Below are 54,133 nucleotides of genomic sequence, written 5' to 3'. Positions count from 1 at the left end.
TCATCACAGGCCTGCATCAATGGCCTTAGTGATGCCCCTGAGTGAAGAGTATGTAGAACAGACTGGAGGTGAAGAGTTTGAGACAGGCAGTAATTATGTCAGATGGCTGGCCCATTTCTGAACTAAGCAAGTACACTGCTAGGCACTTTACAGGCATAACCTAGCAGGGTGAGTGCTTGGACTCCAGTCTTACAGTTTGAGGAACTGGGGCAGAGAGGGAAGCAAACTGCCTAAAGCACTCAGCTGGCTAGTAAGTGACAGGGCGGGATCTGCACTAGGTTTTGCTTCTCATTTGCACGCACTCTTTTATTGAATTGCCTTTTGTGTTCCATCTCTGTGCACTTGGGATATCAGTGACCAGACAGAAGTCCCTGCTCTTATGGAGCGTACATTGTAGTGATACTGAGATGCAGTCAATAAATTAGTTATGTGATATAACTGGGCATTTCCTACTCAAACTGCAGGAGAAGCAAAGACAGAAGTTGGTAAGAGTTATAGAAAAGTACAGAGCGAGGTGTGGGAGATTGGGAATGCCAGGGGGTGGCAGAGGGAGCGGACTTTTGCGGAACCTTGTTGAGTAGGTAATGTCTGAGTGGAGACTGGAAGGATGAAGGAGGTGAGGGAGCTAGCCATGCATATGCCTGCGGTAGAGTGTTCTAGACAGAGGAAACGGCTAGTGTAGAGGCAGCTTAATTCCAGGGTGACTCAAGACATAGATGAATGTGAGAACTCTCTTCTCAAGGAAGGAAAATGCTTGAAAACGGATTGCAAACCAACTAGAGAGAGAGAGAGAGATCTGAACCAGTCCACGTAATACAGCTTGGGGATGGAGACTGATTTCTAGATTCTCGTTAGAAAACGGGCCTTCTTCCTCCTGCCTATGTCCTGAGGAGAAAAAAGAAGCTAACGTAACCGAAGAGGCGGGAGTCACCCTGGCTTTACATCCTTGATTAAAGTCTGCTGTCGCAACACCTCTGCTGTGCCCTTGGTCTCTCTGTTCCTGAGAGCGTCTGTGATACACACTGCCAGTTGCTGGTCCCGCGGGACCACCGTAGGTAGCTTGGACATGCCTGGACTCTTAGATTCCTGGCTGGGCTCTGCACTTGTCTTGCTTCAACGGTTCATTGTCTGGTTCCGAGACAGATGCATCTTCTTAGTGCTGATGTCTCTGAATCCCCTGGATGGAGTACTTGCCCAAATCGGGGAAGCCTGCCCTCTGACTCTCCACAGAGAGGAGGACCGCGATCAGTTGTTGCGAGAGCTGTGGGCTGACCGCTTGTTCACTGTGTTGCCCAATGTTGTGCTCTCGGCCTCCTGAGGATCAGTTCAGGTCAAGGACCTACTGAGGCAGCTTTACGCCAGCCCTGTGCTCTGAGGGATCTGACGTGCCCTGATCCAAGGCTACACAGACTGCTCCAGAGAGAGAGAGTTTTACTATGTTTTACAAGTTTCCACCCTGTCCTGGACCCCACCCACCCATGACCTCTAGACTGGTAGCAGATGAGGACTCCACCCTCTGTGTGGTCTCCCTGGGGAGGTTGTCGGGCTCTCTCTTAGCTTGCTCTGATGGTCTTAATTTCCTTGGTCTTCATACCTCTGTTTGGGCATTGATGCACCTCAGTTTGGGACTATTTTAGAAATATTTCCACTTGAGGGGTGCCTGGGTGGCTCAGTGGGTTAAAGCCTCTGCTTTCGGCTCAGGTCATGATCCCAGGTCATGATCCTGGGATCGAGCCCCGCATTGGGCTCTCTGCTCAGCAGGGAGCCTGCTTCCTCCTCTCCCTGCCTGCCTCTCTGCCTACTTGTGATCTTTGTCGAATAAACAAATAAAATCTTTAAAAAAACTTTTTTTCAAGGGGGCCTGACATTTTTGTGAGTGTTGACTCCAGGAGTCCTGCCAAGTCCCCCACAGTAAAGAGTGAAGAAAAATCCTTTTGTGCTTCCAGCAGGAAGAATAGAAAGTTAGCTATATTAAAAATACACCCAGAGCATTATGTTCTCCTTAACATGGACTGCCCTCAAGAGAAACTTCTTAACTAGAGCCTAACTGACCCAGGAAGCACTTATGGAGGTCAAAGCCCACGGGCTCATTGAAAGATTGACACCTAATCTTAGGAGACTATAGGATGCTTCCCTTCCCCCAACACCATACCGCCACATCAGTAGAGCCTCTGGTAATAACAAGATTGCATATGAAAGAATGGCACATCTCAGACCTTATTTAAGATGTCTCTAGGGAAATACAAAGACAACGGGGGAGGTAAAAATAAGAACACCAGAGGAAATTCATCTCTGACAACCTGTGGTTATAGTAAACAGTGAACACAGACTAGCTTCAAACCAGATAAACCTAAAGTCGCACACTTGAGGCCTATTTTCTTCCATCTCTTTTACAAAGTATATCATGTTTGGCTTTCAGCATAAAACTGCAAGTCCTACCAAAAGACAAAAAAACACAACTTGGACAGAGCTATCATCAGAACCAGACTCATAAATGGCAAAGATGTTGCAATTATCAGAGGGAATTTAAAACAACTGATTAGTAGGCTAAGAGCTTTAATGGAAAAAATAGACAACATTCAAGAACAGATGGAAACTCCAAGAAACAATCAAAGGAAATGCTAGAAGCAAAACAAATAAAATAAAACATTGTAACAGAAATGAAGCATACCTTTGATGAGGTCATCACTGAACTAGACATGGCCAAGGAAAGAATCAATGAGTTTGAACATATGTCTCTAGTAATCTCCAAAATTGAAAAGAGAAAGGAATGAAAAGTATGGAGCAAAACACCCAAGAACTGTGGGACAATTACAAAATGTTTAGCATACATATAAAGAAGAAAAAAGAAACAAAAGAAATGACTGAGAATTTTCCAAAGTTAATGACAGAAAAGACACCACAAATCTAGGAATTTTTTAAATGTTGGATATCTGTTTTCTTCAGGTTTTTTTTTCTTTTTTTTTTCTTTTATTTTTTATAAACATATATTTTTATCCCCAGGGGTACAGGTCTGTGAATCACCAGGTTTACACACTTCACAGCACTCACCATAGCACATTCTTTTTTTTTTTTTTTTAACATTTTATTTATTTATTTGAGAGAGAGACAGTGAGAGAGAGCATGAGCAAGGAGAAGGTCAGAGGGAGAAGCAGACTCCCTGTGGAGCTGGGAGCCTGATGCGGGACTTGATCCTGGGACTCCAGGATCATGACCTGAGCTGAAGGCAGTCGCTTAACCAACTGAGCCACCCAGGCGCCCAAATCTAGGAATCTTAAAGGATACTTAAAAGGATAAATACCAAAAAAATCTACAATTGGGCATATCATATTGAATTGGGGAAAAAAAAGAAACTGAAGACAAAGGGAAAATATTGAACAAAGCCAGAAGGGGAAAAGCTTACCTGTAAAGGAACAAGGATAAGAATTACATCAGACTTCTCTTCAGAAACCATACCAGTAAAAAAAGAGTGCAGTGTAATATTTAAAACATTCAAAGAAAAATAATGTAGAATTCTATATTCAGTAAAATTATCCTTCAAAAATAAAGAAGAAATACTTTCTCAAAGAAAAATTGAGGGAATTTGTCACCAACAGAGCTACCTTGCAATAAATGTTAGAAGAAGCTTTTAGAGAGAAAGAAAATGATATACATTAGAAATTTGGATGTACGTACAGAAACGAAGAGTGCTAGAGAAGGAATAAATGAAGGTAAAATGAAATCCTTTAGTCTTCTTAACTGACTGACAGATAACAGCTTGTTCAAAGTATTAATAACAACAGTGTATTTAGTATTATAGCTTATGGATAAGTGAAATGAATGATGGCAATGTTATAAGGAGGAGTTGGTATTTGCTCTGTGAAGCAGTATAATGCTACGTGAAAGAGGACTTGGATTAGTAGTAAATGGGTATGGCAAACTCTAGAGGAACCACTTTAAAAAGTTAGAAAAAAATAGTATTAATGATATTGCAAGAGAGAGAAAATGGAATCACATAAAATGCTTCATTAAAACCAAAAAAGGCAGAAAAAGTATAGAAAGAAAAAAAATTAAGAAAAAAAAAAGAACACGGACAATGGATGGAGGACAGTAAAAAACATAATATATATTGATCTGATGCTATCAATAATCATTTTGAATACTAACACCTTAATACACAAATCAAAAGACAGAGACTGTCAGAGTGAATTAAAAAACAAAACCCAACTATATATTGGCTACAAGAAACCCACTCTAAGTATAAAGACACAGATTAAGAGGAAAGGGATAGAAAAAGTTTTGGGGTTTAGTTGCACAACTATGTGAATATACTTAACACCATTGAACTGTATACTTAAAAATGGTTGAGATGGTAAATTTTATGTGTATTTTACCACAAGTTTTTTAAAAAGAAAAAAGGAGGGTGCCTGGTTGGCTCAGTGGGTTAAAGCCTCTGCACTCGGCTCAGGTCATGATCCCAGGGTCCTGGGATCAAGCCCCACATCAGGCTCTCTGCTCCATGGGGAGCCTGCTTCCTCCTCTCCCTCTGCCTGCCTCTCTGCCTACTTGTGATCTCTGTCTGTCAAATGAATAAATAAAATCTTTAAAAAAATAAAAAGAGAGAAAAGAAAAAGAAAAAAGGATGGAGTAAGATATACTTTGCTAACACAAACCAAAAGAAAACCAGGTAGCCATACTAATGTCAAACAAAGCTGACTTCAGAGCAAAGAAATTTATCTGTGAGAAGGAGGGTCATTATATAATGGTAAAAGGGTTAATTCTCCAAGAAGATATAACAATCCTTAATACAAAATTACCTGACAGAGGACCAAAATATATGAGACAAAAACAGAACTATAAGGAGAAATAGATAAATCCACTAATATAGTTGGAGAATTCAACACCCCTGTATTACTGACAGATCCAGCAGGCAGAAAATCAGGATGTAGTTGAACTAAACAAGCACTATCAAATGACTAGATCTAATTGATAGAGAATACTTCATCAAGTAATAACAGAATATGCATTCTTCTCAAGCTCACGTGGAACATTCACCTAGACCACATTCTGGGACGCAAAACACAACAAATCAAAAAAGTATAGAAATCATACAAAGTATACTCTCAAACTGAAACGAAATTAAACACGTCAAGAAGAGAAAGGGGGGAAATCCCCCAATGTTTGAAGGTTAAACAACATACTTCTAAATAACACATGGGTCAAAGAGATATCAAAAAAGTAAAAAAAATTACATATATATGTACATATGTATACATGTATATATATACACGTATATATATATATAATTTTAAAGATTTGTTTATTTGAGACAGAGAGAATCCTTAAGCAGACTCCTCCCTGAGGAGGAGTGGGACTTGATCCCAGAACCCCGAGACCATGACTTGAGCTAAAATCAAGAGCCAGCTGCTTAACTGACTGAGCCATCCAGGCACCCCAAAGTCAAAATATATTTGAACCAAATTAAGCCCAATACAACTTATCAAAACTGTGCGATGTAGTAAAAGATCTAATATCAGTAATCTCAGCTTTTACCTTAGGATACTAGAGAAAAACCAGTTTAAATCCAAAGTAAACAGAAGAAAAGAAATTAAAACAGAAATCAATAGAATTGAAAAGAGAGTCAGTAGAGAAAAAACCAAAATTGGTTCTTTGAAGAAAATCAATAAAATTGTAAGCCTCTAGCTTGGTTAACTAAGAAAAAAGAAGACAAATTTCTAATATCAGAAATGAAAAGGACAAAATGGGGGAAGGGGAAAGGAAATACGGGTCTCCAGTTACAGAATGAGTAAGTCAGGAAAAAAAAGCAGAGCATAAGGGTGGGGTGCCTGGGTGGATCTGTGAGTTAGGGATCTGCCTTCAGCTCGGGTCATGATCCTGGAGTCCTGGGATGGAGCCCTGCACTGAGGTCCTTGTTTGTGGGGAGCCTGCTTCTCCCTCTCCTCCCCACTTGTGCTCTCTCTTTCCCTCTCAAAAAAAAAAAAAATCTCCAAAAATATTAAAATAAAAAGCAGAGCACAAGGAACAGTCAATGATATTGTAATAACGATGTAATGGGACAGAAGGTAACTATATCGGCCAACGTGGAGTAGTATATAAACTTGTCAAATCACAAAGTTATATACCTGAAACGAATGTAATGTGTGTCAGCGATACTCAAAAAAAAGAGTAACTAAAAAAAAATGTGGAGCAATCACTACTGATCCCATAGACATTAAAAGGATAATAAGGAATATTATAAATACCTCTATGCCCACAAATTTGTTAACCTAGATGAAAGGGACCAATCTACCAAAACAGTCTACCAAAAGGCATAGTCTACCAATCTATACAATCTACCAAAACTCGCAAAGAAAAATAAAACATTTGAATAGGGCTTTATCTATTAAATAAATTGAGTCTATAATTAATAGCCTTCCAGAAAAGAAAGCACTAGGCCCAGATGGGTTAAGTGGTATATGGTACCAAACATTTAAGGAAGAACAATATTTTCTGTTCCAGAAATAGAAACAGATGGTATACTTTTTAAATCGTTCTATGCAACCAGCATTAACCTTCTATCCAAACCAGATAGATACTACAAGGAGACTACAAATTAATATCTCTCATAAACATGGATGCAAAGATCCTCAAAAAAATTACCAAGATGAATTCAACAATATGTAAAAAAGAATTATACACCATGACTGAGTGGAATTTATTCCGGGTATGAAAGTCTGATTTTTTGAAAAGATTTTATTTATTTATTTGACAGAGAGAGAGAGAAAGAGATCACAAGCAGGCAGGCAGAGAGAGGAGGAAGTGCTCCCTGCCGAGCAGAGAGCCCGATGCAGGGCTCGATCCCAGGACCCTGAGATCATGACCTGAGCCAAAGGCAGAGGCTTAACCCTCTAAGCCACCCAGGAGCCCTGTAATGCTGATTGAATATTTAAAAATTAATTAATGTAATCCATCATATCAGTGGGCTAAAAAAATGTATGATTATATCAGTAAGTGCAGAAAAAGCATTTGACAAAATCCAACACTCATTCATGATAAAATAGCTCAGTAAACTAGGATTAGAGAGAACTTGTCAACTTGATAAAGAACATCTACCAAAAAACCTATAGCTAGGGGTGCCTGGGTGGCTCAGTCAGTTAAGCATCCAACTCTTGATCTCAGCTCAGGTTATGATCTTGGAGTTATGATCTATGCTGGGCATGGAGCCTGCTTGAAATTCTCTCTCCCTCTCCTTCCCCTCTCCCCTCTCAAAAAAGAAAACAAAACAAAAAACCTACAGCTAACATCAAACTCAGCAATGAACAACTAGATGCTTTTCTGCCAAGCTCAGAAAGAAGGAAAGGCTGTCCCCTCACCACCAGGGCTGCTACTGCAAGCCCTGGATAATGCAATAAGATAAGAGAAAGAAATAAAAGATATACAGATTGGGAAGGAAAAAATAAAACTCTGTTTCCAGATGACATGATTATCTATGTAGAAAATCTGAAAGAATTGACCAGAAAACCAAAATCAAACCAAACCAAACCCTCCTGAAATTAATAAGTGATTGTAGCAAAGTGGCAGGATACAAGATTAATATACAGGTCAGTTGTTATCTTATATACCAGTGGTAAATTATTGGAATTTGAAATTTAAAACACAATCCCATTGGGGGGTGCCTGGGTGGCTTTAGTTGGTTGAATGGTTGACTCTTGATTTCTACTTGGGTCATGATCTCAGGGTCCTGGATCGAGCGAGCCCTTATCAGGCTCTGTGCTCAACCGGGAGTCCACATTAGGATCCTGTCTCTCCCTCTGTCCCTCCCCCACTCACTTGCTCTCTCTCACTCAAATAAATAAATCTTAAAAACACACACACACACACAATACCACTGGGGCACCTGCGTGGCTCAGTCAGTTGGGTGTCTGGTCATTATCTCATAGGTCTTGGGATTGAGCCCTGTGTCAGACTCCCTACTGGGTGATGTGTGTTTGTGGGGTCTGCTTGAGGATTCTCTCCCCCTGCCCCACCCCTTTCTTCAAATAAATAAATCTTTTTATGAGACTGACGCGCTGCCTACTGCGCTAAGAAGGCACTAATAAATAAATCTTTTTAAAAGACAATACCATTTACCAAAGAAAAGGAAATACTTAGGCATACATTTTACAAAATACATACAAGATCTATACTGGGTAAAACTATAAAACTCTGATGAAAGAAATTCTAAATGAGAGATTCTATATACAAGGATAGGAAGAATCAATATTATCAAGATGTCTGTTCTTCCAGTTTGATCTATAGATTCAACATAATCCTAATCAAAATTCTAGCAAGTCGGGGCACCTGGGTGGCTCAGTTGGTTGGGCGTCTGCCTTCGGCTCAGATCATGATCCCAGGGTCCTGGGATCAAGCCCCACATCGGGCTCTCTGCTCCGTGGGAAACCTGCTTCTCCCTCTCCAACCCCCCTGCTTGTGTTTCCCCTCTCGCTGTCTCTGTCAATTAAATAAATAAATAAAATCTTAAAAAAAAATTCTAGCAAGTTATTTGTGGATATCCCCAAATTGATCCTAAATTTTATATGGAGAAGTAAAAGATCTTGAGTAGCCAACACAATGTTGAAGAACTACAACAAATTTGGAAGACTGCTTCTATCCAACTTCAAGAACTGTAAAGCTACAGTAATCAAGACTGTGGTATCGGCAAAAGAATGGACAAACAGACCACACAAATATAGTGAACTGATTTTTAAAAAGGAAACAAAGACAATTCAGTGGAGAAACGATAGTGTTTCCAACGAATGGCTCTAGAACACTGAACATGCACATGCAAAAAAAAAAAATCTAAAAGCAGATTTTTCACAAAAATTAACTCAATATGCATCAAAGACATAAATGTGAAGTGCTAAGCTATACACTCCTAGAAGATCACATAGGAAAATATCTAATGACCTTCGCTTCTGTGATGAATTTTTTAGAAAATAACACCGAAAAGTACCATCCGTGAAAGAAAACATTGGTAAGTTGGATTTCACTGAAATGGAAAATTTCTCTTTAAAGGCACTGTTAAGGGAATGAAAAGACAAGCCACAGACCGGGAGAAAATATTTGGAAAACACACATCTGGTAAAGGACTGATTTCCAAAATATACAAAAAACTCACACAACTGAACAATAAGAATGACTCAATTAAAAATGGACAAAAGATATCACTAAAGAGGGGCGCCTGGGTGGCTCAGTGGGTTAAAGCCTCTGCCTTCGGCTCAGGTCATGATCTCAGGGTCCTGGGATCGAGCCCCACATCGGGCTCTCTGCTTGGCGGGAAGCCTGCTTCCTCCTCTCTCTCTCTGTCTACTTGTGATTTCTGTCTGTCAAATAAATAAATAAAATCTTTAAAAAAAAAAAAAGATATCACTAAAGAAGATATACAGATGGCAAATAAGCATATGAAAAGATGTTCAGCATCACATGTCATTAGGGAATTTCAAATTGAAACAAGCTACCACTACACACCAATTAAAATGGCTAAAATTCAGCACACTAATCAAACCAAATTCTGGGAAGGATGTGGAGCAACAGGAACGCTCTTTCATTGCTGGTGGAAGTACAAAATGGAACAACCGTGTGGAGATAATATGACAGTTTCTTATAAAACTAAACATATTCTTACCGTATGAACCAGCAGTTGAACTCCTTGCTATTTTTCCAAATGAGTTGAAAACCTGTGACTACACAAAAATCTGCACCTGAAAGCTTATAACAGCTTTATTCATAATTATCAAAATCTGGAGGCAATCAAGATGTTCTTCCGTAGCTGAGTGAATATATACATAACGGATAGTGTTTCATCAATAAAAAGAAGTAAGTTACCAAGTCATGGAAAGATATGTTGGAACCTTAAATGCGTATTGCCAAGGGAGAGAAACCAATCTGAAAAGGCTACATACTGTGTAATTCCAGCTCTCTGACATTCTGGAGAAGGCAAAACTCTGAAGACAGTGAAAAGATTAGTGGTTGTGGGGTTGGGGGTTGGTGGGAGGGATGAGTAAGTGGAGCCCAGGATTTTAGGGCAGTGACACTTCTGTACTGTAATGGTGGATACATGTCATACATTGATCAAAACCTACAAAATGTACAGTACAAAGAGAGAACCCTAATGTAAACTATGGACCATTGCTGATAATAATGTATAAAACCTGTGATCAGTTATAACAAATGTAACAACTTAATGCAAGATGCTAATAATGGGGGACACAGTGGAGGAGGCCTGGGGGGTACAGAGGATATATGGAAACTTGGCTTCCTGTTCCATTTTTCATAATCCTAGAACTGCTCTTTTAAAAAGGGTGGTAGCGGGGAAGAAGAGATGAAGGCTGGGGTATCCCTTAAGGAGAGACTGTTACTTCCACAACTTCCTGCAGAGGGCGCCCTGGCTTGGGCAAAAACCACGACGTAGAGAAGACTAGGTACAAATACTCAGGTTCATAAGTGCTTTACATAAATTACCTTATGTAATTCTTTTTTTTTTTTAAGATTTTATTTATTTATTTGACAAACAGAGATCACAAGTAGGCAGAGAGGCAGGCAGAGAGAGGTGGAGGCAGGCTCCCAGCTGAGCAGAGAGCCCCATGCAGGGCTCCATCCCAGGACCCTGGGATCATGACCTGAGCTGAAGGCAGAGGCTTAACCCACTGAGCCACCCAGGCGCCCCACCTTATGTAATTCTTGAGCAACAATCCTGTGTGAACTATTAAAATCCCTACTTTACAGAGGAGGAAGTGGAAACAGAAATTAAGTAGCTTATTCAAGATTGCACAGAGTTAAATGGAGCCAAGATTTATTTTTTTAAAAAACAATTTTTTAAGGATTTTATTTACTTATTTGAGACAGATATATAGATATATAGATAGAGAAAGAGTGTGTGAGAGCATGAGCAAGGGGAGAGGGAGAGGGAGACTCCCTGCTGAGCCAGGAGCCCGATGTGGGGCTTGTTCCCAGGACACTGGGATCATGACCTGAGCTGAAGGCAGACACTTAACTATCTGAGCCACCCGGGCTCCCCTGGAGCCAAGATTTAAGTCTAGATATTAGAATATGTAACTAAATCACTACCTGTAACTTTTTCTCATTCTATGAACTGGGCAGTCTTTTTTTTTTTTTTTTTTTAAGCGAGAGCGCATGGAGCCTAACGTGGTGCTTGGTCCCAAGACCCTAAGATCACAACCTGAGGGGAAATCAAGAATGGGTCGCCCAACTGACTAAGCCACCCAGGATTCCCCCCCCCCCCGCCCAGAACATTTTCATCACCCAAAGAGAAACCCCCTGCCCTTGGCAATCACTACTCCTTCCTTTTTGTCAACCACTCACCTACTTTTTGTCTCTATAGATTGGCCTATTCTAAACATTTCATATAAATGGAATCTGATAAGAGCCCTTTGTGTCTGGCTTCTTTCACTTTGTATCATTTTCTAGACCCATCCACGTTGTATCATGTATCAGTACAGACATATTGTATGGGTTGTGTGGATAGACCACATATTTATCCAATCGGCTAGCTGACACACATTTAAGTTGTTTCCACTCTTTGGTTATTACGAATAATGCTGTTGTAAACGTTCATATATAAGTTTTGTGTAGGCTTATATTCTCATTTCTCTTGAGTGTATGCATGCAAGTGCAATTGCTGGGTCACTGTGGTAACTTGTGTTTAACATTCTGAGGAATTTCCAGAGAGTTCTCCACAGTGACTGGTGGGTTAATGGTACTGAGCATCTTTCCATGGACTTATTGGCCATTTGTACAATCTCTTTGGGGAAATGTCTCTTTGAATCTTTTGCCTATTTTTAAATAGGTTATTGGTCTTTTTATTTTTATCTTTTTTGTTGTATTTATGAGTTGTAAGTGAACTTTATATATTCCCATAATAGATCCTTATCAGATATAGGATTGGCAAATCTATTTTCCCATGCTGTGTGTCATCTTTTCACTTCCTTGATAGTGTCCTTTGACCCACATAAGTTTTCTATTTTGATAAGGTCCAATTTATTTATTTTTTCTTTGGTTGCTTGTGCTTTTAGTGGCGTATATAAGAAAGTAATTGCCTAATCGAGAGTCATTAAGATATAACCTTTGTTTTCTTCTAAGTGTTTTATAGTTTTAGCTCTTAGGTCTTTGTAGGTCTTTATCCATTTTCAGTTCATTTTGTATATAATGTGAAACAGAGGTCCAAGTTTATTTGTGTGGCTAGCTAGTTGTCCTAGAACCATTTACTGAAAAGACCATTTTTACTCATTGAATGGTCTTAGTGCCTTTGTCAAAAATCTGTTGACTATAGATGTATGAGTTTTTTTCAGGACTCTGTATCTCATTGATCTATGTGTCTATCTTTATTCTATTACCACAGTTTTAATTAGTATAGCTTTCTAATAGGTTTTAAAATTGGAAGTGTGAACCTTTAAAGTTTGTTTTTGTTCAAGATTATCTTAGCTATTCTGGGTGCCTTTCAGGATCAACTATCCATTTCTGTAAAAAGGCTATTGAAATTTTATGAGGACTGAATCTGTTAGGACTTTTAACAATATTAAATCTTCCAATCCACAAATAGGGAGGTCTTTCCATTTATTCAGGTCTTTAATTTCTTTCTTCAATGTTTGGATGTTGTATTTTGTCAGATGCTTTTTCTGTATCTATTGAGATGTTCATATGATTTTTGTCTTTCAACTTATCAATGGGTATATCACATTAATTGATTTGCATATGTTGAGGCATCCTTGCATCCCAGGGATAAATCCTCCTTGATCATGGTATGATCCTTTTAATGTGATGTTGAATTCGGTTTGTTACTATTTTGAGGCTTTTGCATCTCTATTCATCAGGGATATTCATCTGTAGTTTTCTTATAGTGTCCTTATCTGTCTTTGGTATCAGGGCAATTCTGGACTCCATAAAATGAGTTTGAGAGACTCCCCTTCTCTTCAATTTTTTTTTTTGAAGAGTTTGAGAATGGTTAATATTAACGCTTTAAATGTTTGATAGACGTCAGCAGAGAAACTCTGGTCCTGAGCTTTTCTGTGTTTGGAGATTTTGATTACTGATTCAATTACTCATTATGTATCTGTTTAGATTTTCTATTACCTCATGATTCAGTCTTGTTAGGTTCTATGTTTCTAAGAATTTATCCATTTCTTCTAGATTAGCTAACTTGTTGGTGTATAATTGTTTGTAGTAGTCTCTTATGCTCTTTTGTTTTTCTGTGGTAACATAATGTCTGCTCTCTCATTTCTGATTTTATTCGAGTCTTCTCTCTCTTTTTCCCCTTTGTCTAGCTATTTATTTAAAAAAATAACAGCTCTTTCATTACTGTTTTCTTTTTTTTTTTTTTTCCTGGCCTCTATTTCATTTATCCCTGGTCTAATCTTTGTTACTTCCTTCTTTCTGCTAGCTTTGGGTTTGGTTTGTTCTTTTTGTGGTTCCTTAAGTTTGAAGTTATGTTGTTTATTTGAAATCCTTTTTTTTTTTTAATGTAGACATTTGCCATATAAGCTTCCCTATTTTAACACTGCTTTTGCTGCAAGTTTGGCAAGTTATATATTTTATTTTGTTTGTTTCAAGATATTTTTAAAATTTTTTCTTCTTCTTTTTTAAGATTTTGTTTATCTATTTGACAGAGAGAGAGCACAAACAGGGGAATGGCAATGGCAGGTAGAGGAAGGGGGAGAAGCAGGCTTCCCACTGAGCAGGGAGTCCTGATGCAGGGCTCGATCCTAGGATCCTGGGATCATGACCTGAGCTGAAGGCAGATGCTTAACCGACTTAGCCACCCAGGCACCCTGATCATTTTTTCTCTTTTGATTCCTTCTTTGACCATTGGTTGTTCAGGAGTGTGTTAATTCCCACATATTTGTGAATTTTCCAGTTTTCCCCTTGTTATTGCCTTCTAGTTTTCTACCAATGTGTTGGAAAAAATACTTGCTATGATTTAAATCTTAAATTTGTTAAGACTTGTTTTGTGATATATCATAAGATCTATCCTGCAGAATGTTACACGTGCACTTAGGAAGAATGTGTGTTCTGCTGCTGTTCAATGCGGTGTTCTGCATATGTTTGTTAGGCCCATTTGGTCGTAGCTGAAGCCCAATATTTTCTTACTGATTTTTGTCTGGATGTTTTACGCATTGTTGAAAGGGTGATATTGAGTTCCTCTGCTATTACTGGATTGTTGTCTATTTCTCCCTTCAGATCGGTTAGTATTTACTTAATATAATTAATCTAATGTTGGGTGCATATATGATTGCTATGTCCTCTTGATGAATTGACCTTTTATCATTATATAATGACCTTCTTTGTCTCGTGTTATAGTTTATGGTTTAAGGTCTATTTTGTCTAAGTGTGGTTATCACTGCTGTCTCTTGGTTTCCAGTTGTATAGAATATCCTTTTCCATCTCTTCACTTTGAGCCTGTGTGTCCTTAAAGCTGAAGTGAGTCTCTTGTAGCAACATACAGTTGGATCTTGTTTTTAATCCATTTTTTAAAAGCTATTATTTATTTATTTGACAGACAGAGATCCCAAGTAGGTGGAGAGGCAGGCAGAGAGAGAGAGAGAGGAGGAAGCAGGGTCCCCACTGAGCAGAGAGCCCGATGCGGGGCTCGATCCCAGGACCCTGAGATCATGACCTGAGCTGAAGGCAGAGGTTTAACCCACTGAGCCATCCAGGTGCCCCTTAATCCATTTATATCAAGAGTAATTATTGATAAGTAAGGACTTACTAATGCCATCTGATTAATTGTTCTCCCGCTGTTTTTTTTAAATGTTTTGATTTTTTTAAGTTTTTTTTTTTTAAGATTTTATTTGTTTATTTGACAGACAGAGATCACAAGTAGGCAGAGAAGCAGACAGAGAGAGAGAGGAGGAAGCAGGCTCCCTGCTGAGTAGAGAGCCCAATTCGGGGCTCAATCCCAGGACCCTGAGATCATGACCTGAGCCGAAGGCAGAGGCTCTAATCCACTGAGCCACCCAGGTGCCCCTCTCAGGCTATTTTTTTAAAAGTTCCTTGTACCTTTCTCTCTCTTTTGCTATCTTCTTTTGTGAATTGATGATTTTCTGGCATATTGTGCTTTGATTCCCTTGCCTTTATCTTTTGTGTATCTATTGCAGGGTTTTGCTTTGTGGTTACCATGAGGCTTACATAATATATCTTATAGATACGGCAGTCTATTCTATGCTGATAACAACTTTATTTTAACCATATGTGAAACTCTACCCTTTTACTTTCCCTCTTTTTTTTTTGTGACATTTTAGATGTCACAGTTTATCTCTTTTTATATTGTAGATTCGTTAACAAATGATTGTAGCTAAAATTATTTTTAATACCTTTGTCCTTTAACATTTATACCAGAGTTAAATGGTTAATACACCACCACATTACTGTATTAGAATATTTTGAATTTGACTATACAGTTGGCCCTTGAACAACATGGGTTAGAATTGTGTGGGTCTGCTTATACAAATTTTTTAGGGTTGACAATAAAAGCCACAAGTCATTTATTTACAACTGCCCTCTCCCTACCGTTGTCACAGACTGAATAGGAAGTGACTGGTGCGGGTCATACCTGCCACTCCGTGGGTACCTGTGGAGGCCAGCAGAGGCTGTCAGCAACCACAGGGGGCCCAGGAGCAGGCAGGGATGCAAGGTGCCCTCCATGTGCAGGGACAGTGCTGTATAGGGAGACCCACATCCTAGCACCCCTGCCCTTGAGTGCTCCAGATGTGCTTCAGGGCTGTGGTCGTGCAGCTGTGGACCTTGGGCCCCTCCAGGGTGGAGTGTGGACCCCTTCCTGCAGTGGCCTACACCTTCCCTCCTGCCTTCAGCTTCCCAGAGGCCGATGCACTCACGTGTAACTGCAGCTGCTAATGGCTAATGCCTACCTCCAAGCAGATGGGGCAGCTTTACTGCATCTCTAGGTCACTGTCATTGCCGCGGGCCATCCTGGTGGCTGCCGCCGCTAAGCCAAAAACCACCAGGCTGTGGAACATTGCCATCCCAGGGTGCTCTACCCGGTTGGCCCAGCTCGCCTAATTTTTTTTCAGTAAATATACATATGGTACTGTACTTGCTCTTCCTTATGATTTTCTTAACATTCTCTTTTCTTTAGCTTACTTTATTGTAAGAATATGGCATATGATACATATAATGTACAAAATATGTACAAAAATAATGTACAAAATATCAGTAAGGCTTCCAATCAACAGTAAGCTATTAGAAGTTAAGTTTTGGGAAGTCAGAATTATAAGGGAATTTTTGACTGTGCAAGGGTCAGTGCCCCTAACTTCCTCCCCACCCCCATGTTGTTCAAGGCTCAACTATATTTACCTTCCCAGTGTGTTGCTTGTTTTCATGTTTTCACATTACTAATTAGCATACTTTCATTGCAGTTTAAAGAACTCCTTTCAGCATTCCTTATAAGGCACTTCTATAGATATTTTTAAAGATTTTATTTATTTGGCAGAGAGCAAGAGCACAGGCAGGGAGTGCGACAGGCAGAGGGAGAGGGAGAAGCAGGCTCCCTGCTAAGCAAGGAGTCCAATGCAGGGCTCAATCCCAGGACCCTGGGATCATGATCTGAGCTGAAGGCAGAGGCTTTAACCCACTGAGCCACCCAGACGCCCCTTATAAGGCACTTCTAGCGATGAACTCCCTCTGCTTTTGTTTGTCTGAGGTAATCTTTGTTTTTCTCTCATTTCTGAAGGACAGCTTTGCCAGGTCATTCTTGGTTGCAGTTTTATTCTTTTAGCACTTTGAATATATCATCCCACTCTCTCTGTGAGGTTTCTGCAGAGAAATCCGCTGATACTTTAGGGGGATTCTCTTGTAAGTTATAAGCTTCTTTACTCTTGCTGCTTTTTTTTTTTTAAGATTTTATTTATTTATTTGAGAGAGAGCGTGCGCACAAGTGAGAGATTACAAGCAGGGGCAGCAGCAGAAGGAATGGGAGAAGCAGAATTCCCATTGAGCAAGGAGACTGATGCGGGGCTCGATCCCAGGACCCTGAGATCATGTCCTGAGCCAAAGGCAGCTGCCCTACAGACTGAGTCATCCAGGAGCCCCTTCTCTTGCAGCTTTTAAGATTCTTTGTTTTTGATTTTCAACACTTTCATCCTAATGTATATTGGAGAAAATCTCTTAAAGTTGGAACTTTGGGAACTCTCAGCCATTATTTCTTTAAATAAGTTTTCTCCATCCGCTTCTCCCTCTCTTTTCCTTCTGGGGCTCCAATAATTAGCATTTTGTTTCTTTTGATGGCATCCTATAGATCATATAGGCTTTCTTCACTCTTTCCTTCTTTTTCCTTTTTTACTCTCTGACTGGATAATATCAAAGTTCCTTTATTCTAATTCACAGGTTCTTTCTCCTGATTGCTTCATTCTACAGCTGATGCCCTCTGTGGCATTTTCCACCTCATTCAATGTATTCATCAGCTCCAGAGTTCATTTGGTTCTTTTTTGGTATGATTTTGATCTCTTCTGTCTTTCTAGCTCTGATTTCTCTCTCTATTTCATTTTATTTGTCTATTCTTTTCCTGATTTCATTGAATTGTCTTTGTGTTTTCTTGTAGCTCATTGAGCTTCCTTAAAACAGCTATTCTGAATTTTTTTTTTGAAAAGATTTTTATTTATTCATGGACAGAGAGAGATCACAAGTAGGCAGAGCAGCAGACAGAAAGAGAGGAGGAAGCAGGCTCCCCGCTGAGCAGAGAGCCCGACGTGGGACTTGATCCCAGGACCCTGAGATCATGACCTGAGCCGAAGGCAGAGGCCCAACCCTCTGAGCCACCCAGGCGTCCCAATTCTGAATTTTTAAAAAAAGATTTTATTTATTTATTTGAGAGAGAGAGAGAGTATGAGTGGGGAGAGGGAGAGGGAGAAGCAGGCTCCCCACTGAGCAGGGAGCCCGATGTAGGGCTCAATCCCGATCCTGGGCTCAATCCCTGAGATCATGAGCTGAGCTGAAGGCAGACGCTTAAATGACTGAGCCACCCAGGCGTCTCTGATGGCCTCTGTTTTGTTTTCTCAAGGGTAGGGTTAAAGCTCACGTTTGTGGTCTGTCCCCAGTCTGCAGACTCAGGCTGGCTTTCTGTGCGTGCTCGCTAGCCATCTCCCAAAGCTCACTCTTGCCACCATCAAGAGTTTGCACAGAAATCATCCACAGGGTAAGGGGGTGAGACAGGGGCTCATGGGGGTGAGATGCGTGGCTCAGGGATATCTCTGAGCCAGGTGGAGGGATCTGCAGACAAGATCAGCGTGTGGGCAGGCTTCTTATTGAAGTCTGAAACACAGTAGGATCCACGTCCCTTTAATGCCTTCTGAGGGTCTTATCTGTCACTCTCCCAGCCTTTTCCCACTCCCAAGTCACACAGCTCAAGACTCAGTACTCTGGTCAGCGTGAGTGAGAAGTAGGTTTGTTTGGCAACTCGCTGCACAACTGGGGAAATGTGCTCTCTCACATGCCCTTATTTTTCCCCATGGGAGAAATCGAGGGCCAAGAAACATCTGTCTTGGCATGACCTTGTGCTCTTGGGGGAGGAGCATCATGTTCCTCCTTCCCTCTCCGGTGTGTTCACATTTTTCTTTTCTTTCCCCAGTGGTGTGCTGGAACTTCTTTACAGGGAACCTGGGCTCCCATAAAGGCTCTCTTGTCTGTGGGTGATTGTTTCAGACAGTGATCGCCAGCATCTCTCAGGCTGGAGCCAGTTCCCAGGCCCTGCAGGGTTCAAGCCGGGAGTAAGGTCTGCACACCTATTACCTGATGAACTGGTGGTCTAGACTCTTCCCTCTCGGGCTCTGTGGGGTGTGGTGTTGAGTCCCGCACCTTCCACAAGGTACTTTTGTCTGTGAATGAATGCCAACTTGTTGTTTTCGAGTTGGCATGTGGGTACGTGAGGGCTAGCTTGTTGAACTACCCCACCTTTTAAATTCTTACCCTTTACCCCGAATATCCGCCTGACAGATTATATTCTTCTCCCCCTCCTTGTTCACCCTTTTGTGGATGGAAACGACAGAGTGAGGCTGGCTCTGGTCCTGGAGCTGATATTCCGGTAAAGATGGCAGAAAAGTTTGGATAACATCAAATGGGAAAAAAGGAATATTACAATGTTATTTTGCATTTTACCAGGAGTCTGAAAAAAGAGGGAAGTAGAGAAAGACTCATTAATAGGAAGTTGACATCTAACTGACATCCATAATCCATAATCCCCAGCAGCGGCAGGATGCCGCCCATTCCTAACGACCCCCAGTCCCATCCTTCTTCATTCCTCCTCTCAGGCATCCTAAGGCTGGAAGATACGCACGTCTGGATTGGACTTCCCTTTTGTGTGTGTGTGTGTGTGTTGTTGAATTCCTGGGGAATGCCACTGTCCTGTTTGCGATTCAGACTGAAAATGTTCTTCACAAGCCCGTGTGTTACTTTTAGCCATATTGGGCCCTACTGATCTGGGCCTCTCCACAGCCACCACCCTAAATGCTGGGCATCTTCTGGCTGAGTCTCAGGGATATATCTCTTTTTGGGGGGGAGAGGGATATATCTCTTTTTTAAAAGTATGGCAAAAAAAAAAAACCAATATAAAGCCTATCTTAACCATTTTTAAGTGTCGATTTCAGTAGTGTTAACTGTATTCACATCGTTGTGCCGTGAATCTCTAGAACTTTTTCATGCGAAACTGAAACGCCGTACCCATTGAACAACACCCCATCCCCTCCTCTTCCAAACCCCTGGAAACTACCATTCTACTTTGTTTCTACAAGATTGACTACTTTAAATACCTCACGTAGGGGAATCACACAGTATCTGTCTTTTTGTGGCACACTTATTTCACTCAGTATATCCTCAAGGTCCATGTCGTAGCATGCGACAGAATGTCCTCCTTTTTTAAGGCTGAATAATATGTGTGTGTATACTTTATTCCTTTGTCCCTTCATCCATCAGTGGACTTTTGGGTTACATGTCTGACTAGTGTGCTTAATACTGCAATGAATGTGGGTGTGAGTTTTGCTGTTTTTGTTGTTTTAAAATTTTTATTTTAAAATAATCTCTCCAGCCAAAATGGGGCTCAAACTTACAACCCCGAGATCAAGAGTCGCACACTTTACCAACTGAGCCAGCCAGGAGCCCTGGTGTGAGTTTTTTTTAATGGCTTTACTGAGAAATAAATCACATAACCACAGTTCATTCATTTAATGTGTGCAATTCAGTGGGTTGTAGTATATTCACAGATACGTGCAACCATTACTGTAGTCAAGAACTTTTTCATCACCCCAGAAAGAAGACTTGTACCCTTTAGTTCTTATCCCTTATCCCACCATCCTCCCCACCTGGCCCTAAGCAACCACTAATCTACTCTCTGTCTCTGCACATTACCCAATCCTGGACTTTAAAAGGAATGGAATCATATAATATGTGGTCTTTTGTGACCAGCTTCTTTCCCTTAGCGTACAGTTTTCAAGGTTCATCTGTGTCGTGGCTCGTGTCAGTACTTGACTCCATTTTGTGGCTAATATTACATTGTATGGTTAACCATATTTTGTTTATTCATGCGGGAGCTGGTGGACATTTGGGTGGTTTCCACCTATTAGCTGCTATAAATAATGCTGCTACAAACATCTGTGTGCAGGGTTTCATGTGAACATATGTTTTCATTTCTTTTGGATAGATACTTGGATGTGGAGTTTCTAGGTCATATAATAACCCTATATTTAATCATTTGAGAAATTATTAGATCCTTTTCCCCAAAAGCTGTATCAGTTTTACATTTCTACCAGTAGCATATGGGGGTTCTAATTTCCCCATGTCTTTATCAACAATTTTGACTTTTTTATTCTAGCTATCCTTTTAGGTGTGAAGTGGTATCTTCTGGTTTTTATTTGCATTTCCCTAATGGTGAGTGATGTGGAGCTCTGGCCATTTGCTAGTTTTACTCCGTAAGTTTTGGCCGGGGAGAGGCAAGTCTGGCAGGTCTAGGAAGTACAGTCTGCAAGTCACTTTGGAAAATGAGGAGCCAGAAGATGCCACACACCTTCCATGTGGGGTGACATCTGAAACCAGCACCCTTTGTACTGCCCCCCCAGAGTCCCTCACTGAAGGTGCCCGTGGCCCCAGGTCCATACTGCAACTACTCAGTTAAAGAACAGCTTTATTGGTAACCTGACGGAACCAAGGTTACCTTGGTGGGGTCAGCCTGTAAGGCCTCATCCATGCAGGAAAACCAATCACACAATTCATGGGAGTTCCTGACAAGAGGTCAGATCTCCACTCCTAATCGTAAGAAAAATTCCAAATTTACAAATTTCCAAAAAAATTCCTGATTTCAGAGTGAACAAAAAGGTCAGAGGGTTATCAGTCCCCCTGCTTGTGGGGGCTCAGGAGGCTGGCTGAGTTGCTCAGTAACATCTGTGGGGCCGCGCAGACAAGATGGAAGCCAGGAAGGCCATGGGAAATCGCCCCAAGACAAGTTTCCAAGAAGGTTCACACTTGGGCAGGGCATGGAACCTGGCCCTGAGATTGCACTTTGGGTCTGATGGGGCCAAGTCCCCGAGCGGGCCTGGGTATCAGAGGACCCTGCCTGCTGGCCTCGGCATGTGGAGGCTCCATAGTCTGGGCTCAGCGACGCCGCCACAGCCTGTCCCATGTCTCAGCTCCTCAGTGCTGGGGCGTCCCCAGCTTCCTGACGGGATACAGGTACCACATCACCACCCCTGAGGGGTTGATGATCACTGTGAAGTTGGTTTTAGAGTGGAGGCCACTGATGACATCACCCGTGTAGACGTTCTGGGCCTGCAGTGGGAGGAGACATCAGCAAAACCACTATAAGAACAGCTGCACAGAGCCCCCCTCCGAGGGCAGGAAAGCCTGGACTTCGGCCTGTGGCGGGCTTCCGGGGTGCCCCAGAGAAGGGGGAGCACGGCACCTCCCATCACTTCTCCATTGGCAAAGTCAGCAGTTGCCCAAACACAGGCAGTGGCGAAAGCCCCAGCCCACGGACAACCGGAGGAATGTGCTGGCCAGGACAGACCAATAAGGGGACGTGTGCAGCTTCAGGGCACAGGCCTTAATTATACAGAGCAGCTCTGTTTGCAGAGCCTGAAAATACCAGTGCAGAGAAGGGTACAGCCACAGCCCTGCACACCTGCAGCTACCCCTCAGGTTCCTGCCAGAGGCCCCAGGGTCCAAGGCCTAGGGGAGGCCCTGTACAAGGCAGCAGCACCCCGGCAACGCCCTCCCAGGGAAACCTGCAGCCCTGCGGGTAGCAGGGTACTCACCTCATACGTGTGGGAGCTGTTGAAGTTGAGCTGGGCGAGGGAGGAGTGGTAGTGATACGGCATATCCGTCCGGCGGCTGAAGAAGACTAAGGCGCTGGCCGCGTTGGCCAGGGGCCGCATGAACACTTCAATGCGGGATTTCTCCTAGGCACACAAGGTGGCTACCGGCTGGCCTCCCTGCTCAGGCAGGCCCTGAAATCCCCTCCCCAGCCTTCCTTTGAGCTCTGGGTCTCCTTAGCCCACACTTTCATGTCATGCAGAAGTTTGGGGGATACCCGGGCCCTCCAGCACCCCAACTTACTCTTGCCTGACTCAACTGTGTGCCAGGCCCCATGCTAGAACACAGAGACAAATGCTGTATGAGGTCCTGTCTCGGAGAGGCAGGGTCAGGGGCGGGATAGACATGGGCAGCTGCTGGCACTGGAGTGGAGGCCACTGTCCAGGAAGGACGACGAACTCTGGCCTGAGTAGCCAGGAGGGTGAAGCCCCATCTTCCAGAAAGTCCCTGGGCCTGGTTCCACCATAAGCCCCTCCAGTAGGAATTAAGTTACCTCCTTTGGGCATCACCGACTCCGTACATGACTTCTATGAGTTGTATGGATTTCTTTTAACCAGAGAGGGGAGATCTGCGCAAACAGCACAAGCTTTGAGGCTCGACTGTTGGGAGTTAAGTACTACCGTACCATCTACCAATTCTGTGGCCTTGTGTTACTCAGACTCCTCAAGTCTCAGTTTCCTCATTTGTAAAATGGGGAAGGAGTATTCACCTTCTGAGAAAAGGTACCAGAACGCCCAGTGCACCATAGGTTCTCAGTAAACAGCCAGTGCTAGTGCTAGGAAGCCCTAGTTCTCTGCCAGACATCACCGACGTGTGCAGAAGTCTTATACTGCCAAATCGAGGGACCCCACTGTCCTGTGTGCACTTGTGGGATGATGTGTCCCTTCCCCAGATCCCATGAGCTCTGGCTTTGCTCTCACTCAGGCAAAGGGGCACCAGGGGGAAGGGGCAGATGGCTGGAGCAGCTCCCGGTAGAATCCTTGACTGAATGCAACCAGGAAGGAGGGCTGAGCAGATTTCAGAGGCCCAGCCCTCTGTGACCTCCGGCTTGCAGCCTTGTTCTCAGGGGAGCCCAGTCCCTCGGCCTCCCCTTCCCTCCCCCCACACCCCAGTACCTTGCGAATCCTGCGTCCTTGGATGCCCAAGGGATCCTGGTTGATTTTGATCATGAGTGGATTCTGCAGAATGTCCATGTTCTGGGCTGAGATGGTACGCAGGTCTGTGGACATGAAGAGGGGTGCTGCCAGCACCGTCCATAGTGCCATCTGGGCCCGGGCTTGCTCAAAGCTGAGGCCAAAGTTCCCTATGAGCAGCTGGGGTCAGAGAAGAGAGGAGCGGTCAGCTCTGTCCTCTCCAGGGAAGTGGGCACAGGGCCCAACCCTAAACACGTAGCCAAGGCAAGAGGAGATGGGGAGGACAGCCTGTGAACACCACTTCTCAGCCGCGTGGCCTTGGGGTGAGCCGCGCACTCTCCCTGTGAGCCTCAACTTTTTATTTCACCAAGAATACAGGGTGAGCATATGTCCTGGCCACAACACAGGTTGTTCAGATGATCCAGTGGGATCCCGCTGCCGAATGCGTTTAGACACTGGAACACCAAAGTCAAGCAATACAGTCGGAGTGGCAGCCGTAGGTAACCAGACCTGGACAGGGTCCCTGCTCCCTTTCCTAGCCATCCACCTGCCCTAGCCACAGGCGACAGGACCAAGGGGCCTTCCTGACCCCAGGACAACCAGTCCACAGACTGGACACAATAATGGCTAACGCAAGCAACATGCTTGGGTACTTAGTGATACCAACTGAACCCCCACTGGGTGTGCGCCAAACCGTGCCGAGCTTTTTAAAGAATCATTCGTTTCAACACTCAGAACAGCCCTATATGAGGTAGCTACTCTTCTCATTTTCCAACTGACAAAACTGAAGCACAGGAAAAATTAAGTCACTTTCCCAAGGCTGAGCGGGAACCAGAACTCCAAAGCAGGCCAATCTGTTTCTCCAGGCGTCTATCTGGTCTACGTAATAATAGTGTATACAATAATGTAATTATAATCATCATCACCGGTAGTAAATGCTTGTTGGCTAAATGAAGAGACAGCTATAAAGTCGTAAGATAAATTGCAAGACAATTTCGGTCATGGGGCTCTGAGGGAGGCACGAGGGGCCACCTCTGCCTGTCGAGGCTCTGCAGGCCATACCGGGGCACAGGGCAGGGCAGTCCAGGGAGGGAGTGGCCAGAGCGCGTGGACTCTTCGTGACCCTCACCCCCAGCGGAATACAGTCCCACAAGCGGCACTACAGACCGAGTTCTCAGGTTTCAAGAAACATCAGAACTGCCTGGGAAGATGGTTAACAATGGGCATTGCGAGGCCCTCTTCGAACATTCTGATCCAGAAGGTGGGGGTGGGGCCCTGGGAAAGAGAAGAACAAGCTCCCGTAGTGAGTCTACCGCAGCTGGTTCAAGGACATGTTTTAGAGACACTGATCTAGAACCCGGCGGTGAGCATCTAGGAAGACAGCACAGGGCAGTGGGGAACGGGTCTGTCGTGGCCATCCCCCCTCCATGCCGGTACCATGTCTGGGTCGTTCCAGTGCCCAGGGCCTGCCACCGGCTGCAGGATGTCCTGGTTGTCCACGAACCAGTCCAGGATGGAGAGCACGCTACTCCAGGAGTCCTGGATGTCGTCATAGTTGCGCCAGAGGTTGCAGATTTCTGCCAGCAGAGTGTAGTTCACCTGGATGTTGGGGGAAGGCGGAGTCCGGCACCACAGTCAGGCCCTGCTGCCTGGAGGCCCGCACGGGGGCTGAGGAGCCTCAGCAGGAGACATGGAGGGTGGGGGATGGGGATGGGGGCAGAGAACAGGCCCTGAGCCAGATCAGCATGAGGAAGGCCTCCCCTGCCCTCTCATGCCACCTGGGCCAAGCCCAGGGTATGGGCCCAGGCTGGTGTACCCATAACCCCCCCCACCCTTGTATTCTCTCAGTGAGTCCCACCACCTGCCGGCGCTCTCCGTCCGGTAAGCCGGTCTGATTCCACCCTTTCCAGGGTCCTAGGTGCTGAAGGGCCCCTGGGGAGGCTCAGCAGCACCCGCCTGGCCTCACCAGCCTTCTGGACCTCCTGGGACACTCAGTACCACTAGGATTCTGCCCACGTGCTGGGTGACGTGTGTCTGCCCATGACCTGCGGTTCCTATGCCTTGGACGCCCATCCCTTCAGTCCACCTCACAAGCGTCTCCTCTTCTCTAGACCCAGGGCTGGCTGAGGCCCCCCCAGGGCACTTACAATCCTCTCCTAGACCCACAAATCAGCACATGGGCAGCTGTGATGAGAGCAGCCCTGACTGCACAGGGGCGAGGAGGCTTGGCTATGGGGCGCGCTGCCAGGCAGGTGCACAGAAAGGCTTACCTTCGGGGGAAGACCCCCTTCGTAGGCTGGCCAACTGCAGGAGAAGGCGATGGGGCGGCCTGTGGCATTCAGGGCAGCTGCCATCTTGGGGTACCCTGGGGAAGCCCAACCCCCACACTTTAGGACTGAGGAGGCTCAGGAGAAAATCCGAGGCCTCAGCCCAAACCTCCCACCAAATGTGAGGAAACAGACTCAAAAGAGAGGCACTTCCTCTTTTGAGTCTCACTTCCTTGGTGGGGCATGGCGCCAAGCCATCTGTAGGAAGCCTGGGAGGCAGGAATCCCCCCAGCCTCTGGGTGCAGGGAATTGGGAAATGCTACCCCCTAGGGGCCATAGGGACACTCGAGCTCAAGCTCAGCCAGGTGGGCACCTGGGAGCTTTCCATGGCCGCCCCCCCAGCCCCCTGCTCCCCCCCCAGCCCCCACCAGCTCTTGGACCCACCCTTGGCCCGTTCCTTGGGGGTTGAAAAGCAGCCATCCAACTTCAGCATGTCCACCTTCCACGCGGCAAAGGTTTGAGCGTCTTGAACCACCTTGTCTAGTGTGGTGCCTGGGTAGCCCATACAGGTGAAGTTGCCCATGTCCTCGTAGATGCCCAGCTTCAGGCCCAGGGAGTGAGCCTGTGGAGGGTTGAGGACACTGTGGGCTCAGGCGGGGAGCCACCTCACAGGCACATCTGACCAGGCCTCATTATAAAACTATCAATGGCTCCCCACTGCCCAAAGGAAAGGGTCTCAGTGTGCTGGCCTGGCCTCTGCCAACCACAGTCCTCCTCCTCCCTCCAACACACACCTCCCATGGGCAGTTTCTGGCTTCTAGGCCTGGCTTCTGCCGCCCCTCTGCCCCGAATGCCACTTCACTTGTATCAGCTCAGGAACCGCCTCCTCTGGGGAATCTTTCTGAAATCCCAGGCTGGGTAAGATGCCTTTCCTGGCTCTTAGCCCGCCGCAGTGGGCCCAAGCGAGCTGTTCATTTATCTGCTTCCCCCACCAGACAGATTTTTCAAGCAGGGGCTGCAGAACTGAACCCTAAGTGAAGTGGTGGCAGCGGGGCCGCGAGCGGTCTGGACCCCCAGCTCTAGGGCAGGGCGGGGGTGGGGCTCACATAGTCAGCCAGGAAGGCAATGCCGTTGGGGAAGCGCTTGGGGTCGGGCACCAGGTTGCCTTTAGCGTCACGCCCACCAATCCAGCAGTCGTCGATGTTGAGGTATATGTAGCCTAGGTCCCGCCATCCATCCTGCGCCAGGTGGTCGGCCATCTCCATGAAGAGCCTCTCACTGGTGAGAGGCAGGGTGGGGGGCAGCTCGGTCACCCCCCACCCCCTTCTTCAGAGCTTTTCAGACTTCCCAGATAATCTGAGTGTGAATCCAGGCTGTGAGAACCGTAATCAGGGTGGAACGAAAGGAGTGGCTTGGCCCCCAGGCTTGCGCGACTGAGCCAGCTTTCACAATTATCTCCTTTCAGTGACCTCTGGGGCTGGGTCCACAACGATGTCCCTGACCCATCAGGGCTGACAGTCCCTACATGGGCCCCAAGCAGGTCACAGGCTGTCAGATATCCCAGAAGTCACCTCTGGCTGCATTCTCTCTGGGATGGGGCTCTCTGGCCCTGCCCTCCTTTCTAGCTGACCCTCCCCTCTCTGCCCCACTCTGCTGGGTCTTGGGCGAGGCTTGTGCGGTGGTGCGCCTTCCTCACCTGATGCAGTTCTTCGGGTCCTCGTTGCAGTTGGTGTTGCAGCGAAAGCGTTCCCAGGCCAGCCAGCCCATGGGTGGCTTCCGCAGGAGCCCATTCTCTAGCACCAGCACATGGGCCACCAGGGCCAGCAAGACCACTGCAGGGGGGGTCAGAAAGACGACTGTCAGCGGCTCCCATAGTAGCCCCAGGCCTCACGCCACTCCATTCATACCCTGTCCGGCCTGGCTGTTCAGCTCTGCGGAGGCCGCTGGCCTTCCCCTTAGTGGGGTCAATAAGGTAGAACTAGCTCTTCCTGCAACTGCTGGCTCCAGCAGTCACAGTGAGGGGGGCTCACGGTGCCTGGGGCAGGGTGGTGTGTTCCGGGCCTGAGTCTCCACTTGCTGTTGCCACAGCTGCTGTTGCTGGAATTTGTAAAAACTCACATCTGAGTTGGGATGTTGCCCAGCTCCCCCCATTTACACAGAACTTGACAGAACCCTGTAGTCAGACTCCAGGTCTCCTGACCCCCATCCATAGGTCTTTGCGCTCCACCACAGAACCCCCCCTCAAGAGGCCTCATAAGGGCTTCAGGGGTCAGCCAGGTTGGACCTGCACCTAGCCAGCTCAGCCGGGTGAACCCTTGCCCCCTCGGGCCTGTTTCCTTATCTGTAAGATGAAGTTACTGTAACTGACTTTACAAGGCTCTTCCCTGCCGTGTTGATAACACATAAAATAGGACTTCTGCACTTTGAGGGAGAGAGGACTGGAAAGGAAGAGGCTTCTTTGGAGAGTAACTGATTCCTGGGTGGGGAGCATCTCCTTTCTGGCCCAGTTCCCAAAACGAGAGGAACATGTCTCCCCACATACCCACATCAGGGAAGGAGGCCCTGAAACCGGAGGGCAGGAACTTCCTCCAGGTACCCCCTACCCCCAGCGGGTCACCTACCCTCCCCCAAACCACCCCCACGAGCTAGGTACCTGTCTTCAGCAACATTGCTCTGGACTCAGCGTCTCGGAACCTGACCAGATCTGCTCTGCTTTTACCAGCTTTATATGTTGGACTTCGGAAGCTAAGAAACGTTAGAAAAGCACTGGGGTCACTACTGCCTCGCTAGCTCTGCCGCCCTCAGCCTTGGGCGTGGATCCCCCACTCCGTCCCGAAGTCGCCCTCATTGCCCAACACCCCCGGCCCCCAGCCATCACGTCCCCGAGCTTGGGGATGCCTCAGAAATACTAACCAAGGCGTGTCAGACGATAGACCCCACCCTCTCTGTAGTGCTGGGAACCCCGAGCGCCCACGGGCGGCCCTCCGCCGGGCCGGGGCCACAAAAAGACAGCGATCCCCTCTGGGACGCCCGGGAAGAACCGAGGCGTCGGGCTGGGACCAGGCTTCGGACTCCCACCGGGTCTGGGGTGCCCCCCCGCCCCCAAGGACCGCAGCCCAACAGCCCCAGAGCGGGGATCCTCCCCCAGAGTGCCCCGCTCACGGAACTCACCCCGCAGACGCCCCCAGAACGCCGCCCGTTTCTGCCTCTGGGGCAGCCGACTGCTGCTGTAATCCGATTCGCCTGCTGCGTTCCAGAGGGGGCGGAGCCTGGCGGTGGCACGCCTTCCCCGGCGGAACCTATCAGAATCCCCCTAGCAACGTCGCGTCCCGCCCGCTGTGAGCCCAATAAGCCCGCCCCCGAGCCTCCCCAGGCCCCGCCCCCCTCGAGCTCGGGCTCTGAGCCCATCCCCGGCGGAGCGGGTTGAAGGACTGGCTGACCTGGCTCCCTCGGCTCCCGCAGAAGGTAGTCGTTTCACCTCTGCAGGGTCCCTGAAGGCAAGCATAGTGCCCGGCGCAGTGTACACGTTTAATAAATAGTACGGCGTGAATATCTGCGTTATTAAAAGGAAGTGAGGAGATGCCATGAAGCACGACCTTCAAAGTAAGCCACTCAAAAACGGTAGTCGAAGATGGAAAGGCATTTACGAGAAAGATGGGTGGGGGAAAGCAAATCAGGTGTAGGGCACTGCTTTTTGCAAAGCCAGGAGGCTCTCCTCCCCTACCTGACACTCCGGGCCAGCCACCGGTTGTACTGACCCAGGCACGCATTCTGCATATTTCTTCTCTTTCATTCATCAAATATTTACTGAGCGACTACTAGGTAGGTGCCAAACACTTTATTCTCGGCACCTTCACTTGGATGGTCACTGGGCATCTCAAACATAACCGGCCCCAAACCGAACACCCCAAACGGAACATTTCTCGGGTAATGGCAACTCTCCTTCCATATGCTCAAGCCAAAACCTTTGAGTCCTCTTTGCCACCACTCTCCCTCACTCCCCATATCCAGTCTTTTGGCAAACCCTGTTGCCCTCTGCCGTCCAAACCCACCTCATTACTCTCCCGGCAACCATCACATCTTGCCTGGATCATTAGTTGCAGCATCCTCGTCAACCCGTCGGCTTCCACCTGCACTCACTCTCTCCACAGCAGCCAGAGTACTCCCACAAAACACGAGCTCAGTCGGGGCACCTGGGCGGCTCAGTAGGTTAAAGCCTCCCACTCTTGACTTCCGCTCAGGTCATGATCTGAGAGCTGTGAGATAGAGCCCAGGGTTGGCCTCCTGCTGAGCCTGCTTGAGATTCTCTCTCTCCTTCTCCCTCTGCTTGCTTGAGTGCTCTCTCTCTCTCTCTCTAAAAAAATAAATAGAAAATAAAATATAACACAGATCATGCTTTGCTCCACCCTGTGATGGCCGTTCATCCCAGTCTAGAGACTCACAGATTTACAAAGCCCCACCCACACGTTCTGACCCCCTCTCCCACTGCTCTCCCCCTCCTCCCTGACTCCTGGCCACACCGTCCTCCTTACAGTTCCTCAAACACACAACAGGTCTCCGAGTCCTTGCACTAGCTGTTCCCCCTGCCTGGAACGCTCTTCCTCCAGATTTTGGCATGACTGGCTCCTTTATTTCCTTCCAGTGTATCTCAAAGGCCACCTTCTCAATGAGGCCTACCTTGACCTTCCCATTTGAAATTGCGATCTCTACTTTAGCAGTTCCCAAGTTCCCTGGCCCTCCTATATTTTCCGTACCCCGTATTCCCGTCTAACACATTTATTATGGTTTCTATTATTAAATGAATTAAATTTAGTAGAAGAGACAGATAACAAGAAACGAAAGCGTGAATACAGGGGAGTTTCTATCGTGGCCAGTGAAAATACAACTCAGGGATGTGATAAGAGACTTGAGGGTAGGATACTTTCCATCGCCTGGTCAGGGAGGGGACATCTGAGCAGAGACCTAATTGATGTGAAGGAGCCCCGAGACGTTAGAGACGAGGGGTAGGGACAAGAAGAACATACTCTAGGCTGCAGGAAAGTGTAAAGGCTAGAGCTCCGAGCCCAGAACCACCAAGTTCATGGGCAGATACGCCGACCTCGCTGGCTTCCAGCCTCTGGTGTGTGGCTGAGCCCTCCTGAGACCTTCACTACAGTCCAAGAGACCGACCCCAGGGTGGGCGGCAGGCCGCTGGCAGTGGCGGAAGCAGAAATGGATAAGCCCCAGAAACAGAGATTCGAGAATTTCAGGGGCCGGGTGGAGTCGCCAGGAAGCTCGCCCGGACCTCGCGGGCTGCATAGGAGCCCGCCCAGAGGAGGCGCCGGGCCGAAGCCGTCCCAGGCTTGGCTCTGTGGGGAAAGTGGGCCGGGCGGGATGAGGGGGCTGGAGAGGGGGAGAGAAGGGCTCCGAGTTCTCCCGGCAGTGGGCTGGGTCCGAGGCCCGCGGACTGCCTGCGGTGGGGCCCTGGGTTCGAGGTCGCCCGCCGCTGACCAGCTCTGTCCGGGGCTCTGGGGCCTCAGTTTCCCCCCCCCCCCGCCCCGCATGGATCAGGGGCGGCTTCGCGGACCGCCCGGTGAGCCGCGGGAGGGGAGGGGCGCGGGGGGTAACTCGAGCCGCCCGGAAGGGGTCTCCCGGCGCCCGCAGCCACGTTCCGGTCCTGGCGGAGGCGCGGGGTCCGGAGCCGGGGTCGCCCCGAGCCGCAGGCGCAGCGCACCCCGCGGGACGCCCTCCCGAGCGGCGTCGCGCCCGGCGGCGCGGAGGTGAGCGGGCCCGGCGGACTCTGGAGGCGGCGGCCCCGGGAAGGCGTGGGCCGCGGAGACGTGGCTGGGCAGCCCCACTGCGCGGACCGGGAGACTGAGGCGGCCGCCGCGGCTCTGCGGCGCTCGGCCGGGGGCTCCCGCGGGGGCCACCGCTGTTTTCGGGCGGTGGCGGGTCCGGGGCAACCCGGTGGCCCCAGGCCGCTGGGTCCCAGGCCCCAGCCCGCCCAGCTCCTCTAACAAAAAGAATCAGGAGACACGGGTGTACCGGCCCCTCGCGGGCTGTGCGGTCCGCGTCCCGCACCCAGGCTCGCGGCGGGAGCCGGAGCACTGTCCCGCGGGCCCGGGGGTCCCCTTTCCGTGACCTGGTGCCGTGCCGGGAGGACCTCAGTGAGCCCCCGCCTCCCGCGACCCGCCACTGGCATGGCCCCGCCCCCGAAGGCCCGGCCTGTTTCTCTCCCCAAGCCTTATCGGGACTGGTCCTTAACGTGACTTCTTACTTACTTAATTTTCCCATTCATTTATTATTTATCTTTGTTTACAATGTCTCCCCGCTGGAATGCAGGCTCCAGGAGGGACGGATTGCTTTGTCCACTGCTGTCTTCTTGGTTATTTCAGTACTTTCTGAAGTCCTCATCTTGATGGGCTTTTTATGGGAGGCTAGGAGGGCAGCCAAGCCGAGTCCCGCCCAGAAGAGTCAGTCCTGCGCTAGACGTTCTGGGGCTGGGGAGAGTGCGGTAAACAAGGAGACCATTGTGGGGGGAAGGAAAAGAAAGCAGAAGTGGGGGGCTACTGGTTGGGTCAGCCTGTGCTCAGGAGCCCTTTAGAAACAGTGATCAGGGCAGGCCTCACAGATCAGGTGACCTCAGCTGGCAGATAAACCCTGAGACTGCTAAAAGGGCAAAGCAGGAAGCTGAAGACACCTAACTCTGACCTTGACTTTGGGTGTAGGGGACTGAGCTCTGCAAAGTGATGGTTAATTGCTCTCAGGTGCCTGGTCTGGGTGGGCGGGAAGGTAGGGAGATTATCAGGGGTCAGGGGAGGCTTCCTGGAGGAGGTGGTGGTTTTACTGGGCCTATAAGACTGAGTAGGAGTTCTCATCCTTTAGGATGCTGTGATGGGGTTTGACAATTGTTTTGCAGGTGCCCTAGGAACAACATAGTCAAAGGGTTAAGCCGAGAGGCTGGACGCAAGGCCCCCGCCCTCTTGCTGTGAGCTCTGCTGGTAAGTGGGTCCCTGCGGAGACTCGCCCCTGGAAGGCATGAGGGAATCAGGAGACCAAGCTCTGCTTCTCACTGGTCATGCGGGCTTGGGCAGTTCATCTTTGCTGCTCTGGGCATCCGTTTTTCATGAGTCAGGAGGATAGTTGGATTGGGTGCCCCTTAGGATCCGTGGGGCACCCGCATTCAGGAGGGATTGGGCCGGGGTTCGGGTTGGGGTTGGTCCTACCCAGCCACACCCTGTGTTTGTACCACACTCATATACTGAGCAGGTCCCCATGTAAGCCTCCCCCCAAGCCCCCACCCCTGCCAGTGGAGGAATGGGGCCTGGCTTGCCCCACCCTGCCTTCATCTGGCCCCGAAGGCCACAGATTCTTAACTAAAGGATAACTGCCATTAACCAAGGAGAGGCTGGCGGGGGCCCAGGAGGGTCATAGAAACCTTGGAGGTTTGGCTTCAGGGTTGGAGCTAAGGGACCCCTGGATTAAGGGATGGTTCAAGCAGTGATTTCTATGGGTTCAGGGTCCATTTCAGCTCAGCTTGATGCTTTTTTCTTTGGAGTTTAAAAAGCTGTTTCAAACCTCTCCTTACCTCCTGGTCTGGGACAGTCACATTATCCTTCTCTCTGAGTCCTCTGCTGTCCAGTTTTTTGCATGCCCCTCACAACCACCCTTTGCGAGAAAAGGCAGGGACACAAGCCCATTTCACAGATGGGGACCCTGAGAGCCTGAGGGTATACAGCAAGTGAGTAGAGGCCACAGGGCAGGGGCCCAGGGGTCCTCCAGAGCCAGCGTTCTTTTCCCAGCAGGGGCAGAGAGGCTGCCTTCCGCTCTGACCGGTGGCCACCCATCTCCCCTCACAGTTCTTAGGGGAGCCATGAAGCTGAATGAGAGGAGCGTGGCCCACTACGCGTTGAGCGACTCTCCGGCCGACCATACGGGCTTTCTGCGCACCTGGGGCGGGCCAGGGACTGCACCGACCCCCAGTGGCACCGGCCGGAGGTGCTGGTTTGTCCTCAAAGGCAACCTGCTGTTCTCCTTTGAGAGTCGTGAGAGCCGGGCCCCGCTGAGCCTGGTGGTGCTAGAGGGCTGCACGGTGGAGCTGGCTGAGGCTCCCGTGTCCGAGGAGTTCGCCTTCGCCATCTGCTTCGACGCCCCTGGTGTGCGCCCACACCTGCTGGCGGCCGATGGGCCCGCGGCGCAGGAGGCCTGGGTGAAGGCCCTGTCCAGGGCCAGCTTTAGCTACATGCGCTTGGTGGTGCGCGAGCTGGAGAGCCAGCTGCGCGAGGCCCGCCACAGCCTGGCCTTGCATCGCCGCTCATCCTGGAAGGCCACTGGCAGCCACTGTAAGCCCCAGGCTCCTGACCGCCGGTCTCCAGGCCTGGAAAACGGTTACTCCCACTCCAAGGATTGCAGCCCCGTGGACTTGGTTGAAGAAAGGGGCAGCAAGCCAGCGGGGCAGGGCTTGGCTGAGTGGCAGGGCCCGGCCAGCCTCTACCTGGACGGGAGGCAGAGCCCCGCATTCCCTGAGACCTCCTACTTTTCTACCCTGCACAACTGGTACGGCCAGGAGATCATGGAGCTGAGGCAGAGGTGGCTGTGGAGGGTCTGGGGGAGCCGGCCAGCTCAGGAGAAACAGGATGGGCCCTGAGCCTCAGCCCTTGGGGGTTCTGCCTTTATCCTGCAGGTCAGGATTCAGTGTTTATTCGGTTTCAAGTTGCTTTTTTTTTTTTGAGAGGGTTCTTTCCTTCCTGCTTTTTAGTCCTTCTCCAGGTTCCAGATCCACCCTTGTGCCTGGACGGGACTGAGGAATCATTCCTTCCAGCACCTTTATTTCCTGAGGCCCAGAGAGGAAGGGGGCTTGCTTGGTAGCCATGGAGCCTGACCAAGTCTCCTGCCGTTCTGCTGGACTGCCGCTCTGGCAGGGGACACTAGTCAAATGGTGGAAATGGGGAATATTATGTGGCCATAGAATGCTACCTACACACCAGACTCTACAACCACAACTTCCTACACAGGGAGCCTTGTGTACATTTAAATACCAGAAGTTGGATGAAGCGTTGGCTTGGGGAGCCGACAGGATCAGGGAAAGTAGGTTTATTGCCATAGGGGTTTCTGGGGCCGGTGCTTCCTGAGAGGTGGGGCACAGGACCGCTCCCCCTCTGCAGTTTGGGTGGGGCCCTTTGGAGGGAGAGGGCCTTCAGCCAGCAAAAGGGGATTGATTTTGCTCAGAAAGTGTCGGGGCCATCAGCTTCTCTCCCTGGCTGCCCTGTCTAGAGATGGTGCTGGTCATGGCCCCAGGAAGGACTGGTGGCAGAAATCCTTCCTGTGTTCTGCCCTGAGCAGCTGGCTCTGGGAGCTGCCAGGTGGGAAGCTAAAGGAGTGGGGAGGCACATGGGGCTCCCTGGGGAAGCCAGGCTGTTATTTTGGTTCTCAGTCCGGGACATTCTAGAAGCTTGGAAGCAGGATTCCCAGCAAGCACCTTGTGATAAACTCTTTTCTCCTAACTGTGCTAAGAGCCACACCCGATCCCGAACCTGGCCTGAGAACTCATTGACAGTCCCGCTGGTCAGCCAGTGCGCATCTGCCAAGACCCTGTCTTTGCTACTCTCAGCAGCTCGGTGCCAAGTGTTTTCTCTATTGTTGAGGGAGGCAAAGTGACTGGAGAGAGCCAGCAGCCAGACCCGCCTGAGCCCCAGGGTGTGGTCGCAGCGGCTGGATGGGAGATCGCGAGGCGGTCAAGACATCCCCCCTCTGCCTGCGCGCAATCGGCCCCTTCTTAGCCTCTCGAGCCCTTACTAGGGCCTTGGGTACACTGCCCGCGGCCCCAGTAGGTCTAGAGGCTTCCGCTCAGCCCAAGACCAGGACGCCGGGAGGCCACCAGGGTCCGGAACGCGTTCCTGCGGGCTTGTTCCCAGAAGAGGGGCTGGAGGAGCCCTCGGCCCACTGCGCCTTGTTTTATACACAGACACTACAGGCTTTTGTTATCGTTCTTACGGTCACAGTGTTTTTTATACGAGTAAAACACTTAGTTTTTATTACTCACTTCGGTTCCTCGAGTTTATTTCAACAGTCACTTGCCCAGGTCGTGCGAAAGCTCGCACTTCCCCTTCCGATGTTTCCACTTCTCTCTGTAGCGTGCACCTTGGCAAGACACAGAATTCCACAATCATCCGGGGAGTACAACTAACGGGTATGAATCGTATTTTTTAAATGTTAAAAAGGAAAATACGACTGTCTGAGGGTCGATGAAAGTGACTTCCCTTCCCAACGGTCATCTGCTCTGCCCAGCCCCGGCGCGGCAGGGTGAGCGAACAAGGGCGGAAGAGAAAAGGTTCCACCAGGCCAGCTCGCAGGACGAGCCCGCCCGCCAGGCCCGGAACTAGGCGGCTACGGGGCGTTGACCCCTCCTCGTGACGTCACCACGTCGGGCGCGTGACAAACGCCTCTTTCGCAGGGCAACAGGAACTAGGCTGGGTCTCGCGTCTGATCCCAAAAGCCTCGCGAGGGTTGGGGCGGTGCTCTCCCGGAGGGCGTCACAGCGGCGGGGCGTGGGGTCCGGGTGCCGGGCTAGGGGCGGAGCTGGGAGATGGCGTCCGGAGGGGTTCGCTGGCTGGCATTGGCATCCTTGCGATCCGGAGCTTTCCGGAGCGGGCCGAGCTTGAAAGATGGTGGTGATGTCTCCGCCGGAGGAGGTGGCGCAGGTCGGAGCCTGGTACCGTCGAGGTCAGTCATCGTTACTCGCAGCGGCGCCATTTTGCCCAAACCGGTGAAAGTGAGTGTCTGCCTGGAGGCGGGGCGAAGGGGCTGCGGCCAATCATTATGGGGAGTGTGCGCGGGTCGACGCTGACTGATAGGAGCAAAGGCCAATCATACGACCGCCTTAGACCGGAAGATGGATCAAGGACAAAGTTTAGCGATGATGCGCTGCTAATTTTGACAGGTGGGAGGAAATGGGTCAGATCCCGGTGTTGTTGGGCGCACCGAGACAGAGGATGGGGGGCGAGAGCTGAGAAGGACTGCACCCTGCACTAGCTCGTCGTGGTGAGCTAGCAGGGAGCGTGGTGCCCTAGTTCTCCAGGCCAGAAGACTCGGCTGTGTGTGTCCGGTGTAGACAAGTCACGCAACCACTCCGTTCTTGTCCACCTCGCAGTTGATGAGATGGAATAAAGAGTTGTGAAAGGGCTTTTAGATAAAGGGTACGTGGGACAGAACTTCTGTTTTTATAAGTTTTGACTTAGTACTTAATTCACGTGATTTGCTGTTCTGAGAGGTGGGCAGGGAGTTACTACGATCACTGTTTCCACGGATGAAGTCGGGCCAAAGCAGTGAAGCCCTGAGGCTCCAAAGCTAGCAGCGAGTTGGGTCCTGGAATCCAGGTTTCTGGCTGGTACAACCCCACCCCCCAACCAGGTCCTTTTTTTCCCACTGCTGAATGCTGTCGTCTGCCCGAGTACTTTTTTTTTTTTTTTTTCTTCTAAGTAAAATGGAAACAGCCCCTTACAACAAACAAGTTTGCTTTTTGACTCCAGGGCGGTGTGGGAGTTAGAAAACAGAAATTCTCCTACAGTTCGTATGGCCAGTACTAGCTTGCACAGACAGGTGAGTTCAGGACTGTTTTGTGGCAGGAAGCAGGGTCCATTATTGGGGAAGAGCTGCCTTATAAAAAGGCACAGCTGGAAAAAAGTCTGAAACTCCGTAAGAAAATATGAGAGGAGGGGCGCCTGGGTGGCTCAGTGGGTTAAGCCGCTGCCTTCGGCTCAGGTCATGATCTCAGGGTCCTGGGATCGAGTCCTGCATCGGGCTCTCTGCGCAGCGGGGAGCCTGCTTCCCTCTCTCTCTCTGCCTGCCTCTGTCTACTGTGATATCTCTGTCAAATAAATTAAAAAAAAAAAATGAGAGGATATGTTGAAATTCCATGGAAACGCCCCTAGTCCATCTACACAGCTAGTCTTTTATGGTAAAGACATGCTCATTTTTCAAAACATGGTTGTTTTTGAGATTTAATGTGAAATTAAACTGGGGAATCTGTTAAAGAACTGTACAAAGTATCCTTCCACTGTACATGCACCACTAATTTTTAGATGTCTAGAATGAATGCCTTGTACTTTTCTTTCTGGTAGCCACATTGATGGCCATAAAATAACCTTCTTTTTCTTTTTTCTTGTTCTGCATGTTTCCAAAATCAAGTAGTTGTGTATTATGGGTCCTGGGGTTCAAAGGAGTGTCCCTTAGGGGCCAAGCCTTCTGTGGTCCCACAGAGTGGGCTCTGGAGCTCACAGCCACCACTCTGACCCCCTGCAGATGTCCTTCGGCCTTCTCCGTGTGTTCTCCATCGTGATCCCCTTTCTCTACGTGGGGACGCTCATTAGCAAGAACTTTGCTGCTCTACTTGAGGAGCACGACATTTTTGTCCCAGAGGATGATGACGACGATGACTAACAGGTAAGACTTCCTTTTCTCCTACGTGGACCAGGAACAGGAAGTGGGTGGGGCATCTGAACTCTGATACAGTTTGCGCTGGTAGCAGTTTCTGGTCCCTTGAAGCAGAAGTGCAGACCTTTAATAAATTGATTGACTTCGCTGTTTTTATTTTGCCTTTGCTCTGTGTTGATGAGGAGATCTTACTGATTTAAAAATTCACCTGAATGGGATAGGGCACCTGGATGGCTCAGTCGGTCAAGCATCTGCCTTAGGCTCTGGTCATGATCTCAGGGTCCCAGGACTGAGCCCTATGTTGGGCTCCTTGCTCAGTGGGGAGTCTGCTTCTCCCTCTCCCTCTCCCCCCTGCTTGTGCTCTCTCTAAGTAAAATCTTTAAAAAAGAAAATTAACTAGGATCTCCTCCAACTGGGTTGATCCCAACCAGTCTTTCTGTCTTTTATATACCTTTGTTCTCTCAACCCACAAGTTTCTTAACAATTTAATGCCTTACACATGTACCCCAAACAGCTTCATTCTCCGCATTGAAATTTAGAAACTGCAGGTCTTGACCGTGGTCAGCAAGGTTACCACACTCTCTGCCTGTTCCATTCAGCTCTCTGGTGTTGGCTCCCACGCTTGAATATCTGCTGCTTGGCTGCCCTTCTGTTGTAGCTAAGGACAGTTCTGGCTCCATAGTCTGACAGTCAAGCGTGCCGTGACCTGGTCACACCAGTTATTCAAGCCTCATCTTCCATATTCCCAACCACTCACCTATCCTCAATATTCACTGTTTCTTGAATTACCCACATGCTTTCCTGCTCCCAAGCAGAGGCTCACTCTTCCTTCCAGTTGGAAGGGTATTTCGCACTAGTCCTTAAGATTTTTTTTTTTTTTATTAATTTGAGAGAGACAGACAGCACAAGGAGAAGGAGAAGCAAACTCCCTGCTGAGCAGGGAGCCTGATGCAGGGCTCAATCCCAGGACCTGAAGATCATGACCCGAGCCAAAGACACATGCCTAACTACTGAGCCACCCCGGCGCCCCTGTTTCTCACTACTCTTGCCTCCTCCAATTCTTCATTGTCGTTGATGAAGTCTTCCCTCATTCTTCCATTTGAAAGTGACTGTTGTGAGGCGCCTGGGTGGCTCAGTGTGTTAAAGCCTCTGACTTTGGCTCAGGTCATGACCCTAGGGTCCTGGGATCAAGCCCTGCATCGCATCAGGCTCTCTGCTCAGCAGGGAGCCTGCTTCCTCCTCTCTCTGCCTGCCTCTCTGCCTACTTGTGATCTCTCTGTCGGATAAATAAATAAAATCTTAAAGAAAAATGTCTTCAAAAAAAAAAAAAAAAAAAAGGGAGGGACTGCTGTGCCCTCTGACTGACCAGTATGTCTTATGACAGTATTACATGCTTAAGCACACAGGCACACCCCCAAATTCTACTAGACTAAGAGTTTCTTGCTGGCAAGGAACACTTTTCTTTTTTTTTAAAGTAAGCTCTACACCCAGTGTCGGGCCTGAACGCACGATCCCAAGATCAAGAGTCACACGTTCCACCAACTGAGCCAGCCAAATGCTCCTGGAAGTGTGTTTTTTATACCTATGGGTCCCCAGTACCTGGTCTCTGATGAATGTTCATTAAATGTGTGCGTGAAGAAACAAACGGTCTTGCCCCTCCTTGTTTGGTAGAACCTCTCTGGAATGCTTTTCGGTGTGTGGCCAGAAGGCTGCTCTGTGCCCAGTTCACTGCTGCTTTGCTTTCTTACAGGACATGGAGGAAGTACAGAAAGGAGACAGCCCTAACTTAATTATGATGTGGTGATGCTCACAGCCTCTCCTCCTGCCCTGTCGGAAGGGCGCAGGGAAAGCCCTCAGCCTCCCAGCTCCAGTGAAGCCTCCTGCATCGTCTGTGACCGCAGCCCAGATCCCCAGGCCCTGGGACGTTCCCACACATGTGCTGTCCGCTGAGCACAATCAGCTTATGAATAAACACGCTAAACATCAGCTCGGTATGACTGAGTGGTGGCTGGACTGTCCCCGCAGGAGTGACCCCAGCTGCAGTTTCTTGTCCCCGCCATCCTTTCTCTGGCAGCTGGATGGTAACAGGCCTTTGATTTACAGCGCAAGATTTCCAGGCCCCCCACCCCGCCCCCGGATCCACAAAGGTCATTACAGGCAACTGGGACCTATTTTCATTATGTACAAAAGCCAAACAGAAACTTTACCCTCAGTAAAGATGCACAGGATAACTAAAGCCTTGAGCTTTTTCGCGTTGAGGAACGCTGGCGAGTTGTCACAGGCCAGTCATAAGCTGTGACCGTTTACAACTCTTTGAGAAACATCGTTATTAGAATGAATCTTTCAACACTTGGCTTCCTTACATGAAAAGATAGTAAAGGGGTTGGTGGTGCAGAAGAATCTGGGAACACTCAGGGTGACTACCTGCCGAACCCCTCTCTCCGGCACTTAGACTGGCCGGGGGAGAAGCATTGAGAGCAGAGATGAGTTCTTTAACGTGTGTTGACATTTATTCTGTCGCTGGAGCTGTAACCCAGTTTAGAAGAGTAGAAATACTTCTGCTCCGTGTGCACTGAACAGTGTTCCTAGCCGAGTGCCCAGTGGGGAAGGAAGTTAATTTCACTTTCAGGACTGCTGCTCGTTGCACGGAGACAGGTGAGGCCTCGTCAGAACGCAGGGGAGAACAGCCCGGCTTGGGTGCCTGACTTCTGCACCTCCTAGTTTTGCTCTGCTCTCTCTCCCGACAGCAAAAGCTGGCTCATTCTGGATAACCTGTGCCGTGACACCAAGCAATCCTAGGGGCTGTAGAAACATGGCTAATTGGGGGCACCTGGGTGGCTCAGTTGGTTCAGCATCCAACTCTCGATTTCCACCCAGGCTGTGATACCGGTCGTGAGATTGAGCCCCGAGTGGGACTCCGTGCGGGGCATCCCTCTCCCTCCGAGCCCCCACCCCCACCCCCTTAAGAAAGTCAGCCAGCCTGAGAGCCAGGAGGCTAGTTTCTGGGCAGGTGGCCTCATCCTTCCTGTTTACTGACATGCGAGGCTCTGAGAAAAGAGAATCTAATTTGGAGGAAACACACTTCAGGAAAGGGAGCAGGTGGTGGGGACACTAAGGCCCCACTGGTTCAGGCAAAAAGGGAGACCGACTGCGGGAGAGCGACTCCCCCCTGGCTCACCAGTGGAATTCCGTTAGGAAGTGACCATCACATACTGAGTTTATTTGCGCTCTAAAGTATTTCAGCCCCAACATGCCCCTTCTCCTCAGTGACTTCACGGGTCATGGCCAACATAGAACTTGGACAGGAAATCCTTCGGCCTCGGCGCCTCTGTTTCGTGGAAGAACCGCATGACGTGCGTCCGCTGCTTCCACACGTTGACCGTCTCCTCCAGCCCCATCTTGCCCTGCACACGCGGGGAGGAGTTCGGTCAGAGCGGCCGAGGGAAGGGACGCGACGCTGAAGGCCGGGATTCTGCGCTCTGCTCTGGCACAGACTTACTGAGTCACCTTGGGCAAGGAACATCCTCTGTCAGGACCAGTTTCCGCATCTAGAAATGAGGTGGTTGGGCTAATGACCTCTGCGGCTTTTCAAATACTCTGTAGCGAACTGATTCCAGGAGGGGAGACGTCCAGGTCAACAGGCCCCTGGCCCGACTACCCGACCTGACCAGCTGAATTTGGGTTTCTGCTAAATTCTCGTCCTGCGGTACGTACTGGTCCTTGCTAAAGTTCGCACTGATGACCAGAAAAGACACGATCAGGCCTGGGATTTGACCCCATTCACACAGGACTCCGCTACCCAGCCTGCCTCTTCTAGCAGCAGCCTGGTGAAGCAGTAACTTCAGAAACGGGGTTTCAGGAAGAGTTTCAAACCTTCCTCTTTATGTCTTTTTCCAAAATACAAGCCCCAGAGCTTCTGGGTGGCTTAGTCACTTAAGCAGCTGCCTTCAGCTCAGGTCATGATCTCCGGGTCCTGGGATCAGGCCCTGTTTTGGGCTCCACACTCGTGGGGAGTCTGCTTCTCCCTCTCCCTCGGCCCCTCTCCCTGACTCGTGCTCTGTCTCTCAAATAATAAAATCTTTTTTTTTTTTTAAGAATTTATTTATTTATTTGACACAGAGATCACGAGTAGGCAGAAAGGCAGGTAGAGAGAGAGGAGGAAGCAGGCTCCCTGCCGAGCAGAGAGCAGAGAGCCCACTGCGGGACTCGATCCCAGGACCCTGAGATCATGACCCGAGCCGAAGGCAGAGGCTTAACCCACTGAGCCACCCAGGCACCCCCACAAATAATAAAATCTTCAAAAAATAATGAATAAAAATAAAAATGCAAGTCCTGGTGGGATTCTTCTTGAGCAATCTTCTGTTTAATCAGGTGATAACCACCTCTAAGTTCATCTGTTTCTTTGAAACACTAAGCAAAAGCTACTGACCTGGTAGTTGCTTTTTTAAACTTGGGAGACAAAACTGAGCAGCTCCGGACAAGCCAGCTGCTCTTAAACCCGTCAGGGAGGGTCACTTACCTTAATGACCAGAAGATCCACCACCCTGGGGTCTGTGACGTGGGCATTCTTCATGAACATTTCTCGGACTTTATCCCGTCCTTGCTTCACAGTGATGTCGAGCTGGAACAAGTGCACTAGAGAGGAAACATGATTCAGGGAAGAAATTACATGGTGAAAACCTGTTTTACAAACACGGAGTCAGTGAACACATCCAGGCTGCCCATTCATTTCATCAGCAGACATCACTAGCCAGACCCTAAGCCAGGTGCCTGAGGCTGTAGAGGAGTGACACGTGCTCTCAAGGAGCTTAAAGTTTACTTGCGGAGACCAGACCACCGCGTCGGAGGCGGCGGTAGAGCACAGCAGAGCACAGTTCAAGATCCCAGCTCGGTCACGGCACCCGTGTGGTCCTGCGGACGTAAACTTCTGCGTGCCTGAGCGTATTTGTTTCTGAGGGAGAGGAGGAGGATAATAGCACAGAGAACTCCAGAGAGATTGGGAGGATTCCAGGAGATAAGATGCTTAGAACAGTGCCCCGCATGGAATAAGCTCTCAAAAAGGTTAGCTTTATTCTCAGAGAGAACAATCGGCAAAAGGTGACGGGGTGTGGGTTTGCGCGGCTCAGGGCGCGGGGAGCCTGCTGTGTGTGCAGGGACGGCTTCGGTCCGGCCAGCAATTACTACCACATCAGGTTACTCGGGGGAAGGAGGGAGCAGTCTTCGAAGTTAACTCCTACTCGTCTCTCACATTCTGATCCGAGGGACAGCCATGAATGCAAACATAAAATCACGATACTCCGCATCCCTGGTTAAGTCAATGCCTCAAGGAGTGGCACAGCCTTAGGGACCCGAGACTTCAGCTGAGGCACATTAAGTCCTTTGAAAACTAGGTTTCGGTCATTTGTCTTCTCACCCTCTGGCAGTCAGCCTTCAGTGGCTTCGCCGACGACGAGGGCACGAACAGGGCCTTGTGTGGTGGGCAGGACTAGGGAGAGGGGCACATTAAGCATAAATAAGGCTCAGAGGCTAGAATGAGCATGTGGTTGTGTGTTCATTTGGTGAGGACGCCTGGTGTTGTGGCCATTCCTGTGCCATGTCCACTCTCGTCTACAGAATCAGAACCAGCTCTGAACACCAGGAGAGCTGCGGAGTGAGCGAATGAATCAACAATCAAGTTTCAGTCTTTAACTCTACTCAATTTAGAGCCAGCAACAGGAAAATAAAGCTTCTGCTGAGGTACTTATACCTTGCCTTGCTGATCCCAGCAGGGAATAAGCACCTGCAGAAACCGCAGGCAGCTTTACAGGGAAGTGTTAACAGAGGACAGGAAATCACTCACACTGGAAAGAACTCCAGTGGCGTGCTGGAGAAGGCTCTTGGGGAGTCTCTCTTCCCAATCTGCCTTCACTGACTTCACTTTGGTAGCTTAAAATCAACCATGGCGGGAGCACCAGCTCCCAGAAAATTGGTAAATGCTATAAATCTGGGTTCCCACCAGTGTGTATCATAGTAGGAATTTTATTTTTTATTTTAGAAAGAGAGTGGGGGAGGGGCAGAGGAAGAGGGAAGCAGACTCCCTGCTGAGCAGGAAGCCCAGTACAGCTTGACTCCAGCAGGCTTGATCCCACAACCCGGAGACCATACCTAAGCAACCTGAGCCGAAACCAGGTGCCAGGTGCCTCTCATAGTAGAATTTTAGAGAAGAGCAAAGAGAGGGAGAGTAAAACAAAGAGACACAAAAACAAATGCAAACTAACAGGGATCCCGGAATTCAGAATCCTCCCATTTGGGGGTAGTGAGGCCTATGGCACCGTGGGTACTTGCCTGAAGTCATACGATTGGTCCCTGGCAAATGTGGGCCTGGAATCCAGGTTGTTTATTTTGATTTTACAATCTGGTGTTTTTTTTTAAGGAAATGAGTATGAGGACCCTTCCTGCATTTTTATATTAGATCTCTGCCCAACCTTGGGAGCTTAAAAAAAAAAGGTCCCTCTATACCAGGGGAGCTGGTGCCCATCTGCTCCCGTTCTTCATCATCTCCTGAACTACACACCAGGACGTTGGGTGTGTAAGTCTTCTTCCTTAGGAAGATGTTCACAAGCACAAATGCAGTTTGGCTTACAATGTCAGTTCACATATCCCTGAATGCCCATCCTTCGCAGCTTAACCCTTGTCTCCGGAGAGAAATTCCATAGCTTTGTCCTGATCTCCCTCCTCCCATCCCAACCCTTTGACCACACCCCTCCACCGGGCCAGAAAGGCTGTGGGAAGGCAAACAGCAACAGCCTAAGCGATGACCTGCCCAATCATTCTTTGGTTTAACTCGGTGCTTGCTGCTTAAACCAGCAACGATCCTGCCCACCAGCACAAACGGCCATGTCTGGAGGCATTCTGGGTTGTCTCACTAGGGAGAGAGTTCTACTGGCATCTAGTGGGTAAAGGCCAGGGATGTTGTTAAAAATCCTACAATGCACAGGACCACCGCCACAACGATTATCCGGCACACGTGTGCTGAGAGGCCCTGGTATAAATTAATTCCAACTGCTCTCCCTCAACTCAGCTTCTTGGCTTATTCTTTGAATTCTGAATATTGAAATTGCGGTTTTGAAAAAATCTCAGAGGACTAAGAAAGGTATCAAATCAAAATCAAAAGGAAGGTATCAAAGTGCCCCTCTTGGATGAAGGTGCCTTTTCCACAGCCTCTGCGTGTTTTTCCAAAATTACTGTCAAGGTTTTCCTGAGTCAGGACCAGGCTCTGACATATCAAGAGGGAGGTCACTGATATCCTCAGCTGTCTGCTCCGCTCACTCAGGAAGCATTCATACCAGGTACTGCGAGATCCTGAGATGGGAAGGCGGCGCAGTGTGCTGGAGAAGAGCATGGGGTCAGGAGTCAAACCAGCTGGGTAAGGTCTCCCCACCATTATGAACTATGACCTTGACTTGGATACAACCTCCTCAGCCTGCTTCCTCAGCTAAAAAATAGGAAAGAAAAGAACCTCAGACCTAATTCCTTTATGGGAACATGGCAAAAATCGGTGACAATATCTTATAAACAGCAAAGCTACTATAAATGTTAGTTGTTAAACATTTCAGCACTTGCTTCTATTTTACATCTTAAAATACATCTATTCTAAGTCTTAATTGCCTGGATATATGCCTGTCTTCCTGACTAGACCGGAAGGCCCCTGAGGGGAGGGCTGTTTTATTCACTTTTGTATCTCCGGGCATCCAGTAGCAGCCCTATTGTACAAGAGATCCCAGTGAAATGGAAATTAAATAATTTCTACAGAAAACCTCCTGTTTTGTAACCAGCGAGCCTCAGTTAATACTTCTGCAGTAGAGGGGCCTGAAGGAAGGTAGTTCTGTCTCTGTGCTCCGATGCAAGGGTACCACCAGCCAAGCAAAGGGCCGCTCTCGTGTGCGGCGTAACTGGGTCCTGAGAGATTCAGGGAAAACTCAGCAGGAGCAAAGAGCCAGTGTAAAAGGTGGGTAGCCAGGGTCTGCAGTCTGGCTCCTCTCCTTACTAATAGTGTGATGAGAAGACACACTTAGGTGCCTCCATTTTCTTATCTGCAAGACAAGGAAACAATTAGAACCCACCCTCAAATAGGGCAATGTGAAGCATTTAGCACAGTGCTAGGCCGTATGTATGCAAGTCAGTAAATGTTAGTTATTAGAAATACTATTACTTATTCCAATTCTTGGTTTGGTTCCTCAGCTGGAGTCCCAATCATGGATAGCCTAACACCAGTGTAGACATAGGCCTGAACAACTGACCACCTACGGACCACCAATCCTCTCCATAAAGGAGGTACCACCCCTGGGCCCCTCCCCACCTGCCCCCCCCCACCCTTTTCAGGACCCTTCCGACTCTGGAATAATCTTCTCAAACAGTATTTGAGGGGAATTCCTGAGAGGGGATAGTTTAAAAACTTCTGGATGCTGACTGTGGATAACTGAGTCTGTCCTCAACTCAGCCATCGATTTTTTTTTTTTTAAAGCCATCACAAACGATTCTTCCTCCATCTGGGTCTTGTTCCCACCTCTTACTTCTCTCTGCAACAAGAAAGGGTTCTAGGCACTCAGGATTCTGCCAGGCAAACATTCTGTTTTCAAACATCTGCAATTGAATACACCCTCCTCCCCTGGCACGCGCACACCCACACGCACACGCACACCCACACGCACACGTGCAGACACTGGATGCTCTCACTTCCCTGTACCTATTATTCACCTGCCCCCTGAAAGCATTTACATCTGCGGTCCCCGAACCAGCAGTTCACTTGTTTCTCCCTCCCTTGTATCCTGGGGTGTAAGTTCTGGTCATCAGCAACCTCTCAGAAAGTCAGATTCAGGACAGGGACACTGTGGAGGAGACAGTTCTCACACACCAAAAAACTGGATTTTGCACAAATGCTCCTGCTGTAAGTAACAGTAATAATAATCATCGTAATAATAAAAACAGTAGTGGCCACCATTCAATGAGTACCTAAGTGACAGGGCGTCCCCTCAGCACTTTAAATATATTAGCTTTTTAATAAGGGCTACTCTCTGAAGAAGGTATCACCATCATGCTCATTTTACAGATGAGGAAACTGAGGCACAGCAAGATGAAATAATTTGCTCAAGGTCACACAGCTAGTAAGGAGCAAGGTCTGGGGGCAAGTCTGTGTTGCTTCTCTCACACACGTAGGGAAGGGACAGCCCAGAGGGAAGCTCACTTACCAACACCTTCCCTCTCAGACCAGCAGTGACGGTCCACATTAAAACACACTCCATCAATCAACAAAACAACAAAATATCGACAGCCCCTGACGTTCCTACCGTCCTTGACAGTTTATCTCCCCCGATCTTTTCTCATCAGGGACATTGGGCAGTGCCGAGGGGTAATGCCGAGATAAGAAAACAGAATCTCTGCATCTGGGGACCTCGTATTTCAATCCTTCCAGTGAACAGACTGGTTCTGGGGCATCTAAGTGAAGGCAGGGGACAGCGAGGCAGTAGGGGGCAGGTCATGGGGGGGGAGGAGGAGGAGTTCCTAAGAATTGCTAGAGGCAGGCAGAGCTAGGGAGCAGGCTCGGGAAACTGTGGGAGGCCACCTCACTTGGACAGGAAAAGGCACCACTGACTTAACTGGATGACCTTGGGAAAGTCACTTCCCTTCTCTGGTGGCCTGTTTTTCCGTGGGGGCGCGGGTTGTGCGGGAGACAGATGACCACTAACCCTAATGGGCACCTGTAAATACATTCAGCAACTCTACGGCTGACTTTGGGTTCCAGATCCACCAGGGCTGGCTCTGGGCCTCGGGGGCATCACTTCGCCTCTAGGTGCCTCACATGCCTCACCCGCCTGTCACCCACAGTCCCTCCCACGGATTCGGTAAGAATTACGGGGACGAAAGGGCCAACGCGCCCAGAGCGCCTAGAAGCGCGGTTCGGACGCAGGGCACGGTTGCTTTTGAGTCCGGCGCCGCCGCCGGGTCGGGTCCACCAATGCTTGGGTGACCCTCCTCCCCTGAAGCACCCGGAGTCGCCTGTGCCCAGGTCGGTGACCTCAGCTCGTCCCGGGAGAAATGGGAGGCCAGGACGGCTGCGACCTTGGGCGGCTGCATCCGGAGCCCCGCTTGCGCCGCGGCCTCTCACCAGTGTTCGGCACCTCTCGATACCAGGCGCGGTACAACTCGCGCACCCTCCGCTTGGCTTCGTTCATGTCCCGACTAAAAATGGGCTTCACTGAAGTGGGCACCGTAGCAGCAGCCCGCCGGAGGCCGCTCGCCGCCATCTTGCTAAAGAAACCACCTTCTGTGGGGGCGGCCGAAGGACGAAGCTCTTTTGTCATTGGCTAAAACTGAAAGCCACGCCCCCAAGCGCCACGGGTAGGCGGGAGGATAGCTGTGGGACTCTCTGATTGGCTGGGAGGACGCGGGGGGGGGGGATGCGCATGCCCAGACCCGGAAACCCCAGCTCAGCTGTTGGCGGTCCTAACGGTGGCCCAACCGCGCCGCCAGGAGACGCTCGAGCGCCAGGCTGGCCGCGGAGTCGCGGCCTTGGCGTCCCCCAGCGTCCCGCCGGCCACCAGCTCGCCGCGCTCCTTTGGTTGTGCCTGTGGGCGCGCGAGTCTCGCAGAGCTTCGCGGGTCGCTTTCCCCGGGGCCGAGGCCACGGGTCCCCAGGGGCAGCGGTAGCCTCCCAGGGCGCCTGGGCTTCCTTGGCGCCGGCCTGGCCCCTGTGCGGTTTTTCTGCAGCATCATTCTCCCCCCCCCCCACCCCACTCCCCAGTAAACCAACTCTTCGGAAGCGCTGTGTAGCCGCCAAAGCGCTTTCCTGGCCGTTGCCCTCCTGGCGCTTCTCCACGTCCCGGGAAGGTAGGCTCTATCATCAGCCCCGTTTCAGACAAGAGCCTTTTCATCCTAACCTGTGCATCTCCGTGAGAAGCGGCCCAGAAACGTGGAGCCGGAGGCAGGCTTGCATCGACCGTCCTGGGTGTCCCCTCCGTTGTGGCATTTTTCTACTGAGGTTGTCATCTGGCCATCCCGGGAGGTCCGGAGGCGCTAAGGGAGAAATAACAGCTAACGCATGGCAGGCCGCACACTAGACCATTTTACCTGGGCTTCTTTAATCTCATGGATCAGAGAGCTTCTGTTAGCACCCCAGGAAACAGGGGGTGTGGGGTCAAGGTCACGTGCACCTTGTGAGGGTGCTGGGGGAGGGGCAGGAGCAGGGGCTGAGCTCAGCTCTGAGACCCCAGCCAGCACGGAATAGGGCCCTGCAACTATCCCAGGCTTTCCCGTTTTAAAGGGTAAAAGAAAATCCGATTTTTGTTCTTGTATTGCCTTTTAAAATGTATCTGCTTTTAAGTGAGTTATGCATTCAAAGGAAGCTTGCACCATATACAAGTTCAAAGCCTGATAATAAAATGGAAACCTTGAAGCCTCAACCACAACCCCAAAAAGTGGTGATAAGAGTTAAGGTTTATATAAGCAGACTGTGCTCCTGACAGCCACTGGTTTGAGTTCCCCAGGCACATTAACTTGTTCATGCATCACAACACACCTGTGGGATCAGCACCTTTAAACCCATTTTACAGATGAGAAAACAGACAGAGAGAGAGGAAGTTACTGGACAGGGCTGACTTGAGACCCAGGTAGCTGTCCCCGGAATCTGTGCTCTACCTCTCACAACACCTACATCATCACATCTACCTGTCTAATTCTAACCCTGTCCATGCTCCTGCCTCCTCCAGGAGTAACCACTATCATGAATGTAGCGTTTAATATTCCTTTTCATTGAAAAAAAAAAAAAAAGCCACCGAAAAACCCACAAACTGGGAAAAGATATTTGCAAATCATTTATTCTGTAATGTATTTGTATCTAGAATATATATAAGACTCTTACAGCTCAGTAATAAAAAGGCAAATAGCCCAATTTAAAAATAAGCAAAGATGGGGCCTCTGGCTGGCTGAGTCAGTAGAGCATCTGACTCTTGATCTCAGGGTCATGAGTCCAAGTCCCATGTTGGGCATGAAGCCTAGTTTAAAAAAAAAAAAAAAAAAAAAAGAGCCAAAGTGACAAACCCAATGGCAGGAACTCTGTCATTGCTGGTGAAAATAATCAGCCACTTTGGAAGTCAGTTTCGCAGTTTCTTACAAAACTAAACATAGTCTTACCATGTGATCCAGCAGTCGCACTCCTCGGTCTTCACCCGAATGAGCTGAAAACTTTTGTCCACCCAAAAATCTGCACAGGGATATTTATAACAGTTTCATTCATAGTTGCCAAAATTTGGAAGCATCCAAGATGTCCTTCGGGAGGTTAATGGGTAGATGAACTTTTGTACACCCACACAATGGAATATTCTTCAGCATTAGGAAGAAATAAGCTATCGAGCCATGAAAAGACATGGAGAGGGGCACCTGGGTGGCACAGTGGGCTGGGCAGTGCACTCTTGGTTTCGGCTCCAATTTTGGTCTCAGCGTCCTGGGATGGAGCCCTGAGCTGGGCTCCATGCTTAGTATGGAGTCTGCTTGAGACTCTTCCTCCTTCCCCCTGCCCTCCCAATAAATAAATAAATATTTTTTAAAAAGACATGGAGGAAAATTAAATGGATATTACTAAGTGAAAAAAGCCCACCTGAAAAGGCTGTATGTGGTATAATTCCAGCTCTATGGCGTAACAGTAAAAGACGAAATTGTGGAGACAATAAAAAGATCATTGGTTGTTGGGGGGAGGGAGCAAGGAATGGATAGGAGAGATTCTGTGTGATACTCTTTTTTTTTTTTTAAGATTTTATTTATTTATTTGACAGAGATCACAAGTAGGCAGAGCAGCAGGCAGAGAGAGGGGGAAGCAGGCTCCCCGCTGAGCAGAGAGCCCGATGCGGGGCTCCATCCCAGGACCCTGAGATCAGGACCTGAGCTGAAGGCAGAGGCTCAACCCACTGAGCCACCCAGGCGCCCCTCTGTGTGATACTCTGTGGTTGATAGCTGTCATTATACATTTGTCCAAACCCATAGAGTGAACCCTGCTGTAAACTGTGGGCTTTGGATGACAGTGGTGTGTCCATGGAGGCTCATCAATTGTGACAAATGCACCATTGGTGGGATGGGGGGCGATGTTGATAATAGAGGGGGCTAGGGTTGGGGGGTAAGCATATAGGGGAAATCTCTGTACATTCCACTCAATTATGCTGTGAATCTAAAACTGCTCTAAAAAATAAATCTATTTTTTTTTTTTTAGTGGGCAAGGGATTTGAATAGCTATTTCTCCAAAAAAGGTACATAGTGACCAATAAACACATGAAAGGACACTCAACATGGTTAGTCATTAGGTAAATGATAAAATCAAAACTGTAACAAGACACCATTTCTTACCCATAGAATCCTAGAATAAAAAGATAATAGTCAGCGCTGGTGAGGATGTGGAGAAATTGGAACTCTCATACACAGCTGGTGGGAATGTAAAACGATGCAGCCACTTCAGAAGACAGCCTGGCAGTTTCTTAGAAACTCCAGTCCTGGGGCTCCTGAGTGTCTCAGTGGGTTGAGCCTCTGCCTTCAGCTCAGGTCATGATCTCAGTCGGGGTCCTGGGATCAAGCCCCGAATCTGGCTCTCTGCTCATAAGGGAGCCTGCTTCTCCCTCTCTCTGCCTGCCTCTCTGCCTACTTGTGATCTCTCTCTCTCTGTCAAATAAATAGATAAAATCTTTTTTTTTTAAGATTTTATTTATTCATTTGACAGAGATCACAAGTAGGCAGAAAGGCAGGCAGAGAGAGAGGAAGGGAAGCAGGCTCCCCGCCGCACAGAGAGCCCGACGTGGGGCTTGATCCCAGGACCTTGGGATCATGACCCGAGCCGAAGGCAGAGGCCTTAACCCACTGAGCCACCCAGACGCCCCTAAATAGATAAAATCTTAAAACAAAAACAAAAACAAAAAACTCCAGTCCTAGGTATCTACCCAGAAGAAATGAAAACATTTGTCCATATGCAAATGTTAATACCAACATTGTTCACAGTAACCAAAAAAGTAGAAACAACCCAAAAGTCCATCACCTGATGGAGTTTAAAAAAAGAAAGTGGATAAAAATGTGGGATATCCATGCAATGGAATACTCTTCAGCTATGGAGAACCTTGAAAACATTATGCTAAATGAAAAAAGCTAGAAACAAAATACATATTGTATGATTTCATTTATATGAAGGGTTCAGAAAAGGCAAACAGGTGAGCGGGCTGGGTGGGAATGTGGAGTGACGATAGCATGAGGTTTCTGGGTTTGTTTTATTTACCTAAAATAGCCAATACACAGTACATCTTTAATCTCAGATGTAGTGTTCAAGAATTTATCACTTGTGTTTCTGTTTAGGCAGCGGGAGATGCTCTGAAGTCTGTGGTGTAGTGTACAACTTTGTAAACAGACCAAAGTCCATTGAATTGCACACTTAAAATGAATGAAGGATAAATTTTATGTAAGTTACCTCTCAGTCAAGCTGTTGGGAAAGACGACCTCTGATGATTTTTCAAATGCGTGAGGCCCAGTGTATTTTAATAATGTCTTCTTGCTCTCATCGCCTTAAAAAAGAAAACAAAAAACCTATTTGTCTTTGTTAAAAACAATGATTTTAGAAAGTCGGCAAATATAGCACAGCACAGAAAATAAATATCCTCTATAGAATTAGAAGCAATGTAGTATACAGTGAAAAGAATTTATCGTCTGTTCCTGATACTAGTTATAAGCTGTATGTCAAGTTACCTTTCCCCCATGGTCTTTGGTTTCCACATCTGTAAAATGGGGATAACAGTGGCTACCACGCAGGGTTATGAGGATTAAATGAGATAAAGTATGTAACGTGAAATGCCTAGAAGATGTTTGGTGCACATGGATGTTTGCTAAGTGTCTGCTCATCAGATTGTGAGAATCCTGTTAACTTCCTTTAGCCTCAATCCCTATAACGTGTTACACTGAGCAGATCCTGGTGAAAAAGAGTGAAGCAGCAGTCTCGTGGGGGAGGGGTGGGATGTGCAGCACATCCAGGGTGTTTTCTGGATCCTGTGTTAGCATCTAAGACCCCAATTTTTACTTACATTGTACATTACACCCCAAATTAAGAAAATGTCGATATTCTGTAACAAAGAATGTTACTTTACTGGGAGAACGGTGTTAATATAGATGTCAGTTAAAGGCTAACCACTACTCCCAGCCCCTCCTGCTACTGTCCTTGGTACCCAGTAAATGTTAAATTGGGCTGAATGGAAGCCCTGGGCATTTCAGAGACGTGTTCAGTTGATGGTGGAGTGATAACGAGATCCGAATCTCTTGTCCAGTGTTTCTCTTCCACTCCCTCCCTCCTCCCACCCCACTATTGTGTTGATTTAAAGTTTTTCCATCTAAAACAGTCAACATCTGTTTGTGTTCTTTTTCCTTGAGGCTACCTAGGGTCAGAGATAAGAGCAGAGGGTCTGTTGGGTTCCAGTGGCAGAGGGGACCAGGGAGTCCCCAGAGGGAGGCAAAACCAGGAGCTGATTCGGGGTCCAGAAACACAGCCACACACTGCCTCCTGCTTGGCCTTTTCTTTCTGGTCCCTAGAAGGAATGAAAAGCGGCTTTTATCATTTTCCCTGTTTTACACCAAACATTTTAAATTAAACTTTTAAGATAATTGTAGATTCATATGTTTAAGAAATAAAACAGAAGTCCGGGTATGGCCTTTAACAATTTTTCCCAGTGGTAGCATATTGTAAAAGCATAGTGTAATAGAACAACCAGGATATTGACATCGATACAATCAAGAAACAATATTCCCATTGCAAGGACCCCTCGTGTTTCCCTTCCCCCGCCCCCTTCTGAGTCCCTGATAAAGGGACTCCATTTTGTCATTTCAAGAATGTTATGCTAATGGGATCATACAGTATACAACCTTTTGAATAGGCTTTTTTTTTTCTAATCAGCACAATACTTTTACGATTCACCCAGGTTGTCATGTGTAT

At 48.3% G+C, this 54,133-nt stretch overlaps 4 protein-coding genes and 1 long non-coding RNA gene across 6 annotated transcripts; 3 read left to right on the top strand and 2 right to left on the bottom strand.

The window, feature by feature from the left end:
* Window positions 1-21,140: 21,140 nt before the first annotated feature.
* NAGA (alpha-N-acetylgalactosaminidase) lies at window positions 21,141-28,965 on the bottom strand. Of its 2 annotated transcripts, none has more exons than XM_032882861.1 (10): window positions 28,913-28,965; window positions 28,395-28,486; window positions 27,438-27,573; window positions 26,848-27,019; window positions 26,186-26,363; window positions 25,745-25,839; window positions 24,912-25,073; window positions 23,457-23,654; window positions 22,284-22,427; window positions 21,141-21,798 (listed from the first exon to the last, which is right to left on the bottom strand). In XM_032882861.1, exons 2-10 carry the CDS (start codon window positions 28,408-28,410, stop codon window positions 21,664-21,666), a joined length of 1,236 nt encoding a protein of 411 aa, XP_032738752.1. In that variant the 5' UTR covers window positions 28,411-28,486; window positions 28,913-28,965; the 3' UTR covers window positions 21,141-21,663. The 2 variants fall into 2 exon arrangements, with proteins under 2 accessions (XP_032738752.1, XP_032738753.1); XM_032882862.1 differs by having other exon boundaries at window positions 28,395-28,477; window positions 28,913-28,930.
* A 3,462-nt stretch (window positions 28,966-32,427) lies between these two features.
* PHETA2 (PH domain containing endocytic trafficking adaptor 2) lies at window positions 32,428-34,793 on the top strand. Its single transcript, XM_032882859.1, has 2 exons — window positions 32,428-32,721; window positions 33,580-34,793. Exon 2 carries the CDS (start codon window positions 33,594-33,596, stop codon window positions 34,365-34,367), a length of 774 nt encoding a protein of 257 aa, XP_032738750.1. The 5' UTR covers window positions 32,428-32,721; window positions 33,580-33,593; the 3' UTR covers window positions 34,368-34,793.
* Window positions 34,794-36,245: 1,452 nt separating this feature from the next.
* On the top strand, window positions 36,246-40,138 carry SMDT1 (single-pass membrane protein with aspartate rich tail 1). The gene is made up of 3 exons (XM_032882860.1): window positions 36,246-36,491; window positions 38,021-38,161; window positions 39,903-40,138. The coding sequence occupies exons 1-2, from the start codon at window positions 36,306-36,308 to the stop codon at window positions 38,156-38,158; spliced, it is 324 nt and encodes a 107-aa protein (XP_032738751.1). The 5' UTR covers window positions 36,246-36,305; the 3' UTR covers window positions 38,159-38,161; window positions 39,903-40,138.
* A 1,282-nt stretch (window positions 40,139-41,420) lies between these two features.
* On the bottom strand, window positions 41,421-48,482 carry NDUFA6 (NADH:ubiquinone oxidoreductase subunit A6). The gene is made up of 3 exons (XM_032882858.1): window positions 48,297-48,482; window positions 42,672-42,787; window positions 41,421-41,556 (listed from the first exon to the last, which is right to left on the bottom strand). Exons 1-3 carry the CDS (start codon window positions 48,433-48,435, stop codon window positions 41,425-41,427), a joined length of 387 nt encoding a protein of 128 aa, XP_032738749.1. The 5' UTR covers window positions 48,436-48,482; the 3' UTR covers window positions 41,421-41,424.
* On the top strand, window positions 43,098-47,411 carry LOC116882449. Its single transcript, XR_004385648.1, has 3 exons — window positions 43,098-43,259; window positions 44,565-44,571; window positions 47,398-47,411. It is a non-coding gene; the product is annotated as an uncharacterized LOC116882449 (long non-coding RNA).
* Window positions 48,483-54,133: the final 5,651 nt, after the last annotated feature.

The sequence above is a fragment of the Lontra canadensis genome, unplaced genomic scaffold (assembly GCF_010015895.1).
Source record: "Lontra canadensis isolate GAN:19392208 unplaced genomic scaffold, GSC_riverotter_1.0 scaffold84, whole genome shotgun sequence".
NCBI classification, from domain to species: domain Eukaryota; kingdom Metazoa; phylum Chordata; class Mammalia; order Carnivora; family Mustelidae; genus Lontra; species Lontra canadensis.
Note: the sequence above shows the minus strand (reverse complement) of the source record. Positions and strands in the feature narration are given on the sequence as shown.

Excerpts from the sequence above, each read along its gene's own strand:
- PHETA2 (XM_032882859.1), top strand. The coding sequence starts at position 33,594 with ATGAAGCTGAATGAGAGGAGCGTGGCCCACTACGCGTTGAGCGACTCT.
- SMDT1 (XM_032882860.1), top strand. The coding sequence starts at position 36,306 with ATGGCGTCCGGAGGGGTTCGCTGGCTGGCATTGGCATCCTTGCGATCC. Across the intron at positions 36,492-38,020 it reads TTTTGCCCAAACCGGTGAAA|ATGTCCTTCGGCCTTCTCCG; the intron begins GTGAGTGTCTGC and ends GACCCCCTGCAG.
- NAGA (XM_032882861.1), bottom strand. Across the intron at positions 23,655-24,911 it reads ACTGGAACGACCCAGACATG|CTGCTCATAGGGAACTTTGG; the intron begins GTACCGGCATGG and ends CTCTGACCCCAG. Across the intron at positions 22,428-23,456 it reads AAGGACGCAGGATTCGCAAG|GAGAAATCCCGCATTGAAGT; the intron begins GTACTGGGGTGT and ends TTGTGTGCCTAG.
- NDUFA6 (XM_032882858.1), bottom strand. The coding sequence starts at position 48,435 with ATGGCGGCGAGCGGCCTCCGGCGGGCTGCTGCTACGGTGCCCACTTCA. Across the intron at positions 42,788-48,296 it reads TCGAGAGGTGCCGAACACTG|TGCACTTGTTCCAGCTCGAC; the intron begins GTGAGAGGCCGC and ends TTTCCTCTCTAG. Across the intron at positions 41,557-42,671 it reads TGGATCTTCTGGTCATTAAG|GGCAAGATGGGGCTGGAGGA; the intron begins GTAAGTGACCCT and ends CCGCGTGTGCAG.